Genomic DNA, 72089 nt, shown 5'->3' on the forward strand with positions numbered 1-72089 from the left:
TGCTTCTTCTTTGGAATTGATACTATCCCTAATTTCTCTTGTCAGCCACGGGTGCACTACCTTCCTTGATTTATTCTTTTGCCAAACTGGGATGAACAATTGTTGTAGTTCATCCATGCGATCTTTAAATGCTTGCCATTGCATATCCACCGTCAATCCTTTAAGTGTCATTTGCCAGTCTATCTTAGCTAATTCACGTCTCATACCTTCAAAGTTACCCTTCTTTAAGTTCAGAACCTTTGTTTCTGAATTAACTATGTCACTCTCCATCTTAATGAAGAATTCCACCATATTATGGTCATTCTTACCCAAGGGGTCTCTCACGACCAGATTGCTAATTAACCCTTCCTCATTGCTCAAAACCCAGTCCAGAATAGCCTGCTCTCTAGTTGGTTCCTTGAAATGTTCCATCTAGATAGCTTCCAACATTCACTGGTATGAATATCGATTTCTCCTTCCAGTAACCTTTCTGTTTCTTTTGCCCTCCACCTTCCCTCTTCTATTTCCACTCTGGCCTCTTCTGACCTCTTCTCCTCACCTACCTATGACTTTCCCCTAGCGTCCCACCTTTTTCCCCCGTAGACCACTCTCCACTCCTATCAGATGACTTCTTCGCCAGCCACCTGCCCTCACCTAGCTTCCCCCTCACTTTATTTACTCCGGCATCTTCCTCCTTCCTTTCCAGTCCAAATGAAGGATCTTGGCAACAGTTGATTCATTTTCATAGATGCTGTCCCATCTGCTGAGTTCCTCCATGTGTTGCTCTGGATTTCCAGCATCTGCAGAATCTCCAGTGAAGATGTCTTTGTCTCTCTCCTGATTGCCTTTCCATCTGGCTCACTCACTTTCCGTGAGATATTCTGCCTTTCTCTGACTGGACACACAAGAGATTGCAGGTGCTGGGATCTGAAGCAACAAACTGGTGCTGGTGGAAATCAGCAGGACAGGAACTGTTGACAATTTGGATCCAGAACTTGCGTCAGGATGAGCACAGAGAGGGGAGATGTAAAGGGAAGGGATGGTGAGGCAGTGATTGGTGGATTGAGGGGGGTGAAAGTTGATGGGAAGGGGTGAGACAGTGATTGGTGGACTGTGGAGGGGTGAAAGTTGATTGGAAGGGGTGAGACAGTGATTGGTGGATTGAGGAGGGTGAAAGTTGATTGGAAGGGGTGAGACAGTGATTGGTGGACTGGGGAGGGGTGAAAGTTGATGGGAAGGAGTGAGACAGTGATTGGTGGATTGAGGAGGGTGAAAGTTGATGGGAAGGAGTGAGACAGTGATTGGTGGACTGTGGAGGGGTGAAAGATGAAGTGATGGAAAGGAGTGAGACAGTGATTGGTGGACTGTGGAGGGGTGAAAGATGAAGTGATGGAAAGGAGTGAGACAGTGATTGGTGGACTGAGGAAAGTGAAAGATGATTGGAAGAGGTGAGACAGTGATTGGTGGACTGAGGAGGGTGAAAGTTGATGGGGAGGAGTGTGACAGTGATTGGTGGATTGAGGAGGGTGAAAGTTGATTGGAAGGGGTGAGACAGTGATTGGTGGACTGTGGAGGGTGAAAGTTAATGGGAAGGAGTGGGACAGTGACTGGTGGATTGAGGAGGGTGAAAGTTGATTGGAAGGGGTGAGACAGTGATTGGTGGACTGTGGAGGGATGAAAGTTGATGGGAAGGAGTGAGACAGTGATTGGTGGATTGAGGAGGGTGAAAGTTGATGGAAAGGAGTGAGACAGTGATTGGTGGACTGTGGAGGGGTGAAAGATGAAATGATGGAAAGGAGTGAGACAGTGATTGGTGGACTGGGGAGGGGTGAAAGTTGATTGGAAGGAGTGAGACAGTGATTGGTGGACTGTGGAGAGATGAAAGTTGATTGGAAGGAGTGAGACAGTGATTGGTGGACTGAGGAAAGTGAAAGATGATTGGAAGAGGTGAGACAGTGATTGGTGGGCTGGGGAGGGGTGAAAGTTGATGGGAAGGAGTGAGACAGTGATTGGTGGACTGTGGAGGGGTGAAAGTTGATGGAAAGGAGTGAGACAGTGATTGGTGGACTGTGGAGGGGTGAAAGTTGATTGGAAGGCTGTAACAGGTAGGGGAAGGGAATAGGGTAGAGATGAGAAACAGTGGTGGGTGGATAATAAACTGAAGCAGTCAAAGAGGAAAGAAAATGGGAGACTGGACTGATTCCACAACCTGGAGGTTCAACTTATGTTTTCCAAATTATTTATTTATTTATTTATTATTTACACAACTTATTTTCTTTTGCACATTGGTGCAAACTACTGCTTCAACTACTGCACAGAGTCTTGTCATCTTCAGAAGTTTTCGGATGACTCTGCCATAGTTGGATGCATCAGCAAGGGAGATGAGGCTGAGTACAGGGCTACGGTAGGAAACTTTGTCACATGGTGTGAGCAGAATTATCTGCAGCTTAATGTGAAAAAGACTAAGGAGCTGGTGGTAGACCTGAGGAGAGCTAAGGTACCGGTGACCCCTGTTTCCATCCAGGGGGTCAGTGTGGTCATGGTGGAGGATTACAAATACCTGGGGATATGAATTGACAATAAACTGGACTGGTCTAAGAACACTGAGGCTGTCTACAAGAAGGGTCAGAGCCGTCTCTATTTCCTGAGGAGACTGAGGTCCTTTAACACCTGCCGGACGATGCTGAGGATGTTCTATGAGTCTGTGGTGGCCAGTGCTATCATGTTTGCTGTTGTGTGCTGGGGCAGCAGGCTGAGGGTAGCAGACACCAACAGAATCAATAAACTCATTCGTAAGGCCAGTGATGTTGTGGGGATGGAACTGGACTCTCTGACGGTGGTGTCTGAAAAGAGGATGCTGTCTAAGTTGCATGCCATCTTGGACAATGTCTCCCATCCACTACATAATGTACTGGTTGGGCACAGGAGTACATTCAGCTGGAGACTCATTCCTCCAAGATACAGCACAGAGCGTCATAGGATGTCAATCCTGCCTGTGGCCATCAAACTTTACAACTCCTCCCTTGGAGGGTCAGACACCCTGAACCGATAGGCTGGTCCTGGACATTTCATAATTTACTGGTAAAATTTACATATTACTATTTAACTATTTATTACTATTTTCTATTACTATTTATTATTTCTATGACTATTACTATTTACTAATAGTAATATTACTATTACTATTTCTATTACTATTTATTATTTATGGTGCAACTGTAACGAAAACCAATTTCCCCCGGGATCAATAAATTATGACTATGACTATGACTGTCCTCCCCACCATTGAGCAGATGTACACAAAGCACTGTGACAAAAAGCAGTATCTATCATCAGGGACCCCAATCATCCAGGCCAAGCTCTCTTCCTGCTGCTGCCATCAGGAAGGAGGTACAGGAGCCTCAGGACCCACACCACCAGGATCAGCAACAACCATCAGGCTCCTGAAACAAAATGGATAACTTCACTCACCTTCACTGCTCCATCATGGAACTGTTCCCACAACCTATGAACTCACTGTCAAGGACTTGTCACCTCACGTTCACAGTTTTTATTGCTTATTTATTTATTTATGATTATTGTATTTGCACAATTTGTTGTCTTTTGCAGGTTGGTTGTTTGTCCGCTTGTGTGAAGTTTTTCATTGATTCCATGGTGTTTCTTTGTAGTTACTGTGAATGCCTGCAAGAAAGCGAATCTCAGGGTTGTATATGATGATGTATACGTACTTTGATAATAAATTTACTTTGAACTTTGATATGGGTGGAGGGGAGGGTGAAGTTGGAGACAGATGCTCGAGGGAGAAAGAGAGAAAACAAAGGCGACTAGTGTTTGGATCTGACAGGTAAAGGAGGTGATAATGGGAGCGGTGAATAGCAGATGGAGTCACAATCAGATAGGAGAGGCAACTAGCTGTGGATTTATAGTCATTATCAGTGGATAGTTTGGCTGCTGTGATGGAGGCAGAGAAATCTAGAAGTATCAGAAATGGTCCACATGAATTTGAGAGTGGGGTGGAACTCATAGCGAAGGTGATAGATTTGATGAGGTCTATGCAGGCACAGGAAGCAGCACCAATGCAGCTGTCAATGTAATGGAGACATTTCGTTTCTCAGTCCACTTCCCCTGTCACATTCATCCCATCTTCCCATTCCTCTTGGTTACATTCTCACCAGCTGCCTCTCCCCTTCTCCTTCTCTGTCTTCCTGTCTGCTTCTTTCACCTGCGTCTTTGTTTGTGTATTTTTTAAATCAATTCTATTGTATTTTTAATTTTCCTGTAAATACAGGAAAATGGGTCTCATGGTAGTACAGGATATATGGTACTGAACACGGTACGTACTTCGATAATAAATTTTACTTTGACTATCTGCTTGTCTCTTTTCCCTGGTCATTCTATCTGAGTATTTCACCATCTCAGTGTGTCTCCCAGTCTCCCTCTCCCTCCCCCTCTCTCCCAGTCTCCCTCTCCCTCTCCCTCTCCCTCTCCCTTTCGACGTATCTCAGTCCCTCATTCCCTGTATAATACTTGTGGATGAAAATCACCTCATGACAATGAGTGAAATTTTGCAAAGTAAAAACAAGTGAATGAGGTGGCGGTACTGAAAATATGTTTTTAATATTACATAGTTGTCACCTTAAATTTAACATGGATCAGAAATGTCACATGATCTGGCAGAGACAAGGCCCTCCACTCCTGTTCTTCATCCTCACTTTCTTCAAATGGGAAGGACACAAAACCCACTGGGCGGATGATGCTTGGTTGTAGAGCACAGCAGGGCACGAGGCTTGGAATGGCTGTGGCTCTCTGTGGGGGCAATTCATCACCAAATAACAAAGGGCATTGGGATACGGTGTTGGTATTACACCAGTACCAGCCTGAGGGCCAGGGCTGTAACCAGCTTGTTTGTGGTGCCTGGGAAACTGGAGCCAGTTACAGCATCTGCATCTCCATTACCAGATCTGGTCTGAGGCCTGGTCACAGTACAAACTTCCCTTAGGGACTAGGCCTGATATAGTACCTGTGTTGTTATGTCCCTGTGGTTCTCAAACTAGTTACAGTACCATGTGGTTCCAGGACTGCTACAGTCCCTATCCCTGTTGCTCTAGGACTGGTTACAGTACCTTTGGTGTTAGGACTCGTTACAGTCCCTGTGGCTCCAAGACTGTTACAGTCTCTGTTGCTCTAGGACTGGTTACAGTACCTTTGGTGTTAGGACTCGTTACAGTCCCTGTGGCTCCAAGACTGTTACAGTCTCTGTTGCTCTAGGACTGGTTACAGTACCTTTGGTGTTAGGACTCGTTACAGTCCCTGTGGCTCCAAGACTGTTACAGTCTCTGTTGCTCTAGGACTGGTTACAGTACCTTTGGTGTTAGGACTCGTTACAGTCCCTGTGGCTCCAAGACTGTTACAGTCTCTGTTGCTCTAGGACTGGTTACAGTACCTTTGGTGTTAGGACTGGTTACAGTCCCTGTTGCTTGGGGACTGGTTGGGCTGATTACTGCCCCTGTGGCTGTAGGGCTGGATACAGTCCCTGGGGCACTAGGCTCAGTTAAAATGGCCACACTGTCCGGCCTGATCACACTTGCGTGTGCATCATTGTCCCCACTGAAGTGTGAGCGGTGTCGGGAGGCTGTTCTTAGAAGGCTTGGATTTCCATTGTGGCTTCCCTCCCCCTTTCTCAATGAGTATTTAAATAAAGAGTTTAACCAACTACTCTACGATGCATTAAAGATACAAGGAAAGAAAAACATTGCTAACACATTTTAAATATAGCAACTAATCTCAAGGACCCAGATCCATTATGTGAAGATTTACAATAAGCTTAATAAAATTAAATTCAATCTGTTTTATACATTTCAGCCAAAGGACAATATCTACATTCACTTCACAAACCAATTACTAAAAGATACAAAATCTTGTCTATTCTACATTCAAACTGCAGAGATGATGATGGTCCTGCAACTTCTAGTTCTCTTACAGTTTAAATTAATTGGAAACTTTACGTGATTGGCTTGCCCCCCATCCACCCATTATTCCTTTTCCTATCTCCTCCCAGAGTCCTTTTCTGCCAATCCTGACATTCACTCCTGACCTTGCTTACAGTTCCAGAGATGCCGACTGTTGCCAGGACACAGTTCTTGAGATGTTGCCTGGAAACAGTTTTAGAGATACTGACAGTTGCTGGGATACAGTTCCTGAGGTCATGACTGTTGCTAGATTGCAGTTCCAGAAATGCCAGTTCCTGAGATGCTGCCTGTTACCAGGATACAGTTACTGAGATGTTGACTGTTGCCCAGATACAGTTACTAAGATGCCGACTATTGCTGGGATACAGTTACTGAGATGCTGACTGTTGCCGGGATACAGTTACTGAGATGCCAACTGTTGCTAGGATACAGTTTCTGAGGTGTTGCCTGCTACCAGGATATATTTCCTGGGGTCCTGTATGTTACCAGGATATAGTTCCCGGGGTCCTGACTGTTGCCAGGATATATAGTTCCAATGCTACTTCCTACTATTAGGATACAGTTTCATCGTTGTTGACTGCTCCTTGAGTACAATTCCAGAGGTACCTTCCAGTGGCTGAGAAGTCATTTGACGATTTCTGGGATACAATTCCAGAGAGACAGCCGGTTACTGAGGTACAGTCGCAAAATGTTACTGAGACACTTTTCCAGGAAGGTTGATTATTGCCATGATATGGTCCCAGAGGTGCTGACTGAGGCTTGGGATACAATTCCAGGGATATTAAGTGTTACTAGGACACACTCCCAAGAATGCTGCTGGGATACATTTCTGGGGGTTACTGGTTCCGGCGCGCTGCTTGGAGCTGGGCTGCAGTTCCAGGGACTCAGGAATTTTATCTGTTACTTGCTGGTGAGTTATTGTGTTATGTTTAATAATGAGGACTTGTAATCAGAGCCCGAAGGGAGACACGTACAGATTATTACTAACTCAGGTGTGTCTCAGGGTGACTTTCACCTCCTAATCCAAGTTCAGCAGGGGAAATGGACCAGTAAAATGTACCTGAGATTCAGATATCAATAAATCCTGTGATTCATTGGGAAGAAATCCCCCATGAGTCTTCCAGGTGACCCCTCTCCCAAACTACCGCTGGGAAACGATTGCAGAGAGATACTTCCTATAAACCTTTGGATGGATTGGAGAATTGGAGAATGATCCCAGAGTGAAAGGGTTAACATATGAGAAGTGTTTGATGGCTCTGGGCCTGTACATGCCAGAGTTTAGAAGAATGAGGAGGGATCTCATTGAAATCAATTGAATATTGAAAGGTCTGGACAGAATGGATGTGGAGAGGGTGTTTCCTGTAGTGAGGCAGTCTAAGACCAGAGGGCGCAGCTTCAGAATAGAGGGATGTCCATTTAGAAAAGGGATGAGGAGGAATTTCTTTAACTAGAGCATAGTGAATCTGTGGAATTCATTGCCACGGGTCGCAATGGAGGCCAAGTCATTGCCTATATTTAAAGCAGAAGTTGATAGGTTCTTGATTAGTCAGGGCGTCAGTGGTTACAGGGAAAAGGCAGGAGGACAGGCTTGAGAGGGATAATAAATCAGCTATGATGGAATGGAGGAACAGACCCAATTGGCTGAATGGCTTATGTTTTACGGCCTTAGGAGCTTATGCTTCAGCTGTGAGGACAGCACATTTCTGTCCTCTCACCACCCCTAGTACCAATTCACTTCCTTGTAATTGACCCACTCCAAGCAAAGCCACCCCCCCAATGCACAGAGATTGCTCGATGAACCCAATCTGCTCAATATTCCCAATCCATTGCCAATGGGGCATCACTTCAGAATAAAGAGTTTTGCATTTTGGTTTGACATCAGAACGGTTGAGAACTTCTAGAGTTTTCCATCCCAGAGAACCATGGATTTTGAGGGGTCACAGGTCATGCAGCAGAAAAAACAACCCTTCGGCCCATTGAGTTCATGTTTAACCCTCATGAGTTTATTTATTTAGGGATACAGCATGGAGTGGCCCATCAGGCCCTTTGAGCTGCACCTCCTGGCAAACCCCAATACCGGTGATTTAACCCCCAGTACCGGTGATTTAACCCCCAATACTGGTGATTTAACCCCCAGTACCAGTGATTTAACCCCAGCCTAATTTACATTGACCAATCAACCTACTAACCGGTATGTCTTTGGAAACCGGTGCACCCAGAGAAAACCCACACATTCCACAGACCCCTTACAGATGATGTTGGCATTGCACTCTGAACTCGAGCTGTGATAGTGTCATGCTAACTGCTACACCACCGTGGTGCCCGCTTAAGGCTGAGATACCTGAGGGGGCTCTGGGGGAACTGATGTGGAAGTGGGTCTCAAATGAGCTCCAATCTTAGTGAGCAGGCTCGAGTCAACTCCCGCCCTTATTTCTCTCATCTTTTCCAAGTCCATCTTTGAGCAGCGGGAGGGGCAAATCTCGTCCAATGGCACCTCCCAATCTATTCCCAACTTATTTCTCTTGTCAGAAAGACAAGACCAACATTATCCTCACTGAGGCTGTTCCTTTGCTTGAAATCCCACCTGTGTCAGCCAGTCAAAAGGTGATCTGTTCTCCCAGTTTCCAGTCCATTCTGGAGATTGTACTGTTCGAGATCTGTCCCAAGTCAGGGATTCTGCCTCGAGGTTACTGCCGTGTAAAATCCAGGAATGGGAATTCTGTTGTAAGGACTTTGCGGCTGCAAGCCAGCCAACATTATAGGCGTGTACATTAGGCGCCACACCACAGCAGTGTAGCAGTTAGCGCAACGCTATTATAGCTTGGGGTCTAGGAGCTTGGAGTTCAATTCTGACGTCATTCATAAGGAGTCTGCAGAATGTGGAATGCACGGTTTTCTCTGAATGCTACGGATTCTTCCCTCAGTCCAAAGATATGCTGGTTGCTAGGTTAATTGGTCATTATAAATTGTCCTGTGATTAGGCTCAGTTTAAATCAGCGGATTGCTGGGCAGTGTGGCCTACTCCCTGCGGTATCTCAATAAAGAAAGAAGAATGAGGATAACCTTATTCAATCAGATAAGGTTTTAAAGGGGCTGGACGGGGTAGATGTTGGGATGTTTCGACATCTGGGAGAATCATAGAAAAGGGAATGTGGACACAAGGGCTGGATACTTAAGACTGAAGTGTGTGGAACCATTTTCTCTCTGTCGCTGGTGAATCTCTGGCATGTTCTGTCTGTGATGCAGGCAAGTCATGAGATAGATAAGTATTAGAAAGCTCCAATAATTGAGGGTGATGGGGAACGAGAACACAGGAGAGGAGATGTCATTTTGTACTTGCCTAGAAATACATGGTGGAACAGGCCCTTCTGGGTATACGAGCTATGCCACCAGCACCCATAAGTTTAACCCATAATCACAGGACAGTTTTCAATGACCAATTAACCTACTAACTGGTCTGTCTTTGGACTGTGGGAGGAAACCGGAGCACCCGGAGGAAACCCACACAGTTCATGGGGAGAACACACAAACTTCTTAGAGACGGAGCCAGATTTGAACTCTGAACTCAGGAACACCCCTAGCTGTAATAGCATCACTCTAACTGTGATACTACCATGGCACCCTTGAATGACGGGGTGGGCTTGAGGGGCCGAGTGCCTACTCCTCCTCCACTCCTCTTGTGTAGGATGGGAATGGTGGGCTGGTAGGGGATGGTGGCGCTAGTGAGTCCCTGGAGAACACAAAGAGGGAGAAGAAGTTCTGGAGGGTTAGTACAGGGAAAGGACGGCACCTCTAGCCACTGGCTCTGCGGCATGGGGAAGCCGCTGTTACGACGTGTTGAGTACAGACCTGTTGTACATCACCTGATAGTAGGGACAGGAATCATTAATTGGGCTGGGAGTTTCGAAGCTGGCCTTGCTCAGCAGTGAGTTGTACGTGTTGCCGTAGTGAAGAGGCTGCTCATAGAGCTTCAGGTCAATCTTGTGCGACTGCTCAGAGGACATCAGGTTGGTGATTGAGAAGGGGTGGTTGAAGCTGTAGTGAGGGTCCATCTTTAGCTCGCTCTGGAGGTCAGGCAGGTGCTGCATGGGGGGCGTCAGCAGGGGATGGGTCATGGCCTGTGGCAACGGGGCAGGCGAAGCGGCAGCCGCCGGGTTCGAACCCTCCACTCTCTGGCACCGCAGCTCCGTCAGAGTCCTCTGCTCTTCCGATCCTGGCGAGGTGTCTGACTGGCTGGACTCGGCATCCTCCGAGCTGGGGCTGGGTGTCTTGCCGTCCTGTCCGGCCTCCAGTCCCTTGGAAGCCTGCTCGAGGCCCGAGCGTGAGGCCAGCTTCTCCTTCTGACACTTGAAGCGCTTCTGGCGGCGCAGGTAGCAGCCGTTCTCGAACATGTTGCCCGAGTCTGGGTGAAGAGCCCAGTAGGAGCCTTTGCCCGGTTTATCTGGAGAGCGGGGCACTTTGACAAAGCAGTCATTGAAGGAGAGTGAGTGGCGGATGGAGTTTTGCCACCGCTGCTGGTTATCCCTGTAGTATGGGAAGAGGTCCATGATCCACTGGTAGATCTCATTGAGGGTCAGCATCTTGCTGGGGGCTTGCTGGATGGCCATGGTGATCAGGGAGATGTAGGAGTATGGCGGCTTGGCGTGACTGAAGGTCCTGCGGTACGATTTGGCTTCCTTCCCTCTGCCCAGCCCCGGTGAGTAAGCCAGCGAGCCCAGAGGCTGGTTCACCGTCTGGTAAGGGGACATGGAATTGATGGGGGCAGTCTGACCTCCAGGAGGTCCAATGCCCGGGCTGATGGAGCTCTGCACGGATGAGAGGCCGTTGGTGATGGGACTGACAGTGGACGGCAGCACAGAGAGCGGGGGACTCAGGTTGGTGTAGGACACGTTGAGCGAAGCGGGCGACAGGTTTCCAACGGAGCCCATGGAGTTCACACTCATATAGCTGTTCATCGACCCCAGGCTGGGGTTCATGTTGCTCACCGCAGGGTAGATCTTTGGGAAGAAACAGAGATTCCAGTTAAACAGGTGAAACAGGCAGTAAAGTCTCCACTCCGCAGTGACACTTTCACTATCCCTGGAGCCGCAAACTTGATGGGAGTCACTTGAAAATGCGCTCCCAAACAACATGCAGCAGCTAGTTTGCACTCATGAAGCTCGCACTTGGCCCACTATACCACGCAAAGTTAGTAAAGTGGTTAAGAAGGCGTATGGTGTGCTGGCCTTCATTATTTGGTGGGATTGTGTTCAAAAGCCACGAGGTAATATCGCAGTTCCAGAGAACTCTGGTTAAACCACACTTGGAGTATTGTATTCATTTCTCATTACAGGAAGGATATGGAAGCTTTAGAGAAGGTGCAGAGATTTACCAGGATGCTGCCCGCATTTGCGAGCGTGTCTCAAGCTAGATCTCTTCTCTTTGGAGCAAAGAGGCTGAGAGGTGACCTGGTAGAGGTGTGTAAGATGATCTTTGTGCTTGGAAGTAGGTACAAGGAGGATGTCTGAGGTAAGTTTTTCACACAGAGAGTGGTGGGTGGGTAGAATGCACTGCCAGCGAAGGTGGTGGAGGCAGATACAATAGGGCCTTTTAAGACACTCTTAGATAGGTACATGGAGCTTAGAAAAATAGAGATTTATGTGGTAGGGAAATTCTAGGCAGTTTCTAGAATAGGTTACATGGTCAGCACAACATTGTGGGCCGAAGGGCCTGTAATGTGCTGTCGATTGCATCATTTTAAAGTGAATGGAGGAAAGTATACGGCGGGGGGCGGGTGTCAGAGGTTGTTTTATTTGCAGTGTGTGTGTGTGTGTGTCTGCGTGCGCGCACACACTTCTTTTGCTGTTGGCACACAAAGGAATTTAAACTGCACAAAAGGTTGTCTCCCTCTACCTCATTGGCAGTTTAAGTATATTTTACGATCGTATACAATCAAATTACACAGCACAAGATTTTTGCACACACTGATCATTACATATTAGAGGGAACATTGGCTGGGAGATAAGGTAGAAATCCCTTGCTTTTCTTCTAAATAGTGCCTTGAGACCCTTTCCACATCTACCCAAATGGCTGAATGTCTCACCCCGTAGCATCTCTTCAGTCCTGCACTGGTGTCAGCCCAGACAACATGCTCAAGCTTGCAGAGTGGTTCAGAAAGCCACTACCTTCTTGCTAGGAGTCTCATTGGAGCCGGGCAGATATGTACTGCTGTCTTACAACGAAATAAGTGGATGGGATGGGTCTTCAGAGAAAAGGTTGGATAGGCTGTATTAATGTACAGATGTCCCCCCCCCCCCACCCCGCTTCTTCTATTCCCGACATTGGCCTCTTACCTCTTCTCCTCACCTGCCTATCACCTCCTCCTGGTGCCCCTGCTCCTTCCCTTTCTCCCATGGTCCACTCTCCTCTCCTATCAGATTCCTTCTTCTCCAGCCCCTTACCTTTCCCACCCACCTGGCTTCACCTATCGCATTCTAACTTCCCCTCCCTCTCCCCACCTTTTTATTCTGGTGTCTTCCCCTTCCTTTCCAGTCCTGATAAAGAGTCTCAGCCTGAAATATCAACTGTTACTTCATTTCCAGCTGCTGCTGAGTTCCTCCAGCATTTTATGTGTGTTACTCTGGATTTTCAGCATGTGATTACGATCGGCTGTGTCCCTGCTGTTTCGAAGACTGAGAAGAGACTTGACTGAAAAATGACAGGGTGGATATGGAGAGCATCTTCTCTATTGTGACAGATCTTGGTATTTGTTGTGCTAGAGCTGAGACACTTTTTTTAATAAGAATTATAGAAAGACATAGCACAGTTCAATTTAAACCTGAGCCTTGTCCCACCAACACGGAATCAAATTCATGACCCCTTGTGGGTGGATGTCACTTGTTCTTTTCGTGTGTGTTAAAGATTGGGGTCAAGTTAGTATCGATGTCACTCTAACCATCTTATCCATGATGTCTGGTTATGCCAATCCCTCTGCCCATACCAGGTCCATATCCCTCTACTCCTTTCCTGTTTGAGCACAAAATGCCGGAGGGACTCAGCAGGTCAGGCAGCATTTATGAAAATGAATAAACAGTCGATGTTTTAGGCCGAGACTCTTCAACAGGACTGGAAAGGAAGGGGGAAGAGGCCAGAATAAAAAGGTGGGGAAGGGGGAGGAGGACAAGCCAGAAGGTGATAGGTGAAGCCAGGTGGGTGGGAAAGGTAAAGGGCTGGAGAAGGAGGAATCTGACAGGAGAGGAGAGTGGACCATAGGAGAAAGGGAAGGGGGAGGTGATAGGCAGATGAGGAGAAAAGGTAAAGGGCCAGGGTGGGGAATAGAAAAGAGAAGGGAGAGGGCGGAGAAATGGATGTGAATGTCATCAGGCTGTCCAAATGTTTCTTTGATGTTGTAATTATATCTGCGTCAGCTACCTCTTCTGTGTGTTCACTGCAGATATTCACCACTCTGTGTGGAAAACCTACCCCTTAGATCTCCCCTCACCTTAAAGCTGTGCCCTCTGGTATAAGAATCCTCTGCCCCAGGAAAAAGATCTATCTGGCATATCTATGCCCCTCATGATTTTGTGACCTCTGTAAGGTCACCCCTCAGCTCCTAGCTTCCAGTGAGAATAAAGCCAGACTCTCCTTATCTTGTGCTAGTGTTATCTTGAGTTTACAGTCATTCCTAACACCTGTTGGTGCTATAGATGCACAGGGCATGTCACAATGATTCATCAATACATGCAATAAAAATTGCAATATTGCTTCAGTAATTATAGCTGAATCATGTACATATGCTTCAGAGATTACTGCAGAAAAGTTCTGCACATTTTGAAGAACGAAGACAAAATGACTGTCTAACTCACCAGCGCCAAATAAATAACAGCATGTTAAACCAAACCAAACTCTGCTTAAGGTGTCAAAGCTTCTTGCTTGTTGCTTCAAGCCAGGCAATGAGCTGTTTGCTTCAACTGATATCATTCAATTAATACATCAAAGGCACAGACAGTTGAGATTTCTTAATCCCTATTGATATTAACATCTCGGTTCCCATGGAGATAATAAAATCAGTTTAACCCATCTGGATATTCTTTTGTTCTCATCCACCAATGGTACAGATCTGCAGCCTGCCTCTTGGTCTGGGAGGTGTGGAGGTGCTGACAGAAGTGAACAGGTACATAATGATAGTTATAAATGCAAAGGTCACTCCAAGAGACTTCCCAATGTCATATAAACCGATAGTGACTCATGAGATCCAACTCCATGGGTTGGGTTGGGTTGGTGCACACTCTGATGGAATGCTCGGGTTCGGATAATTTTGGGCTGTGGTGGCATGACCCTGTACCTCATCCAGGCTGGGATGATTTACACAGTATTCCCGCATGTGTCCTCTGCTCTTGATGAATGTCCGTGCAGCAGAGTACATGCATCCTGTGAATGCCCCCACTTTCAGTGAGGTGCAGAAAAGATCATCTCCTGAGGTGCAATATCTCTAATTATACACACACCAGCTGGTACATACGTAAAGAAACAGTGACTGACAAACGCCTGCACTGGTAAACATTGTCTCAGTGTGCTGTGGAGTTTTATTTTTATTTTTTTAGAGATATAACTTGGTAACTGACCCTCTGGCCTGTTGAGGAGGCCACACCCCCAATTATCCACGTGACCAACTAACCTGCTAACTTTAGAATTTCCTCTGGAGCACCCGGAGGAAGCTCACAGGGTCAAGGGGAGAAAGTACAAAATTCCTTACAGACAGTGACAGAACTCAACCCCAGTCCCTGGCTCTGTAATAGTGCGACACTAACCGCCGCGTTATCATGCCGCCTGGCAGGTCGTCTCACAGAATCATACAGCACAGACACAGGCCCTTCAGCCCACACTCTTCACACAACCTATCAGAACGAATCCCATTTACCGACACTTCACCTGTAACTTTCCTAGTCTAGGCACTTGACTGTTGTGAGTGTCTGCCTCCGACACTCATTTGACATCCACGCCTGCTTGGCCAAAGATGGAAGCCCAATAGGAGATGAAGGCCAGACGCACTAAGCTCTCCCTCTGACGTTAAGTATCAGTGGTGCAGAGGTTCTGCAGGAAAGAGGCAGGATCCCATTCATCACAAAAGGGTTGCTGGGTCATTTTGTTTGGTTTCAATAGTTTTAATTATATGTTGCCGTAATAACATTCATTAAATTTTTAGTTATCTGTTACAAATTTTTTAAATTAAATCCATTTCAACAATATTTTAAAAAATCTCAATGAGAAACATTATTTTAAGATGTTAAACATTATTCTAAAACATACGACACCAGCGTAGCAGTTACTGTGACACTATTACAGCTCGGGGCATTGGAGTTCAGAATTCCATTCCAGCGTCATCTCTAAGGAGTCTGTATGTCCTCCCCGTGCAATGGGTGAATTTCCTCCAGGTGCTCCGGTTTCCTCCCACAGTCCAAAGATGTTATGGTTAGTAGAATAATTGGTCATTGTAAATGACCCTTTGATAGGAGAGTAGAGAGCACCATGGGAGAGAAGGAAGGACGAGAGGCACCAGGAGGAGGTGATGGGAAGAAGAGTGGAGGTAAGAGGGGAGCCAGAATGGGGAATGGGAGAAGACGGAAAGGAAAGGGGGAGTTGGAAACATTACCGAAATTGAGAGAAATTGATGTTCATTCCAACAGGTTGGAGGCTAGCCAGACAGAATATGAGGTGTTGTTCCTCCAACCTAAGAGTGGCAGTAGAGGAGGCTGTGGACCACCATGCTGGAATGGGAGTGGGAAGTGGAACGAGAATGGTTGGCCACTGGGAAATCCTGTTTTTGCGGATAGAGCAAAGGTGCTTGACCAAGCAGTCCCAAAGTGGGTGTACTTCAATTGGGTTGATAAAAATGCCATTACTGAAGTGAACCAGGGACATTTGCAGAATACACAGAATGCAAGCTTACAGCAACGTTCATGACAAAAGCTCTGAAGTTGTGCTCTGACACCTCATAACAGACATCCCACCTCTCCCAGAAGTTCTGGGAGTCTCCCACATATTGATAGTGGCTCCCTGATGCCCACAAGTTATATACAATATCTCGGAAATTGATTTTTTTGAGAGAGGAGAGGGAGAGGGATGTAGTGAGAGAGTGACAGAGAGAGCATCCTGATTGGTCTCTCTTTGTGCTAAGTAGACTTATCAGTTTTCTCTGTGGGTGGGCTTTACAGTCGACCTCTCTCTCTCTCTTTCATTGTCCATCAGTTCAGTTTAGTGTCCTACAGCGCCATGGCAGAGTGTTCCAAAAAAAGAAAATATAAACCGTACTTCACCCCAGACTACACTAAAGTGTACCCCTGCCTAATAGGGGTCAAAAATAATGACAGTGTTGCTCACTGCACTGTTTGCAACAGTGACTTTTCTATTGCCCATGGTGGGTTAAGACTGTAAAAGACATGTTGAGGTGAGTTTAACAGGTGTCATTTGTTCATTAGCATAGCTAACGTTATTTAAACTAGCTGGCTGGCTGCCAAGGAACTACGCTATTGATGTCCTACGTGATGAGGCCAAACTCCCTGTAGACTTGCATAAAGTTGTAATCGAATAAAAAAAGACTCCATGATGATATAATATAGCATAACATAATATGATATAAGTACAAATTTTAATGTCACATTTTCCGCATAAGGCAATATAATAAGGATACACCTTATGCTATTACTTCTTTAAGGGACCACAACATATTAGGGAGGCTAAGCCCTCAGCCCCCCCCCCCCGTTTCACCATTCCCAATTTCCGTTTCCCTCTCTCCTTACCCACCCATCATTTCCCTCTGGTTCTTCTCCCCCTTCCCAGCATTGTGTGTGTGTGTTGCTGAGTTCCTCCAGCATTCTGTGTGTGTACTGTAATACAATGCTGCTCCATACTTACTCTGTGCTATTGACAGGAATCGTGCTGCAATGGCCCAGAGTTTGTGGGAAACCACTGCCAATTAAAACCTGTTGAATATTGAAAGGCCAAGATAGAGTGGACGTGGAGAGGATGTTTCCTATAGTGGGGGAGTCTCGGACCAGATGCCACAACCTCAGAATGGAAGGATGCCCTTTCAGAATAGAAGAGATGAGGAGGAACTTCTTTAGCCAAAGGGTGGTGAGTCTGTGGAATTTGTTGCCGGAGATGTCTGTGGAAGACAAGTCATTGAATATCTTTAAAGTAGAGGCTCTTAATCAATAAGGATGTCAAAGTCTATGGGAGAAAGCAGGAGAATGGGTTTCAGAGGGATAATAAATCAGCCATGATGGAATGATGAAGCAGACTCGATGGGCCAAATGGCCTAATTCTGTTCCTTTGTCTTATGGTCCTATGGCAGTTGTGTGTGTAACCAGCTGACTGGAATACCTTGCAGTAGCTGTTAGCTGGTGCACTTCATGAATGAACAGTGGATTCAGGCGGGACAGAGTCAGAATCAGAATCAGGCTTAATATCACCGGCATATGTCATGAAATTTGTTGTTTTGTAGCAGTACAGTGTAATATATAATAATAAAAAACTATAAATTTCAAAATTACTATACGTGTGTGTGTGTGTGTGTGTGTGTGTCTGTGTGTGTGTGTGTGTGTGTGTGTGTGTGTGTGTGTGTGTGTGTGCGTGCGCGCGCAGTGCATAAAGAGAGGAAGCAAGTATTGAGATAGTGTTCATGGGTTCATTGGCCTTTCAGAAATCTGATGGTGGAAAGCATGGAGCTGTTTCCAAAAATTTGAGTGTGTATCTTCAGGCTCCTGTATCTCCTTCTCGATGGTAGCAATGAGAAGGGACATGACCTGGCTAACAGGAGTCCTTAATGATGGACGCTGCCTTTCTGAGGCATTGCCATTTCCCAGTATCTGGGCAAGGAGACTTGCCAAACAAATTGGGCCAGGTGCAGATCGAGCATGGCCGGGGATAACAAGAAGTTTCACATCTCTTACATTTACTTCATTTGTTTTAGTTTGTATATTTTGATTCTGATTGTATTTTAAAATTCCTGGTATGGTCTGGTGTTTCAAATTATTTTTGAAGGAAGTCATATTTTAACTTTGTTAATAGAATATTTTAATAATCTTTGAGTGGCACTGGATATCAGAGAAATTCTGCAATACATTTTGACAGATTTAAGTATTGGTGAGGAGTTTGTTTGACAGATTGACAGCACTTTACTGAATCTTTTTCTGCATTCCACCCAACCCTAAAATGGGACAGTTTTTAAATGGTGGCAAAAGGAAGGGATGGGGTCTAGACACCGACTCCAACGCCGAGACCGGTAAGGAAAGCAAATGCAGGGATACTCTGACATGCCTGAATACAACAACACAATGAAGAGCAGAGTAATCATCACTCAGACACACACACAAACAGTGGCACTATGATTTAAATACAAACTTCACCTGATTTGAAGCACAAAAAAACTATCTGCACATACACTCAATAGCCACTTTATTAGTTACCTCCTGTACTTAATAAAGTGGCCACTGAGTGTGTGTTCATGGTCTTCTGCTGCTGTAGCCCATCCACTTCAAGGTTCAACATGTTGTGTATTCAGAGACACCCTTCTGCACACCACTGTTGTAACATGTGGTTTTTTGGGTTACTGTTGCATTCCACTGGCTATTCTTCTCTGACCTCTCTCATTAACAAGGTGTTTTCTCTCACAGAGCTGCCGCTCACTGGCTTGTTTTTTCGTTTCTTGCACCATTCCCTGTAAACTCTAGAGACCGTTGTGCATGAAAATCCCAGAAGATGATTAGTTTTTGAAATGCTCAAACCACCCCGACTGGCACCAACGATCATTTCACAGTCAAAGTCGCGTATTTCTTCCCCATTCTGATGTTTGGTCTGAACAACAAATGAACCTCTTGACCATGTCTACATGCTTTTATGTATTGAGTTGTTGCCACATGATTGGCTAACTAGATATTTGCATTAAGTTGTACCTAATAAAGAGGTCACTAGGTGAATAATCATAATCCTATCAACATACACACACAGCGTCATGGCAGAAAGCATCTGCACATGCATAGCAACATGCTAATTGGCTAATGGTAGTTAATAGTCATGATATACAGTAAGCTACATATTTTCACACTAATACCAATGTATTGGAAGACACAGTGATTCATTAATGTAACCTGGGGAAAAGTACACACGCAGGACAACAAATACTTTTTCGGGTCTTAAATTCCTTTATCTGTTTTAGATGTTCTATTGCAATTTTACTCGTGAAAATCTTTCCTCATCAAACCTGAGGAAAGCATTCGAACGTTGTCCTTTCTAGAACATGGCAACTCTTTGTTCTACTTCACCCATGAAAAATGACATCACCGTTTTCTTTTAAAGGCACAGGCAGCTATTTTAGCATTACCAAGGTGAATACATAAGTGCACTTTAACAATAAAAACTGATATTCAATGGTCACCTGTTACATTAATATTAACAATTAATATTAGCACACACAGATGAACACTCTAATGGTAGAATCAGATTCAGATTTATTTCTCACAGTACATTGAGACACACAGTGAAATGTGTCATTTGTGTTAAAAACCAACACACCCAAGGGTGCGCTGGGGGCAGCCTGAAGAGTCACCACACACTTCAGCACAAACACAGCCTGCTCACAATGTGCAGCATAGCAACAAACACACGGCACAGAGCAACACAGGCAACAACAGCAACGACAGTGTAAGATGGGACAAATTCAAATACTGTGATGAATATAGGACTGAAGGTAGTATATTTGAATGCACCCGGAATATAGATCTTGTAGCGCAGATAGAGATTGGCGCGTATGACGTTGTGGGTATCACTGAGTCGTGGCTGAAGGAAGATTATGTTTGGGAGCTTAACATCCAAGAATACACATTTTATTGAAACGACTGGTGGGTAGGCAGAGAGGCGAGGTGGTTCTGTTGGTAAAAAATTAAATGAAATCCTGAGAAAGAAGTGACATAGGATTGAAAGACATAGAATCTTGTGAGCAGAGTTAAGGAACTGCAAGGGTAAAAACGACCCTGATGGGAGTTATATGCAGGCCTCCGAACAGTAGCCAGAATGTGGATTACAATTTACAATGAGACATAGAAAATGCATGTCAAAAAGGCAATGTTACGATAGACACAGGGGATCCAATATGCAGGTAGATTGGGAAAATCAATTTGGTGCTGATGTTGGATCCCGAGAGAGAGAGTTTGTTGAATGCCTATGAGATGGCTGTTTAGAACAGCTTGTGGTTGAGCCCACTAGGGGATCAGCTCTTCTGGATTGGGTATTGTGTGATGAACTGGACTTGATTAGGGAGAGGAAGGTAAGGGAACCTTTAGGAGGTAGTGATCATAATGCAATTTGAGGGGGAGAAGCTAAAATCAGATGTATCAGTATTACAGTGGACTAAAAAAAATTACAGTGGCATGAGAGAGGAGCTGATTGAAAGGAAACACTAGCAGGGATAATGGCAGATAATGGCTGCAATTTATGGGAGCATTTAAGAAATCGCAGGAAGATGCATCCCAAAGAAAAAGACGTATTCTAAAGGCAGGATGACACAATCTAGCTGACAAGGGATGTCAAAGCAAAAATAAATGCAAAAGAGAGGGCATATAATAGTGCAAAAATTAGTGGGAAGTTAGAGGATAGGGAAGCTTTTAAAAACCAACAGAAGGCAACTAAAAACAGTCATAAGGGGGGAAAAGATGAAATACGAAGGTAAGCTAACCAATAATATCAAAGAGGATACCAAACATTTTTTTCAGATCTATAAAGAGTAAAAGAGAGGTGAGAGTAGATATTGGGCCACTGGAAAATGGAGAGGTAGTAATGGGGGATTAGGAAATAGCAGACAAACTGAATAAGTATTTTGCATCACTCTTCACTGTGAAAGACACTAGCAGCAAGCTGGAAGTTCAAGAGTGTCTGGACCGTAATTGAGTGCAGATGATTTTAGTAGCAGAATACTAATGATATTAAAACACACATCACCAAACTAAGAGTACTGGGATGAGGACATAAATTGTCAGATTAATGACTGTATAAACGCACATACACACACACATACACACACACACACACACACTTTTAGAACAGAGTTGAGTGGGGAGTTCTTTAACCAGAGGGTGGTGATCTGTGGAATTCTTTGCCATGGGTGGGTGTGGAGGCCAGGCCATTGAGTATATTTAAAGCAGAGCTTGGTAGGTTCTTGGTTAGTAAGGGTGTCAAAGGTTTCAGGAGAAGTCAGGAGAATGGGGTTGAGAGGGTAATTTAATCAGCCATGATAACAGCACATACTCGATAGGCTGAATAGCCTAACTCTGCTCCTATGTCATATGGTCTTATGGACTTACACACACACACACACACACACACACACACTCAACACAAATACTAGTGATATTAATACACGCAGAGACACAATAATGGTAGCGACATCAGACATGGTGACATTCGAACTGTAATTATCAGTACATGCAATGACACCTGAATAGTAATGGTATTACCACTAACATTGTGAAAGGTTACGGTAATGATATTTGCAAACACAATGACATAGTAATAATTTCACTGGCGATGCCAGTACACACCGGCATTAATAGTAATGATATAATCACATGCACTAATGACAAAGATGCAATCACACACAAAGTGACACAGTATTATTAGTAGAATTTAAATCCTGATACTAGTGGTGTTCGAGTACTATGGCATGCAACACATACAGTGATATTACCATCACACAAAGTGACATGTTACAACTAATGATATTAGCTCCCATATTACAGCACAAGGGCATATTGATATCAGTGATAAAGATATTCAGTCAAAGGGAGCATCTGATATAAATGCACAATGTGCAGCAGGTCAAGAAGATGAGAAATGTACGGAACTGAACACTTGCTCTGACATGCTAATAGAAATGAGCCACATTCTTATGAACATTGACATCACCCCGGATGGGGGACGATACAACCATACGACCAGAAGACATAGAAGCAGAATTAGGCCACTCAGCCCATCGAGTCTACTCCATTTCATATGGCTGATCCACGTCCCTCTCAACCCCATTCTCCTGCCTTTTCCCCATAACCTAACTCACCCTAACTAATCAAGAACCTTTTAATCTCCACCTTAGATGCACCCACTGACATGGCAATGAATTCCACAGATTCACCACCCTCTGGCTAAAGAAATTTCTCCTTATCTCTGTCTATTCTAAGGCTGTGCCCTCTGGACCTAGACTCCCCTACTAAAGGAAACATCCTCTCTGCATCCACACTATCTAGGCCTTTCAACATACGATAGGTTTCAATGAGAGCTCCCCTCATTCTTCTAAATTCCAGTCAGTACAGGCCCAGAACCTTCAACTGCTGTTCATATGGTAAACCTTTCCTTCCTGGAATCACTCTTCTGAACCTAATACAAGGGAGCATAACTTTATCATGATTGGAAGAAAGTATAGGTGGGATGTCACAGGTAGGCTTTTTCACACAGAGTGGTAGATGCGTTAATTGTGCTGCCAAAGGTGTTGGTAGAGGCAGATACATTGGGAATATGTAAGAGACTCTTAGATAGGCATTTGGATGAAAAGAATAGGAAGGGCTATGTGTGAGAGAAGTGTTAGCTTGATCTTGGAGCACGATAAAGGGTTAGCACAACATTGTGGGTTGAAGTGCCTGTACTGCGCTCTAGAGTTCTATAGTCTATGCTCCCCAGTTATGGACCAACATGTGAGATTCAGTGGTAGCCATGGAGGGCACGTCAATGCTGACAGGCTTGCCTGGGGAGTGGTGCCTGGCAGAGAAAGGAGATTGGTAGTCATGGGCCACACTGAAGCCTGGGGTTGGGTCAGAGATCGGGTAAGCGGCAGGAATTTAGGAAAATGGACTGATGATCAGGGTGAGTGGGAGAGTACAGGGTTAGCTTCTGGCATGAGGGTTGTGGGGAGGCTGTCTGGGAGATGTTCAAGGCTTTGAGGGCTTTAGAGGATTGTAGTAAGTGTGTGAGGGTGTGGTTCAGACCTGAGTTCATACATGGGTTGGGTCTTTAGTATGTCAGCTGATTGAGGAGGTGGGGGTTGGCGTCAGGAGTTTGGAACCTGGGCTGGACCTTTGTTGAAGGGGGTTGGTTCATTTGCAGACAAGAGGTGGGACATGGGATTAGAAGGTTAAAATATAATTTCCTTAGTGGTCTTCAGTTGTGCATAGTGTATATGAATGCCTAACTGTTCAACGATGATCACTCCCAGGATAACCTGATCTATCTAAATCCAGTCTCAAGGTAGTATATAAAATCAGAATCAGGCTTATTATCACTGGCATGTGTCGTGAAATTTGTTTATTTAGCAGCAGCAGTTCAATGCAATACATAATATAGAAGAAGAAAAAAAATCGAATAAAGTATACGTATAATGAATAGATTAAAAATAGTGCAAAAACTGAGATGATATATGCTAAAAAGTGAGGTAGTGTTCACAGGATCAATGTCTGTTTAGGAATTGGATGGCAGAGGGGAAGAAGCTGTTCCTGAATTGCTGAGTGTGTGCCTTCAGGCTTCTGTATCTCCTACCCGCTGGTAACTGGTTTCCTTGGATTCTGCCTTATGCATCATTAGATAATTAATTTACATCGACTTTTCTCCAAGAGGCGCATTCCCAGGGAAGTGATGTAACTTGATGCATACCTGGCACAGATAGCACACCAGTTGCACACATGTATCCCATATCAGGAACTGGGCGATATAATTTCTGCAGTGAGGTTGAACAATGGTTGAGAGCGCATTTCACTCTAAAATCCTAAAATAAGCAGAACTACATAATTCCTCAGCTGTAACATGAACCCACCAATGTACACTGATTAGCGCAAAAAGTTACAGTATATAATAAAAGCACACAGAGAGTTTCGTCAAATAATTCACATGCAGAGATGGGTCAACTAACTGAAACACAGAGAGTCTCATCAACTGACTCAAACACAGAGACAGGTCAAGTAACTCAAATATGGAAATGGGTCAAGTGACTCAAATACGGAGAGTTTCATCAAATAATTCACATGCAGAGACGGGTCAACTAACACAAATACAGAGAATCTCATCAGCTAACTCAAACACAGAGATGGGTCAACTAACTCAGATACAGAAAGTTTCATAAAATAATTCACATGCAGAGACAGGTCAACTAACTGAAACAGAGAGAGTCTCATCCACTAACTCAAACACAGACAGTGCCATCACAGGTCACTCTGAGGGTCACAGCACACATTGCATATCTGGGATGTCCACAGGTCTCGCTGAAGATCACAGCACTTTCTGTACATCTGGGGTGTCCAAGGTCACCCTGAGGGTCACAGCACACACTGCACATAGAAACATAGAAATATAGAAAACCTACAACACAATACAGACCCTTTGGCCCACAAATCTGGGGTATCCACAGGTCTCTCTGAGGGTCATAGCACACACTGCACATCTGGGGTATCCACAGGTCACCTTGTGCTTCAGATGTTCACAACTGTCTGCTAGTTACTGTAAGTGAGGCAGTCAGTGCCTCCTGGTTGGTCCTGTCAAATATATATCCTCTGCCCGTTCAAGAAACACAGGTAGCTCCTGGTGTCCTGGAGCCCATGCACACAAAGTGCCATTCACCGTCTTTTGGAACTTGACCATCACCATAGATGGTGGGTGATGGTTACCGGGAGGGGATCGCCCCACAGCTGAGCGAGCATTCTGTCAACAACTGGACATTGCTGGTTGGGGCAGCAGATCCCCTACTGAGATAGGTGATCCTTGATTTACAGCAGGTTTAATACCACCGGCGTGTGTTGTGAAATTTGTTACACGGCAGCAGTACGGTACAAAACAGAATAATGCAAACTATATTTCAATAAGTTTGTCAACGAGGGGTGCAATGCAAGTTTGTTAATCTGGCAAGAGCACAGGAGAGGTGTGGGGCAGGTAGCAGAGGAGTTCCGGGGCAGGGGGTGGTGAGGGTACAGACAATTAAGTAAGTTGTGCAAAGAAAGGGGAAAAACATTAGTGAGGAAGTGTTTATGGGTTCAATGCCCATTCATAAATCTGATGGCAGAGGGGAAGAAGCTGTTCCTGAAACATTGAGTGTACATCTTCAGGCTCCTGTGCCTCCTCCTTGATGACAGCAATGAGAAGAAAGCATTTCTGGATGATGGCAGACCTTACTGATGGACGCCCCCTTTCTGAGCCATCAGCTTTTGATGGTGTACTCTATGCCTTTGAGGCTACCACCCATAGTGGAGCTGGCTGAGTTTACAACTTTCTGCAGCTTCTTTCGATCCTGTGTCATGGCCCCTCCACACCAGACAGTGATGCAACCAGTCAGAATGCTCTCCATGGTACATCTGTAGAAATTTACCACTTTCTTTGGTGACAAACCAAATCTCCTCGAAATCTTAATGAAATATAGCCGCTGTCGTGCCTTCTTTGTAATTGCATCAATATGTTGGGCCCAGGATAGATCTTCGGAGCTGTTGACATCCAGGAACTTGAGACTGCACTTGACGTCCAGCAGTTTGCTGCAACACCGTTAATTCTTTGGGGTACGTTTTCGGTTCGCAAATCTACTTCTGCTCATAACAAATGCTTTGCCACTCTCCATGCATGGCAATTCACAGCTTAGAAATGTATATAACATAGAACATACTGCACCAGGCAGGCTCTTCAGCCCACAATGGTGTGCTGACACTTTGACCTACTCCAAGATCAATCTAACCCTTCCCTCCCATATAGCCTTCCATTTTTCCTTCATCTGTGCGCCTATCTAAAAGTGTCTTAAATGTGCCTAATCTGCCTATACCACCACCCCTGCAGCACATTCCATGTCTCTACCAAACTGTGTAAAAAACCTCCCTTTGACATCCCCCCTATACTTTCTTCCAATCATCTTAAAATTATGTCCCCTCATAATTTTATAGCCATTTCCATCCTGGGGAAAAAGTGCTGGCTGTCCACTTCATCTCTGCCTCTTATCATCTTGTATACCTCCATCATTCTCCTTCTCTCCAAAGAGAAAAATCCCTAGCTCGCTCAACCTATCCTTATATGGCATGCTCCCTAATCCAGGCAGCATCCTGATAAACCTCCTCTGCATTCTCTCTAAACCTTTCACATCCTTCCTATAATGAGGCAACCAAAACTAAAGACAATATTCTAAGTGTGGTCTAGCCAGTTTTATAGAGCTGCAATATTACCTCTCTCAGACTCAGTGCCATGACTACTGAAGACCAACACTTTATTCACCTTCAAATTCATGTAAAATACATTTCATCCAATATTGCAGATTTACAAAATCTTGCTTTGTTAAAGTTCTTTCTAGGAAGAAACTCTGAGAGGCGCTTCTTAATAGTGGGTAGGATGGAGTTTCCTCAAGGGAATTTGACTGCACTGAAGTCCAAGGCACTATGTAAGGCTCAGCAATATGGAGCAAGGTTCAATGGGTGCATACATAGGTTTGATTCCAGGCCTGTATGATGCCACCCTGATCTGAAGGATGTCACTGCGTAGACAGAGCATTCTGTGACCAGTCTTCACTGAATTTACAAGGATGAAGGGAGGGTCTAAATGAAACCCACTGAATATTGGAAGGCCTAGACAGAGTGGCCATAATGAGGATGATTCCAATAGTGGGAGAGTCTAGGACCAAAGAGCACCCAAGATAGCTGTGGAGATCATCATGGGGTAAGATTAAGGTGGAGGTTGATTGGTTCTTGATTAGTAAAGGCATGAAAGAGTATAGGAAGAACGCAGGAGAACGGGGTTGAGATGGAAAATAAATTAGCTGATTAAATGGCAGAGCAGACTCAATGGACTGAATGGCCTAATTATGCCCCTCTCTTTTATGGCCTTAAGGTAGTTAGTGAGGAGCATGAGAGAGGGCAACAAGTTGGAGATCATAGATCATGTTGCTGCCAATGTTATAGCAGAAAGTAGGATGGCAGCCTGAAGAAACATTAGAGGACATCAAACAACACAATCTTAAATAAGTTCCATCATGTCCTCAGCTCTCCCCACCATCAAGGTCATCTGCAAGAGGTGATTTCTCAGGACGGCAACATTCATCAGCAGGGAACTCCACCATCTGTGGAAAGCCACTTCTTAATGCTGTCTCCCCTCAGAGTTCAACACAGCTTCCTCCCCACTGCCGTCAGATTTTTGAACTGACCCAAAGAGCCCTAACTCTACTTTGGTCTATATCTCTCTTTCTCTCTAAGAGGGAACTTCTTCATTCAGAGGGCAGAGTGCGTGTGCAACCAGCTGCCAGTGGAAGTGATGGATGTGGGTTCATTTGCAAAATTTATGAGAAATTTGGATGTAGATGGATGAGAGGAATGTGGTGCTGGTGCAGGTTGTTGGGACTATCTGTGCTGTAGCACCCTATATCTCTCTCAATTTTCACTAATGACAATTAATTATGTTTATTCTGTCATATAATTTATATTAATTTAAATTTATATCAACTTATAAACACAAGAGACTTTGCAGATGCTTGAAATCCAGAGCTACACACACAACAAGCTGGAGGAACTCAGCAGGCTAGGAAGCATCTATGGAAAAGAACAAACAGTCAGCATTTTGGGCCAAGACCCTTATTCAGAACTGGAAAGGAAGGGGGAAGACACCAGAATAAAAAGGTGGATGGGGGAAAGAGGACAATCTAGAAGGTGATTAGTGAAGGCAGGTAGGTGGGAAAGGTAAAGACCTGGAGAAGAAGGAATCTGATAGGAGAGTGGCCCATGTGAGAAAGGGGAGAAGGTGGGGGCACTTAGGAGGAGCTGATAGGCAGGTGTGGGGAAGAGTAGGGAATAGAAGAACAGGGAAGCAGGAGGGGAAAAGAAAAGATAAGAAAAAAGAATTAACATTAGGAGAAATCTACGATTTATGTTTGTAATCTACTGCACTACTGCTGCAAAAAGCTAATTTGTTTGGCATTTACACCTTGTGTATGATAATGAAGCAGAATGATCAATTATGAGATTATGTGCCAGTGATTACTGAAACAGAGGAAAAACGCAGATGAATTTGTGAATCAAGGATGAAAGGGGTTTAAATTCCTAGAGTTCTGGATCCAGTTCTGGAAAGGGTAAGACTCAACAGAGCCACGCGAGGGAAACGGTTAAAAACAGAGGGGCAGTGAGATTGAAATTTATTGTCACTGCTAATGGTTTGAGAAACAAGAAAGGGAAAGGAGGGGTTTAGTCAGTGCTGCTGGAATGCCGTGAAATGAGTTTAAAAAGAAAATGGAACTAAAGTTCTTGGCTATGCTTGAATGCAAGGAATCTGGGAATACAGGTGATGAATTGAGGACGCGGGAAGTGAGAACGCAGTATTGTGGTTGCTGCAGTCACAGAGCTCGAGGATGGGCAGGGCTGGCAGCTTAACATTCTTGGTTGCAAAGGTTTCAGATAAGCTGGTCTGGGGAGTACAGGCTAAAGAAGCAAGTAAATCTGAGAAGAGGTAGTACACAGAAAGCTCAACCAATGAGAAGCATAACCAGGCAACTCAAATTGATGGAAATATATTACAGTACGCAAAGTGTAAATGAGAGATGGAATAAAATTTAGACAAGTCATTGAGAAATATATAGGTAATTAATAGAGTTGTAGTGAAGAATTACATAGAACATAGAACAGTACAGCACAGTACAGGCCCTTCGGCCCACAATGTTGTGCCAACCCTTAAACCCTGCCTCCCATATAACTCCCCACCTTAAATTCCTCCATGTACCTGTCTAGTTGTCTCTTAAACTTCACTAGTGTATCTGCCTCCACCACTGACTCAGGCAGTGCATTCCACGCACCAACCACTCTCTGAGTGAAAAAGCTTCCTCTAATATCCCCCTTGAACTTCCCACCCCTTACCTTAAAGCCATATCCTCTTGTATTGAGCAATGGTGCCCTGGGGAAGAGGCACTGGCTATCTACTCTATCTATTCCTCTTTTTATCTTGTACACCTCTGTCATGTCTCCTCTCATCCTCCTTCTCTCCAGAGAGTAAAGCCCTAGTTACCTCACATTGACTGAGAATATGGCAAAGGACTCAGGGGACTCAGAGTTCTTAATATTCATTGTGAGATCTGATTCCTGAACTGTCAAGGAGTCAGAATCAGAATCAGGTTTATCATCATCGGCATGTGTCGTGAAATCCGTTAACTTAGCAGCAGCAGCAGCTCAACGCAATACATAATATAGAAGAAGCAAAAAAAAAATGATAATAATAAAAAGTAAATCAATTACAGTATATGTATATTGAATAGATTAAAAATTGTGCATAAAAAAGAATATGTATTTAAAAAGTGAGGTAGTGTTCACAGGTTCATTTTCCATTTAGGAATCGGGTGGCAGAGGGGAAGAAGTTGTTCCTGAATCGCTGAGTGTGTGCCTTCAGGCTTCTGTACCTCCTTCATGATGGTAACAGTGAGAAAAGGGCATGTCCTGGGTGCTGGAGGTCCTTAATAATGGACGCTGCCTTTCTGAGACACCGCTCCTTGAAGATGTCCTGGGTAATTTGTAGGCCAGTATCCAAGATGGAGCCAACTAAATTTACAATCCTCTGCAGCTTCTTTCGGTCCTGTGCAGTAGTCCCTCCATACCAGACAGTGATGCAGCCTGTCAGAATGCTCTCCACGGTACATCTATAGTAGTTTTTGAATGTATTTGTTGAAATGCCAAATCTCTTCAAACTCCTAATGAAGTATAGTTGTTGTCTTGCCTTCTTTATAACTGCATAGATACGTTGGGACAAGGTCTTGATACCCAGGAACTTGAAACTGATCACTCTCTTCACTTCTGATCCCTCTATGAGGATTGGTATGTTTTCCTTCGTCTTACCCTTCCTGAAGTCTACAATCAGCTCTTTCATCTTACTGACGTTGAGTGCCAGGTTGTTGCTGCGGCACCACTCCACTAGTTGGCATATCTCACTCCTGTACGCCCTCTTGTCACCATCTAAGATTCTACCAACGATGGTTGTATCATCAGCAAATTTATATATAGTACTTGAGCTATGCCTAGCCACACAGTGATGTATATAGGGAAGAGTAGAGCAGTGGGCTAAGCACACACCCCTGAGGTGCATCAGCGTTGATCGTCAGCAAGGAGGAGATATTATCACCAATCTGCACAGGCTATGGTCTTCCAGTTAGGAAGTTAAGGATCCAATTGCAGAGGGAGGTACAGAGGCCCAGATTCTGTAACTTTTCAATCATGATTGTGGGAATGATGGTATTAAATGCTGAGCTATAGTCAACGAACAGCATCCTGACGTAGGTGTTTGTGTTCTCCAGGTGGTCTTAAGCTGCGTGGAGAGCCATTGACATTGTGTCTGCCATTGACCTATTGTGGCGATAGGCAAATTGCAATGGGTTCAGGTCCTTGCTGAGACAGGAGTTCAGTCCAGTCATGACCAGCCTCTCAAAGCATTTCATCACTGTCGATGTGAGTGCTACCGGGCGATAATCATTAAGGCAGCCCATATTATTCTTCTTAGACACTGGTACAATTGTTGCCTTTTTGAAGCAAGTGGGAATTTTCATCTGTAGTAGTGAGAGGTTGAAATTGTGCTTGAATACTCCCGCCAGTTGGTTGGCACAGGTTTTCAGAGCCTTACCAGGTACTCCATCAGGATCTTCCCCCTTGCGAGGGTTCACTCTCTTTAAAGACAGTCTAACATCGGCCTCTGAGACAGAGATCACAGGGTCATCAGGTGCAGCAGGGATCTTCACAACTGTAGTTGTGCTCTCCCTTTCAAAGCGTGCATAGAAGGTGTTGAATTCATCTGATAGTGAAGCATCGCTGCCATTCATTCTATTGGGTTTCACTTTGTAGGAAGTAATGTCTTGCAAACCCTGCCAGAATTGTTGTACCTCCGATGTCGCCTCCAACCTCATTTGAAATTGTCTCTTTGCCCCCTGAAATAGCCGTCTGCAAATCACACCTCATTTTCTGGTACAGGCCTGGGCCGCCAGCCTTGAATGCCACGACGTATATTCAGCAGACGCCGTACCTACTGGTTCATCTGCAAACACTACTTCAGTGTGTTTTTTGCTCTCTTTTTGCACTATAAAGTTTAATTTTTTATTTTGATTATTTTTTATTGCAATTTATAGTTTTTAATGTTTGCACTGTGTTACTAATTCCACCATGGACGGCCCAAGTCTGGTTGCTAAAGAAGGAGAGCCAGGCATGGACTAGCAACCCCATCCTGTAAAAACTCAGCGCTACAAAAACACCCGAAGCTCCGAAGACCTCATCCCTGGGAGAGGAAGGAGAAGATGGGCTCCACCTGGGATAACTTGGAAGACTGGCCCGGGACAGGGGACTCTGGTGAGCAGCTTCTGCAAGGGAGGGATGATGGGCATAAGGTGCTGCTGCAGAACCACATATCTCATGGCATATTGGACCCGATTCTGGTTCTGCTCTTCTCAGGATGTAGCAATCACTAAGGGAGCATACAGCACTACACTGGGTTTCAACAATGAACCGGGGCATTTTGGCAATCATAATTCAGTTGGATTTATCCCAGAAAGGAACAAGGGTAGAGCAGGAGGGAAAAAAATCCTTTCCAATTTAGGATACAGCCAGGTTTACAAGGCTGACATAGGCTGGGAAAGAACGCTTGATTGTAAATCAGTGACAGAGCGGTGGGAGGCAGTGGGGTGGAGATCGTCAGCGTTCAAATCAAATATGCTCCAAAAAAAGGGCAAATTTATATTTATGGTAAGACATTGCAAAAAAAGAACGCTTTATGAGAAATACCACGAGATCAAAATAGCACAAAGGCTAGAGAACATGCAGAGATGAACTTTAAAAAGAAATCTGAAGTCAAAGAGAGGGCAGGGAGTTTTTTTTGCAGGAAAAAACACGGAAAACCCACAGACATTCTATAGATAAGGAAACGAGTGGGTGCGGCAGGTACATTAACAACATTTAAAGGCAAGTAAACAGCTACATGGATAGGAAAGGTTTAGAGAGACTTGGCCAAACACAGGCAAAGGAGACTAGCTTGTATGAGGATCTTGGCTGGTATGGACCAGTTGGGCCAAAGACCTGTTTCCCTGCTTTAAGACTCTGTAAAAGAAGAAGGCGGGTTAAATTAGAAATCAAAAGAAGGAAGGCATGTAAAATTTAAAATGAACATTTTCTGTCTGACATCACAGAGGAGGGAGGAGATATCAACATTGACATTAAAGAAGAATGATGTATGTATTAGAAAGAGAGTATAATTAAGGACCGGGCGCCTTTAAAAGTTGACAGGTTGAAATGCATTCCAGACTGTTAATAAGTGCAGTGGGAGGAACTAGCAGAAGTTCTTACTGTAGGTTTCCCCTTCATTTGCGCTGTTAGGGGGTTTGGAAGACTGTGGCTGTAAGTGCAATTGCGTAAAGATCAGTGCAGACCTGATCAGTTGACTGATCTGTCAACACCACAGTTGAGATTGTTACAGAAACACCAGCGTACATTGTAAAACTGAAATCAGAGAAGTTGCAGTGCGATCACTTGAATTGAGTATGATGTTTTCTGAAGGGGTTGTCTATTGGTGGGTCCTCAGGTGGCTGTAAAGACCAATCCGGGATCCACGTATTTACTGTTACTTAGAGAGTAAAGAGTGGAATAAGGGTTGTTAAGATCACAGGACATAGGAGCAGAATTACTCCATTGTGGTCTGCACCACCATTCACCATGGCTGTTTTACTCTCCCTCTCAACCCCATTCTCCAAGTTTAGCCCTGATTCATTGTCAGCAATAAGCTCAGGTAATTGTTGCTCTTTTCATATTCCTGTTGGTATCTTTCAGGATATATTTAAAACAGAGGTGGATAGGTTCTTGATTAGAACCTACCATATCTAATAAATATAATCTTCAAAGATATCAACAGGAGTATGAAAAGAGCAATAATTACCTGGAACTCATTACCTATGATGTTGCCAGAAGGGTTTAGAAGAGGGAACTGGATATATATTTGAGAGAAAAAAATTTGCGAAGCTTCAAGAAAGCAGCAGGGGGATGGGGCAGAAGGGGGTCCTCTCACAGGAGCCAAAGAAAGCTCGAAGGCCTCCTAATCTGAGATTCAATAAAGGCTGAAAATAAATAAGGAATACCTTGCATTGGATGCAGTTCAATTTAATCAGCTTCCATTGTTGGTGTCTGACCCACCTTTAAGGAATGACCATCTTTACAATACAATCTATTTTTGAGGACATCAGAAAGAGAGTCAATGAGGGTAAACACACTCAGTAGCCACTTTATTTGGCACACCTATACAACTCTAATCAGCCAATCATGTGGCAGCAACTCAATGAATAAAAGCATGCAGACATGGTCAAGAGGTTCAGTTCTTGTTCAGACCAAACATCAGAATGGAGAAGGAGTGCAATTTAAGTGGCTTTGACTGGTGAATGATTGTTGGTGCCAGACGGGGTGGTTTGAGTATCTCAGAAACTGCTGATCCCCTGGGTTTTTCACAGACAACAGTCTTCAGTGTTTACAGAGAATGGTTAAAAAAAAATCCAGTTAGCAGCAGTTCTCTGGATGAAAACACCTTGTCAATGAAAGAGTTCAGAGGAAAATGGCCAGACTGATTCAAGCCGACAGGAAGGTGACAGTAACTCAAATAGCCACACATTGCAACAGTGACACGAGGAAATCTGCAGATGCTGGAAATTCAAGCAACACACACAAAAAATGCTGGTGAACGCAGCAGGCCAGACAGCGTCTATATGAAGAAGTACAGTCAACGTTTCGGGCCGAGACCCTTCGTTAGGACTAAGTGAAAGAAGAGATAGTAAGAGATTTGAAAGTGGAGGGGGAGGGGCTCTTAGCTCCATCCTTCCCCCTCCTGTCTTCTCCTATCATTTCGGATCTCCCCCTCCCCCTCCCACTTTCAAATCTCTTACTATCTCTTCTTTCACTTAGTCCTAATGAAGGGTCTCGGCCCGAAATGTTGACTGTACTTATCTATAGATGCTGCCTGGCCTGCTGCGTTCACCAGCAGTTTTTGTGTGTATTACAACAGTGATGTGCAGAGGAGTGTCTCTGAATGCACAACACATTGAACCTTGGTGCAGATGGGCTACAGCAGCAGAAGCCCATGAACATACACTGAGATACCTAATAAAGTGGCCACTGAGTGTATTTCTCGTGCTGTAATTGGATTTTAGCAAAGTGTTTGACAAGTAGTGCACTGAGATCAGGAAACTGAAAGAATAGCATGGTAGTGTAATGCTTTACAGCTCCAACGACCGGAGTTCAATTCACCAACTACCTCTGAGGAGTTTGTATGCTCTCTCTGTGACCATGTGCGTTCCCTCAGGGAGCTCTGTTTTCCTCCCACATTTCAAAGATGTACCAGTTAGTATGGATTAATAATTTGTGGGCACATCATGTTGGGCTGCCCCCAGCACATTATTGAAATGTGTTAGTTGTTGATGCAAAACTATTTGTTTCGTGTGACAAATAACTCTAATCTTTTAAAGCCCCTTGAGAGAAAGTGGCAATTTGAATGAAAAGATGCAAGAAAGCAAAGGACATACAAAAGGCGTAAGATCATGACAGGAATTGAACCACAATCACTGGTGCTATATAGTGCTATGCCAGCCACTACGCTACCAATCCATTTACGTTACATGGGAAATTGACAGGGCAAGCCAAGCTCCTCTATAAAGATGTAGGCAAGGAACAAATGAAGGAATTAGGAAGTGACCCAGACCAATGGGTACCCTAACAAGTGATTTGAATAAAGGATGCCAGTACCTTCAGCAAGTCCATGACAGGAACTAGTTCTAACCTCTTGGAAGAGAGACGAGCCCATAGAGTTTCCAAACTTCCCAGCTATAACACCTCACTACAACCACCGTCATAGATCATGCACATCCTACACACAACACACTGCCAGCTACCTAAGCTAAAATTAGCTGTATTTTGTCACATGTACATTAAAGCATTGAAACAGAATGAAATACGCTCTTTTGTGTCAAACACCAACACAGACCAAGGGTGTTCTGGAACAGCCTGCAGTGTTGCCACAGTTCCGACACCAACATAGCACGCTCACAACTTACTGACCCTGACCCCAACAGTATGTGAGATGAAAGCAGAGGACCTGCAGGAAACCCATGGAGAACGTCCCAACTCCTGACAGACAGCTGTGTAGATGGAACACAATGGTTCCCTACTGGCAATAATTAGTCAAAATATTAACGTAACTTGAATGCTAATTAGAGTAATGGTAATACTTGCGTCAATTGTTGTCACTGGTCAGTTAATAGTTGTGTTCTAGGGTCATAGCATGGTTCAGGAGGGTTGAAACTAATTTGCAAGGGGGATGGGATCTGGAGCGATAGAGCAGTGAAAGAAGTGCATGGAGTAAAGCCAGATCTAACATATAGAGAGGCTTTGAGGAAAGAGAAGCAGAATAAACGGTGTAAAGGTGTAAAGTGTGTGTACCTCAATGCAAGAAGCATCAGGAACAAAGGTGATAAACTGAGAGTTTGGTTACATACATAGAATTATGATGTAGTGGCCATTACAGAGATTTGGCTGACACCAGGGCAGGAATGGATTCTCAATATTCCTGGATTTCAGTGCTTTAGAAGGGATAGAGAGGGGGGAAAAGGGGAGGAAGGGTGGCATTACAGGTCAGGGATACTATTACAGCTACAGAAAGGGTGGGAATGTAGCAGGATCCTCTTTTGAGTCAATACGGGTGAAAGTCAGGAACAGGAAGGGAGCAGTTACTCTACTGGGGGTATTCTATAGGCCCCCTGGTAGCAGCAGAGATACCGAGGAGCAGATTGGGAGGCAGATTTTGGAAAGGTGCAAAAATAACAGGGTTGTTATCATGGGTGACTTTAACTTCCCTAATATTGATTGGCACCTGATTAGTTCCAAGAGTTTAGATGGAGCAGAGTTTGTTAAGTGTGTCCGGGACGGATTCCTGTCACAGTATGTTGACAGGCCAACTAGGAGGAAGGCCATACTAGATCCAGTATTAGGTAACAAACCGGGTCAGGTCACAGATCTCTCAGTGGGTGAGCATCTGGGGGACAGTGACCACCGCTCCCTGGCCTTTAGCATTATCATGGAAAAGGATAAAACCAGAGAGGACAGGAAAATTTTTAAACGGGGAAGGGCAAATTATGAGGCAAATTATAAGGCTAGAACTTGTGGGTGTGAATTGGGATGATGTTTTTGCAGGAAAATGTACTGTGGACATGTGGTTGATGTTTAGGGATCTCTTGCAGGATGTTAGGGATAAATTTGTCCCGGTGAGGAAGATAAAGAATGGTAGGGTGAAGGAACCATGGGTGACAAATGAGGTGGAGAATCTAGTCAGGTGGAAGAAGGCAGCACACATGAGGTTTCGGAAGCAAGGATCAGATGGGTCTATTGAGGAATATAGGGAAGCAAGAAAGGAGCTTAAGAAGGGGCTGAGAAGAGCAAGAAGGGGGCATAAGAAGACCTTGGTGAGTAGGGTAAAGGAAAACCCTAAGGCATTCTTCAATTATGTGAAGAACAAAAGGATGACAGGAGTGAAGGTAGGACCGATTAGAGATAAAGGTGGGAAGATGTGCCTGGAGGCTGTGGAAGTCAGCGAGGTCCTCAATGAATACTTCTCTTCGGTATTCACCAATGAGAGGGAACTTGATGATGGTGAGGACAATATGAGTGAGGTTGATGTTCTGGAGCATGTTGATATTAAGGGAGAGGAGGTGTTGGAGTTGTTAAAATACATTAGGACGGATAAGTCCCCGGGGCCTGACGGAATATTCCCCAGGCTGCTCCACGAGGCGAGGAAAGAGATTGCTGAGCTTCTGGCTAGGATCTTTATGTCCTTGTTGTCCACGTGAATGGTACCGGAGGATTGGAGGGAGGCGAATGTTGTCCCCTTTTTCAAAAAAGGTAGTAGGGATAACCAGGTAATTATAGAACCAGTAAGCCTTATCTCTGTGGTGGGAAAGCTGTTGGAAAAGATTCTTAGAGATAGGATCTATGGGCATTTAGAGAATCATGGTCTGATCAGGGACAGTCAGCATAGCTTTGTGAAGGGCAGATCGTGTCTAACAAGCCTGATAGAGTTCTTTGAGGAGGTGACCAGACATATAGATGAGGGTAGTGTAGTGGATGTAATCTATATGGATTTTAGTAAGGCATATGACAAGGTTCCACACGGTAGGCTTATTCAGAAAGTCAGAAGGCATGGGATCCAGGGAAGTTTGGCCAGGTGGATTCAGAATTGGCTTGTCTGCAGAAGGCAGAGGGTCGTGGTGGAGGGAGTACATTCAGATTGGGGAATTGTGACTACTGGTGTCCCACAAGGATCTGTTCTGGGACCTCTACTTTTCGTGATTTTTATTAACGACCTGGATGTGGGGGTAGACGGGTGGGTTGGCAAGTTTGCAGACGACACAAAGGTTGGTGGTGTTGTAGATAGTGCAGAGGATTGTCGAAGATTGCAGAGAGACATTGATAGGATGCAGAAGTGGGCTGAGAAGTGGCAGATGGAGTTCAACCCGGAAAAGTGTGAGGTGGTACACTTTGGAAAGACAAACTCCAAGTCAGAATACAAAGTAAATGTCAGGATACTTGGTAGTGTGGAGGAGCAGAGGGATCTCGGGGTACATGTCCACAGGTTCCTGAAAGTTGCCTCACAGGTAGATAGGGCAGTAAAGAAAGCTTATGGGGTGTTAGCTTTCATAAGTCGAGAGATAGAGTTTAAGAGTCACGAGGTAATGATGCAGCTCTGTAAAACTCTGGTTAGGCCACACTTGGAGTACTGTGTCCAGTTCTGGTCGCCTCACTATAGGAAGGATGTGGAAGCATTGGAAAGGGTACAGAGGAGATTTACCAGGATGCTGCCTGGTTTAGAAAGTATGCATTATGATCAGAGATTAAGGGAACTAGGGCTTTACTCTTTGGAGAGGAGGAGGATGAGAGGAGACATGATAGAGGTGTACAAGTTAATAAGAGGAATAGATAGAGTGGATAGCCAGCGCCTCTTCCCCAGGACACCACTGCTCAATACAAGAGGACATGGCTTTAAGGTAAGGGGTGGGAAGTTCAAGGGGGATATTAGAGGAAGGTTTTTTACTCAGAGAGTGGTTGGTGCGTGGAATGCACTGCCTGAGTCAGTGGTGGAGGCAGATACACTAGTGAAGTTTAAGAGACTACTAGACAGGTATATAGAGGAACTTAAGTTGGGGGGTTATATGGGAGGCAGGGTTTGAGGGTCGGCACAACATTGTGGGCCGAAGGGCCTGTACTAAGCTGTACTATTCTATGTTCTATGTTCTATGTCATTGTTTTCTCAAAACACAAGTGCTTCAGTGCTCTTCTGCGCATTCATAGAGCTCACTCTACACCCAGAAATGCCCCTCAAGTAAGATCTCATGCCACGGTAGTTTAGCGATAAGCGCCACGCTATTACAGCTCGAGATATCGGAGTTCGGACTTCAGTTCCAGTGCTGTCTGCAAGGGGTCTGTATGTCCTCCCCATGGAATGCAAGGGTTTTCTCTGGGTGCTCTGGTTTCCTCTCAAAGTCCAAATATGTACCAAGTAGATCAATTAGTCATTACAAACTGTCCCGCGATTAGATTAGGGTTAAATTGTGTTGGTCGGGTTTGCTGGGCATGGCTCGAAGGGCCGTGCTGCATCTCTAAGTATTAAAATATTAATCTCACCTCTAGGATCAATTGGGTAGTGGATTCAGGGGACCAGCAGATTGCTGATCAATCTTCGGTTGATGGCAACCGTTAAGGCTTCTCTCTCAAGAACTGAGGGCTCCTGGCTTCCATAGGGGAATGGTGATACGAACACACACTGACACATGGCTCTAGGCAAACACTACTGTATACACACACACACACACACACACACACACACACAGTGACACACATACACTCACACCCACAGTGACATACACACACATCCAGTGATACACAGTGAGACACACACACACCCACAGTGACACACAGGCACATTTACACCCAGTGACATACACACACACACACACACACACACACACACACACACACATATAAATGAGTGACACAGTAGCACAAACACAATGCTATGAAGATCAGCAGAGATGGGAGCATACTGACATACAATACGTATAGGGTGAGGGCAGTCAGCAGTCGTTAGTCGCAAACATCTCCCGGAAACCGAGTGAGGATGTGATGCTGAGGCTGTGTCTGTCAGGCCTCGGTCAGACCGCTTGGAATATTGTCAGCAGCTTTGGGCCCTTGTCCAAGAAAAGATGTGCTGGCATTGGAGAGGGTGCAGAGAAGTGAACGGGTTAACACACAAGGAGTGTTTGATGGCTCTGGGCCTGTACTTGCTGGAGATTAGAAGAATGGGGGAAATCTCACTGAGAACTATTGAATATTGAAAGGCCTAGATGGATGAACCAGAGAGGATGTTTCCTACAGTGCGGAAGTCTAGATCCAGAGGGCACATCCTCAGAATAGAAGGATGTCCCTTTGGAACAGAGATGAGGGGGAATTTCTTTAACCAAAGTCTGTGGAATTTATTGCCACAGATGGTTGTGGAGCCCAAGTCATTGGGTTTATTTATAGAGGAGCTCGATAGATTCTTGATTAGTAAGGGTGTCAAATGTCATGGGGAGAAGGCAGGTAATGGGGTTGAGAGGGATAATAAATCAGCCACGGTAGAATGGCGGAACAGACTCGATGGGCTGAATGGCCTAATTCTGTTCCTATACCAATATTCTTATATGAAACTATATTTACAAGGCACACTATTGTAAATGCACTGGGATGGTAATTGTGTATATAATTATTTTAAAAGAGTTTCAGTAATAAAGAAATGTGGATAAATACTCCTGTCCTTGCACCACGATAAATACTTGGACACCCTGAGAGTTGATACTGATATAAACCTGCCACATAACCCACTGACATGAACATTCTCATCAACAGATTAGAACTTATACGATCAGACAACTTATGCACACTCAGATATGGACTCACAGTGTAAGTCACATAAATGTAAATTATATAAGACATAAACCAATAATTTCAATTCTCTGCCCTATTTTTCTGCCTTACCCGATGATCAATGATTTTACTGCAAAGGGTGTCTGAGACACTTTGTGTCACAGTGGTGACTGGCCACTTTAGTATGTGAGTTATCTCCACTGGAGTGGTGCAAGATCTGATGTCACTCCTTACTTGGGAATTACTGGCAAACTTGGATCACATTTTCCAGTGGATGTGTGTCATGAGACACACCCAGCACACTGTGGATTTTGTGAGTTGTCCTGCAGGACCACACTGAAATTCCCAGCGACCGCTGCCCTACCCCGAGTCCTGTGCTAGCCTCTAATTCAGGCATCCTGATATGGTGGTGCCCCAGTTCTTCCAATCAACCTGCCCAGGCCTAATCCATCTAATCCCCCCCTTTTCTCAAACTACCAATCCCAACCCATTCTCTGTTCTACCCCCCAACATCCACACTGGGGGCTCCAATAGATCCCTCTGCTCCCAGCTCTGAAGCCACCCTCTGAAAAGGTGACTGTTCATTCCCGTGCATAGATGCTGCCTGGCCCATTGAGTTCCTCCAGCATTTTGTGTGTGTTACTCTGAAAAGAGTATCAGGCAGCAGCATTCAGTATGATGAATACCAAGGCTGGGACTTATGAGTCAGTCCACTATGTCTTAGTCATAGAGTGGTACAGCATAGAAACAGGTCCTTTGGCCCATCTAGTCCATACTATTATTCTGCCTATTCCCATCAACCTGCACCTAAACCATAGCCCTCCATAAGCCTTACTATCCATGTACCTATTCAAACTTTTCAAACCTGTATCCACCTCTTCCACTGGCAGCTCGTTACTCACTCTCACCACCCTCAGGTTCTCCTTACATATTTCACCTTTCACCCTTAACCCATGACCTCTAGTTCACCTCTCACCCGACCTCATTTACTGTATCTCTACCTCTCACAATTTTGTATACTGCTATCAAATCTCCCCTCAATCTTCTTCGTTCTGGGGAACGAGTCCTAACCTATTCAACCTTTCCCTATAACTCAGGTTCTCCAGACCCGGCAACACCCTTGTGAACAACTCCACACTCTTTCAGTTTTATTTACATCTTTCCGCTATGTAGGTGACCAGAACTGCGCACAACACTCCAAATTCAGCCTGTCTGGTGGAGTCACAACCTGGTACGGGAGCCATACTACCCACAATGGCAGGGCACGGCAGGATCGGTGCAGACAGCCCAGCACTTCTCTGGATGTGAACGTCCCTCTGTTTGGGAGAAGTTACAGCAGCACCTCTGTAAACAGGGCCTGAAGGATCATCAGGAACTCCGGCCACTCCAAAAACAACGTGCTTCAGCTGCTTCCATCTGACAAATGGTACCGCATCATTAAGTCCAGGACCAACAGGCTTCAGGACTGCTTCTTTCACCAGGCCATCAGATTTATCAATACACATTGATCTGATTATGAATCTGAGTGCACATTGATCTGACTGTGTACCTGACTGTACATCGATTTGATTGTGTATCTGACTGTACATTGATCTGACTGTGTATCTGACCGTACATCGACTTGATTGTGTATCTGACTGTACATTGATCAGACCGTGTATCTGGCTGTACATCGATCTGACTGTACATTGATATGTGTATCTGGCTGTACATTGTTCTGACTGTGTATCTGACTGTACATCGATCTGATTGTGTTTCTGACTGTACAATGATCTGACTGTACATTGATCTGATTGTGTTTCTGACTGTACATTGATCTGACTGTGATTCTGACTGTACATTGATCTGACTGTGTGTCTGACTGTACATCGATCTGACTGTACATTTGTCTGTGTATCTGACTGTACATTGATGTACACAATGTTTAGTGTCTGGACAATATCCCACCTCCCCCCACCCCCACTGCTCCCTTCCTTACCGCTTGTACATAGCGACAGAAATGCAACATAAGTTTTTTATTCCCTCATGTTGTGAGGAGGATGTAAGAAATTAAATTCCAATTCTAACTAATTCAAGCCTCACCAACGTCTTATACAATTTTAACATAAAATCCCAACTCCTTTACTCAATGCTCTTGTTTATGAACACCAGTGTGCCAAAAACTCTCTTTACAACCCCAACTCCCTCTGATAGGGTTGCATATCTGAGAATATACTGACCTACATATACAGCATATAGGCAGGGTGCCTAAGACTTCTGCACAATACTGTATTTGTTAATGTGGAGCAGACAGCAAGTTTGCAAATCTGGCAGGAGCAAAGAATGTTGGGAATGGCATGGATGGAGTGTCGTGGAGGGTGTGGGACAGGTGGCAGAGAAGGAGTGCCAAGGGTGGAGGGCCAGATAGGTGCCCAGGTAAACAAATGGTTTATTGATCTTTACAGAATGTCTCTCTGGTGCTTCCTGCTCCCTCCCCTCTCCCTTCCTCTTTTCCCAACCATGATTCCCCTCTGTGTATCTGTGTGTCTGTCTGTGAGTGTGTGTATGTCTGTATGTGAGTGGATGTGTGTGTGTCTGTGTGTGTGACTGTGTGTGAGTGTGTGTCTGTGTGAGTGTGTGTCAGTCTGTATGTCTGTGTCTGTTTGCATGTGAGTGTGTGTCTGTATGTGAGTGGATTTGTGTGAGTGTGGGTCTGTCTGTATGTCTGTGTCTGGGTGTGAGTGTATGTGTGTGAATGTGTGTTTGTGTGTGTGAGAGAGAGAGAAAGTAAGTTGTAGGTTTACAGGGAAACAAGGAGGGGGGAATTACGCTAATGGGACACAGACTGGATGGACCAAATGGCCTTTACGTGTGCTATTAAAGATTGACACAATGACAGTCAAACAACCTAATGACTACTGAAGCAAAGACCCAAACTGACACTAATATAAACTGAGAAGTGACTTTAATATGTAAGCATAAGTCCCTAATTTAAATACAAACTCAACTGCACTTGTGCAAACACACAACTGCAAAAGGATAAGGTGGCACTGAGATTGATCGGAGGAACTGACACTAATATAATGTTGTAACATTGCACAATGATTTAAATGCAATGTCTAAAACATGCATGATGCATGCACACATGTGTTCACACAAACACACATGGTCACACGTGTTGTAAACAGACACACTACCACACTGCTGCAAAGAAGAACAGATGATGCAATTATGCACAAAAGGTGACCCAGGATACAGATGTGCAGTGACACATACCACTCACCTGATCACAATGAAATGTCTTCACAGAGGAACCTCCTATTATATATTCCTGAACATCAAACATACACAATGATATTCCACTGATAATCTCCTTTACACAACAACATACTACTTTGAACAGACAAGCAATAACTTACATTTTTATAGCATCTCTTCTGTGACAAAGTATCGTCAGGTTCTTGGCAAGAGTGACATTAAACAAGACTGACAATGAGCAGCAGGAGAGAGAATGAAATAATCAAAGGTTTGCCCAAGGGCCTTAAGGTTCTCATGGGGGCGGGGGGTGATAACAGGGACGAGCTCCCACTAGGTATTAAATGCTCCCAATGGCCTGCACCTCAAATAGCCTCAGACAACCAAGTCCAGCTCCTGCCTTCACCTGTGGCTCTGCTACTAAGCCCAGCAGAACCGTTTCCATTGACACGACAAAGGCGGCTCGCTGGTGCCTTCAAACCAATTGTTTTGAGCAACTGGGGCTCATCAAAGCATGGTTGGCAACTCAGTTACTCGTTTCACTATGTCTCATCTCTCACTGTGAAAGGGGATGCTTCTTTCTCCCTCTATTAGGGAGCAAGAGAGCGTACAGTATGTCAAATTGTGTGGCTGTGTGGAGAGGGGACCTGGGCATTACTCTCCATGTCGTACTGCCCTGGCTGTGTCGAGAGGGGACCTGGACATTACTCTCCATGTCGTACTGCCCTGGCTGTGTGGAGAGGGGACCTGGGCATTACTCTCCATGTCGTACTGCCCTGGCTGTGTGGAGAGGGGACCTGCTGCATTACTCTCCATGTCGTACTGCCCTGGCTGTGTGGAGAGGGGACCTGGACATTACTCTCCATGTCGTACTGCCCTGGCTGTGTGGAGAGGGGACCTGGGCATTACTCTCCATGTCGTACTGCCCTGGCTGTGTGGAGAGGGGACCTGGGCATTATTCTCCATGTCGTACTGCCCTGACTGTGTGGAGAGGGGACCTGGGCATTACTCTCCATGTCGTACTGCCCTGGCTGTGTGGAGAGGGGACCTGGGCATTATTCTCCATGTCGTACTGCCCTGGCTGTGTGGAGAGGGGACCTGGGCATTATTCTCCATGTCGTACTGCCCTGGCTGTGTGGAGAGGGGACCTGGGCATTACTCTCCATGTCGTACTGCCCTGGCTGGAGTATACAAAGTAGACAGCTGGCATGCAAATATCCATGGTCGACTCCAACCGCTCTTGCCCAGGGGGTAAAGTTAAGTGGAACAGAAGATATAGAGGGGTAGAGGGCATGATGGCCAGCGGCATAGATATGGGGTAGCACAGTAGCGTAGTGCTTAGTACAGACGGACCGGGTTCAATCCCCACCGGTGCCTGTCAGGAGTCTGTACGTTGTCCCTGTGACGGCCTGCGTTTCCTCTGGACTCAGGTTTCCTGCCACAGTGCACACATGTACTGATTAGTCGGTTAATTGGTCATTAGGCTAGGGCTAAATCGGAAGATTGCCAGGCAGTGTGGTGCAACAGGTTACAAGGGACTATTCCACACTGTATCTCAATAAATAAAGAAACTATTCATTTCTGGATTTAGCAGTTCAGTAGGCACGGGTACCTCTCAGGGTAGAGGGCAGAGGTTTAAGGTGGGAGGGAAAGGATGAGGGGCATTCTCTCTCACCTAGAGTGTGGTGTGTATATGGACTGTGTCTCCAGATGAAGTGGTGAAGGCAAGTGCAAGCACAATGTCGAAAAGACATCCGGATAGCTGCACAGATAGGAAAGGCTTAGAGGTATATTGCCGACAGAAAGTGATGGATACAGCCCAGTCCATCACAGACAAATCCTCCCCAGCATTGAGCACCACCACAAGAAAGCAGCGTCCATCATCGACAGACCCCGCCACCCAGGCCACGCTCTCTTCTCACAGGAGGCACAGGAGCCTTCGTTTTCACATGCCTGCTTCGGGAACAGGCTCCTGATCCAGTGTGGATAAGCTTGTTCTTCTTGACGCTGAACTGATTTCACAACCTGTGGACTCACTTTCAAGCACTCTACAATTCACGTTCACCGTGTCATTTATTTCTTTCTGTGTTTGATTTGTGCACATTGTCTTCTTTGGCATATTGACTGCTTGTCAGTCTCTGTTTACGTATAGTTATTTTTCATAAATTCTATTGTATTTATTTTCCTGTAAATGTTTGCAAGAAAATGAACCTCAATGTAGTATATGGTGACATATATGTACTTTGATCATAAATTTTACTTTGACTTAAGACCTTTAAATGCAGAGAGATGGGTTACCTTAGAAAGCCACATTGGTTGGCATGGGGAAGCTGGGAAGAGGGCTTGTTTCTGTCTATCTCTGTAAGCCAAGGAGAGGTTTCAGAAAAAAGTATGAAAATTTTAGAATCAAGACTCTGCTAAACTGGGAGTCAATGTGGGTAGAAAGACTCAGGCTGGGAGCTGAACAGGGGTCACAATGGACTAGTGATGAAGGTGGCTGTTGGGAAGGATGGGTGAGTGTGTCAGTGGGTAGGCAGATGCAGGTACAGAAGGTCTAAGATGGGCTCGGGGTCAATGCAATGGTACTTGAAAAGTCTGGTTCAGGCTCTGACCATTGCTGGACTGAATGTTGGCGCGGAGAAACACAAATGGAAAGCAGGGAGAGGGTTGGCATGGCGATACACAAATAGTACAGTGATATGAAGATACAAACACACAGTAAAATGGACCCTGTACAGAAACATATCGTAATAAACACACTGATGCCCTGATGATGAGATACAGGAACACACTGTTGATACGCACAGCGGGAAAAAAACACATCATCAAACAGGATAACATTGATATAAACACAAAAACTCTCACACACATCTGGCACACTCACATATATACACATTGGGATAAACACAAATACTCGCACACAGACACATAACACTTCAGTCGAAATACACTCACAATGAGATAGTGATGGAAACATAAAAGTGGGTTCTGGTTAATTGGGGCAACCGCTTATTTGGGACAGCTCTTAAGGAACAAAAAGTAATTGAGAAACTAGCCAGGATTCCCTTTATTTAATTGGGGCACTATGCCATTTAATTGCCAAACTGTCTCTAACTATCATTAGCCGTGTCACTTGCAAGGCCGTTATACACTACATCGTACTTAGAGTGAACAGGCCTTCTTCCACTGGTCCCTTAAATTTAAACAACTTCCACAAAAAGATAAATAGCAGATCAGATTTTTTGAACGACACTCCTAAACTGTGAAATTCAATACCTAAATCTATAAGAGATGCAGACTCAGTTGACACTTTTAAATGCCAGCTCAAAACTGATTTATTTAACCCTGTTTTTAACTAACATATTTTTGCCTTTTATTTTCAGATTTATTTTTATTTTTTAATTTATTTTAGTGTTTGTACTTTTATCACATTGTAATACACTTTGAATGAGATTGTCTGTATGAAAAGTGCTCTGTAAATAAAGTTATTATTCTTGTTACTATTAAGGCAGGTGTAGAACTGGCCAGTGCTACAGGGCTGGAGGTTGACAATCTTGTGATTTGATGCATAGTCCCGCGTCAAATATAATGATACGTTTGTAAAAAATCCAGTTTATCTCAGATACTAGGCAGGGGGATGGCATAAAGCACACACTGCACGCAAATATGGAGTGAGGCATTAATATGAAAATGGAACATGCACACTAATGTATTGAAGGCAATGCATTGTCCAGTAATGAGCAGCAAGCATACCCACACACAGAGTAACTGGCAGTGGTGACCAGACTGGCCTCAATACACACAGAAACTGGCATGAACACACACGACAGCACCTGACATTAGCAGTGACACTTTAATATAAATGCATGAATTCCCACATGGTGACAATCTGATAGATGCAGACTGACTGATTGCAATACTGTACACACTACACTCCATAATACACACACATGGTACGGTTAACACCACACTATCAGACCCAGGGCATCGGAGTTCAGAGTTCATTTCCAATTCACAATGGTATAGGCATGCTCCCATAGATATGATTATCAATGCTATTGTACAATAGACAAAGACTGACACTACTATAGTCACAGACACACTGGTTTGTGCACCTCCCACAGATACAGAACAGGTAAATTTAGTCTAACAAACTGTTGTAGACCCCCAACACAGTGCAATATGAACAGATAGTTTGCTGATGCACAGATGACTGTATGCTGACTGACACACTGATTCAATGCATCGTCACATACTCACACACACACGATTACAGGCACACACACTGACACATTAGCTTATGTGTAGGTTGTATTAACACTTAATTACAGATCACACTTACACACGGTACACTCAGTGGGCACTTTATTAGGTACACCTGCTAATCAATGCAAACATCTAATCAGTCAACCGTGTGGCAACAACCTCATGCATAACAGCATGCAGACTCAAACATAAGAATGGGGGGAGAAATGTGATCCAAGTAACTTTGATGGTGGAATGATTGTTGGTGCCAGACAGGGAGGTTTGAGTATCTGAGAAACTGCTGATCTCCTAGGATTTTCACACACACTAGTCTCTGGTGTTTACAGAGAATGGTGTGAAAACATATAAAATGGAGTGAGAGGTGGTCAAAACACCTTGTTATAATGAGAGAGGTCAAAGAAGAATTGCCCGACTGGTTCAAGCTGACAGGAAGGTGACAGTAACTCAAATAATCACGCGTTGTAACAGTGGTGAGCAGAACAGCATCTCTGAATGCAAAGCACATTGAACCTTGACGTGGACGGGCTACAGCAGCAGAGGTTCACAAACTTACACTCAGGAACCATTATGGTGAAAGGCTTATCACGTTGATACTATAACGCAGACACACACACCTTGTGGCGGACACAACGATGTAAACTATGGGGCTTTAAAATAAGCACGGTCGCTGACATGGTCAAACAACAGCATTCAGTTATAGTTACACACACACACACACACACACACACACACACACAATGCTGGAAGAACTCTAAGTCAGGAAGCATCTGTAGAGGGGAATAACAGTCGACGATTCGGGCCGAGACCCTTCATGAGGACTCATCTGTAGTAGTCAACTAGCAGCACCCGCGTACACACACTCCACACCGAGCAGATCCAACCACCAATGAACCAATCAGTACCCAAATGAATTGTCATTGCGACCAGCGCCAATCCCTGAAAGTGAAACAATCGAGTTCAGTGGGTGAGGCGACTGCAGTACGCGGCTGAAATCACTGTGAACCTGGCACACGAGGACTTTACTTGCGCGCTCGTTGCTTTGGTCCCATTTTCAATCCCAAATTCCATCTTCACTGGACCGGCTACAGCCCAGAGAGCGCACAGACTAGAGCCGATGAGGCCTTAACCTGAGAGCCCACACTGACAACAATCTCTTTCTGGAACAGAGATCTAACAACCCGGTTCGTCTCAGATTCCGTGTCCTAGACAGACTTTACATGGGAATAGATCATTTAGCAAAAGTAGTCAGTTGTCTGTAAGAGGTGTTGTGCGTTATACTGACCTCACCGGGGTCTGAATATAAACTGGTCCACTCGGGAATTTCGTGTGATTCCATTTTCACAGATCCCAACATATCGCTTCCTTAACAAAAATACGACCAAAGCAGGAAGAGGGAACGTTGCAAATGATCTTCAGGCTCCAAATTGTATTCCAGTGCCTAAGTCTCGGGAATGTGGGAGACACCTTGAGATCCAGGTCCCTTCGGCAGCGATGAAGCGGGGTCTCAGGGACTGGGTGGGGTATATACTGCGGGGTAGTCCGCTTCCAAAGGCTCCGGTTCCAGATTCCAAAACCTCACCCGGTGGATGCACCCGTCCAAAAGTTTCAGAGTTGTCCAGAAATGCGGGTGCAGACCAGAGAACTTTCTCACCTTCGCACGGCAGCTGTACCTGTCTGCAGATCCCTCTCTCTCAGGGACTGGAAGCTCTGAGCTACAAGTGTGCGACTGTAGGGTGTGTGTGTGTATGTGGGGGGGCGGGGGGGGAGTTACTGATTAACTGATGCCTTTGAGGTGTGTGGCCAGTGTGGATGAACTGGGTTGGGGAGTAGACAACTGGGCGCTCGCTGCGCCCTCAGGCGCCGGACGACAGAATTGCAGCCTCTGCTCATCCAGAGACAACAAACACGGACGGAATGTTTTCCAGTCCTGCATGGTCAATGTGCTACCTGGAAGCTTTATAGAAAACCGTGCAGTGCATTTAACCGTTTAAAACATGCACTGAATTTCCTCCTGTTGTCCTTTGCCCTCCTTTCAAACTTTCCCATCGTTTCTCTCCATAAATGCTTACATGTGCTTCGCAGAATACCTTCTTGCCCCTACCCAGCCGCGGGGGCTTTCAATATCCTCTCTACTGGTTGCATTACGGCCAGTATTTTCCCCACCCACCCCGCTTCCGAGCCTACAGCCCCCGTGAGTGTGCAAAGGACTAGTGAGTAGATAGTGAATGTATACTGTACATTGCAAGCGTGTACATTGTGAACGTGCGAAGTGCGGGCGTACAGTTAGGGAATGGGTTATATGTAAACTGCGAGTGTGCAACAAAGGCATACAAACTGTGTGAATGATTATAGTGATTGTGACTATAGGACTGAGGCAGACCGGGAGAAAGCACAAGGGGGCTGCTGGAAAATAGCGTTGGCACTTGGTAGAAGGTATCAAAAAACGGGGAGAAAATTCAAAAACTCAGAGATGCAAAAGGACTTGGGAGTCCTCGTGCAAGATTTCCTAAAGGTTAACTTGCAGCTTGGGTCTGTGGTGAGGAAGGCAAATGCAACGTTAGCATTCATTTCTGGAGGACTGGAATGTAAAAGCAAGGATGTCTAGCTGAGGCTTTATAAGTCATCGGGCAAAATTAGAGCGCATGGTATTGGGGGTAGGGTACTGACATGGATAGAAAATTGGTTGGCAGACAGGAAACAAAGAGTGGGGATTAACGGGTCCTTTTCAGAATGGCAGGCGGTGACTAGTGGGGTACCGCAATGCTCGGTGCTGGGACCACAGCTATTTACAATATACATTAATGATTTAGATGAAGGGATTAAAAGTAACATTAGCAAATTTGCAGATGACACAAAGCCGGGTGACAGTGTGAAATGTAAGGAGGATGTTATGAGAATGCAGGGTGACTTGGACAGGTTGGGTGAGTGGGCAGATGCATGGCAGATGCAGGTTAATGTGGATAAATGTGAGGTTATCCACTTTGGTGGCAAGAACAGGAAGGCAGATTACTATCTGAATGGTGTCAAGTTAGGAAAAGGGGAAGTACAACAAGATCTGGGTGTCCTTGTTCATCAGTCACTGAAAGTAAACATGCAGGTACAGCAGGCAGTGAAGAAAGCTAATGGCATGTTGGCCTTCATAACAAGGGGAGTTGAGTATATGAGCAAAGAGGTCCTTCTGCAGTTGTACAAGGCGCTGGTGAGACCCCACCTGGAGTATTGTGTGCAGTTTTGGTCTCCAAATTTGAGGAAAAACATTCTTGCTATGGAGGGAGTGCAGCGTAGGTTCACGAGGTTAATTCCCGGGATGGCGGGACTGTCATATGTTGAAAGATTGGAGCGACTTGGGTTGTATACACTGGAATTTAGAAGGATGAGAGGGGATCTGATTGAAACATATAAGATTATTAAGGGATTGGACACGCTAGAGGCAGGAAACATGTACTCGATGTTGGGGGAGTCCAGAACCAGAGGCCACAGTTTAAGAATAGGGGGTAGACCATTTAGAACGGAGTTGAGGAAAAACTTTTTCACACAGAGGGTTGTGGCTCTGTGGAATGCTCTGCCTCAGAAGGCAGTGGAGGCCAATTCTCTGGATTCTTTCAAGAAAGAGTTAAATAGAGCTTTTAAAGATAGCAGAGTCAAGGGATATGGGGAGGAGGCAGGAACAGGATACTGATTGTGGATGATCAGCCATGATCACAATGAATGGCAGTGCTGGCTCGATGGGCCAAATGGCTTACTCCTGCACCTATTGTCTATTGACTGCACTTGGAGTATTGTGAGCAGTTTGGGTCCTCTTATCTAAGAAAAATGGCTGTGCTGGCATCGGAGAGGGTCCAGAGGAAGTTTACCAGAATGATTCTGGGAATGAAAGGGTTAACATTTGAAGAGCTTTTGATTGTTCTGGGCCTGGACTCACTGGAGTTTAGGAGAATGAGGAGGATCTTATTGAAACCTACCGAATATTGAAAGGCCAACATAGAGTGGATGTGGGGAGGATGTTTATTTTAGTGGGCAGGTCTAGCCCCAGAGGGCCCAGCCTCAGAATAGAAGGATGTCCCCTTTAAAGCAGCGATGAGGTGGAATTTCCTTAGCCAGGGAATGGTGAACCTGTGGACTTTATGGCCACAGACAGCTGTGGAGGCCAAGTAATTTGAGATATTGAAAGTGGAGGTTGAAGGTCCTTGATTCATCAGGACATCAAAGATTACAGGGAGAAGGTAGGAGAATGGGGTTGAGAAGGATAATAAATCAGCCATGACAGAATGATGGAACAGACTCAATGGGCTGAATGGCCTAATTCTGCTCCTATGTCTATGGTGTTATGATGTGCAAAGCATGAGAACTCTAGTGGTAGAATGTATGAACATAGCACAGAACAAGCTCCTCAACCCACCGTGTCTGTGCCATTGAAACTATTCCCATCTGCCTGCGTGTGTCTCTTTAAAACACCACTATATTTGCTTCTACCAATCAGCATGTGCCAGGCACCTAACACCATCTGTGTTAAAACCGCCGCACCCAAATCCTTTAAACCCAACCCCCGCCACCTCAAAGATTTGCCCTTTGGTATTTGACTAAAGTAGTTTAGTTTTTGTAGTTTAGTACCCTGGGGAAAAGGCTAACTATCCGTGCCTCTCATAATTTTATAAACTTCCATCAGGTCTCCCCTCAGCCTCTGACACCCCAGAGAAAACAATTCTGTCAGTCCAACCTCTCCTCTCCCTAGTCTCTAATCCAGGCAGCTTCAGGATAAACCTCTTCTGCACCTTTTCCAAAGCCTCCACTTCCTTCCCAAATGCACCATCCAGAACTGCACACAATATTCCAAGTGCAACCTAGTCAAAGCTCTATAAAGGGGCAGTTTAAGTTCCTAATTCTTATACTCAATGCCCCAACCATATGCCTCTCTACCGCCTACTTGTCATGCCACTTCCAGGGAGCTTTGGACTTAGACCTCAAGATCCCCCTGTGTAGACTCAGAATCAGGTTTAATATCACTGACATGTATTGTGAAATTTGTTGTTTTGCAGCAGTACAGTGCAATATATAATGATTTTTTAAAATCTAAAAAGTACAATAAGATATATATATTCGGTAGATATGTATAAAATTAAGCAAGCACTGCAAAATCAGAGAGTGAAAATTGGTAAGGTAGTGTTCATGGGTTCATTGTCTGTTCAGAAATCTGATGGCAGAGGGGAAAGAACTGTTCCTGAAACATTGAGTGTGTGTCTTCCAGCTTCTGTACCTCCTCCCTGATGGTAGAGAGAAGAGAACGTGTCCTTAATAATGAACATCGCCTTCCTCAGGCATCACCTTTTGAAGGTGTCCTGGATGCTAGGGAGATCAGTGCCCATGATGGAGCTGGCTGAGTTTACAACTTTCTGCAGATTTTTCTGATCCTGTGCAGTGGCCCCTCCATACCAAGCAGTGATACCAGTACATTCATCAAATGCACCAGACCACTAGACTCAGAAACAATTACTGCCCTCAAGCCTGATCAACACCTGAGAGCGAGTGAAGTTATCCCCTCTGGTTCAAGAGCCAGATGGTTGAGGTTGTAATAACTGTTCCTGAACCTGGTGTTGTGGGTCCTGAAGGTCCTGTAGCTTCGTCCTGAAAGATGTTGGAGGTCCTTGATGATGGATGCTGCTTTCCTGCAACAGCGCACTGTGTAGATGTGCTCAATGGTTGGGAGGGTTTTACCCCTGACTCACTATTTTTTGTAGGCTTTCCTGTACAAGGGCATTGGTGTTTCCATATCAGGCTGTGATGCAACCAGTCAATATACTCTCCATTACACATCTATAGAAGTTTCTCAAAATCTTAGATGACATGCCGAATCTTTGCGAACTTTTAGGGAACTTTTACTGCACGGCCACGCTTTCTTCATAATGGCATTTACGTGCAGGTCTCAGGACAGGTCCTCTGAAATGATAGCACTGAGGAATTTGAAGTTGCTGATCCTCTCCACCTCTGATCCGCTGTTGAGGATTGGCTCATGGACCTCCAGTTTCTCCCTCTTAAAGTCAATAACCAGCTCCTTGGTCTTGCTAACATTGAGTAAGAGGTTGGTTTTGTGGCACCGCTCAGCCAGATTTTCAATCTCCCTCCTATATGCTGGTTCATCACCACCTTTGATTCAGACAAGTACACTAGTGTCATCAGCAAACTTAGATATGGGCATTGCAGCTGTGCGTAGCCACAGAGTGATAAGTGTAAAGTGAGTAGAGCAGGGGACTAAGCACATATCTTTATGGTGAATCTCTGCTGATGGAGATTGTGGAGGAGATGTTGTTACCAATCTGAACTGACTGTGGTCTGCAAGTGAGGAAATCGAGGATCCAGTTGCACAAGGAGGTGTTGAGGCCAAAGTCTTGAAGCTTATTGATTAAAGATTAATATTATTATTGAAGCTTGGGTCTTACACCAGGATCAGGAGGAATTCGCTCAAGTTACATTTACCAATTTGGTACTAAGATTAGGCATTTGATCACCGCAGCTGTTGAGACAGAGTTTGTACTTCCATGTACCTCCACCCTTAATGGCTTCTCTGTCCCTTTCCCATGTGAAAGGATCCTTGAGGCAGAATAATATTCCAGTATCTCTGGAGTCATTGGAATGCCTGGTCACACAGTATTGTCAGCTGTGGAAGTGTTCTTATCCATACAGGAGGCCAATTTACCTTTCTTTTCAGAAATTAATGAGATAGAAATTAGGCCTAGGGTGATCACCCTCAGCATTTTAGAATACATATTCATCCTTAGCTCCCAGTGGTTGCACCTGTTAAGATTTTACAAAAAGAACTTTTTGCATAGCTCCTTAGCAACACACATAAAAGTTGCCGGTGAATGCAGCAGGCCAGGCAGCATCTCTAGGAAGAGGTACAGTCGACGTTTTGGGCTGAGACCCTTTGTCAGGACTAATTGAAAGAAGAGATAGTAAGAGATTTGAAAGTGGGAGGGGGAGGGGGAGATCCAAAATGATAGGAGAAGACAGGAGGGGGAGGGATGGAGCCAAGAGCTGGACAGTTGATTGGCAAAAGGGATATGAGAGGATAATGGGATGGGAGGCCTAGGGAGAAAGAAAGGGGGAGGGGTGAAGCCCAGAGGATGGGCAAGGAGTATAGTGAGAGGGACAGAGGGAGAAAAAAGAGAGAAAAAAAGAATATATATAGCTCCTTAGTTGTCTTCTAACCATCACTCACATAGAGATACACAAAACCCCTCAACTCACTAAATCTATGCAAACTGACAACCATTTATTCTATGCTCATCCCAGTTTTTTAATTTTGACTTTTCTGTCTCTACTTTCAATATCCCACAGAACTTTTCCTATCTTGTCCATTTAATTTTTGTCCAAGATTTAAATTAGCCTAACATCTCTAGAGGTTGCTCTGGTTCAAGAGCCTACTCTGGATCTCCAGCATCTGCAGTGTCTCTTGTGTTTATGAGTCTGAAAAGTTGCCAACTTCAGTGAGTCTGAGAACTAAAAGTGGAAAAAGTCCCTGATAAGTGACTGGAAATATGATTGAAAGATTAGCTTTATTTATCTATAAACAGTATTGATTTGCAATGTGCCGGTGGCAACATAACATACCCATAACTCATTAACCCCATGTCTTTGGAAAGTAGGAGGAAGCTGGAGTGCCAGAGGAGATCTGCATAGTCATGAATATTGAGTAATGAGTAATGAGCATCGAGTATAGGAGTTGGGATGTAATGTTGAAATCGTGCAAGGCATTGGTAAGGCCAAATTTGGAGTAGTGTGTACAGTTCTGGTCACCAAATCATAGGAAAGATGTTAACAAAATTGAGAGAGTACGGAGAAGATTTACTAGAATGTTACCTGGGTTTCATCTCCTAAGTTACAGAGAAAGGTTGAACAAGTTGGGTCTTTATTCTTTGGAGCGTAGATGGTTGAGGGGGGACTTGATAGAGGTGTTTAAAATTATGAGAGTTGACGTGGATAGGCTTTTTCCATTGAGAGTGGGGGAGATTCAAACAAGAGGACATGAGTTGAGAGTTAAAGGGCAAAAGTTTAGGGGTAACATGAGGGGGAACTTCTTTACTCAGAGAGTGGTAGCTGTGTGGAATGAGCCTCCAGCAGAAGTGGTTGAGGCACGTTCAATGTTGTCGTTTAAAGTTAAATTGGATAGATATATGGACAGGAAAGGAATGGAGAGTTATGGGCTGAGTGAAGGTCGGTGGGACTAGGTGAGAGTAAGAGTTCGGCATGGACTAGAAGGGCCGAGATGGCCTGTTTCCATGCTGTAATTGTTATATGGTTATATGAGGAGAACATACAGGTGACAGCAGGAATCAAAACACGCTCAGTGATTGCTGATGCTGTAAAGCTATTGTGTTAACTGGTTTGCACTGTGAGGACCCTAATCTCTCCCCAGCACTGCTCAGCCACTCTCATCTCCCAGTACCCCTAACAGAATTCCCCAGTAGCCACCCACATCTCCCAGAACCCCTAACAGAATTCCCCAGTGGCCACTCTCATCTCCCAGTACCCCTAACAGAATTCCCCAGTAGCCACCCACATCTCCCAGTACCCCAACAGAATTCCCCAGTAGCCACCCACATCTCCCAGTACCCCTAACAGAATTCCCCAGTAGCCACCCTCATCTCCCAGTACCCCTAACAGAATTCTCCAGTAGCCACCCTCATCTCCCAGTACCCCTAACAGAATTCCCCAGTAGCCACTCTCATCTCCCAGTACCCCTAACAGAATTCCCCAGTAGCCTCATGTACGTTTGTAGTTCCAGCAGCCATTTTGTGTATTAACTTAAAAGACATTTGGATGGGGTACATGGATGAAAAATGTTGAGGGGAATTTCGGCCAAATGCAGGCAAAATGGGACTAGCTTAGATGCGGCTCATGATTCGTAGGGATTTGTTGGGCTGAAGAGACTCTATGGAGCAGGTAGGCTTTATTTCATAAGAGGCTGCTGACAGAAGTTTGGCTCACACCTGCTAACAAGATCGGAAGTGGAATTGGCAGTGGTGGTAAGCCAGGCACCTCAGCTTTTATTTGAGCCTCTATTTAATTATTTGTGGAGTGATTCATTGCTGGTGTTGTGGACTTTGCCCTTGCCCAGGGTACAGGCAGCTACTCAGAGCTCCTAATGGGCACTGTTCTCCATTCAGAGCTGGCGACAATGGTACAGAACATGCCAGTGGGATTCGCTGCCTTCAGATGATAATTCTCCCTGTAATAGAACACAGCCATGGGACATAGAACAGGCCCTTCGGCTCACAATGTTGTGCTGAACCAACTAATTTAGTAATCAAATAGCCAGCTAAACTAATCTCTTCTGCCTACACAATGTCCATATCCTTCCATTCTCCTCGCATGGGCCTATTTAAATATCTCTTAACCACCACCCGAGGCAGCGCATTCCAGGCATCCACAACTTTCTGTGTAAAGATTGGTGGTGTTGTGGATGCCATAAATGACTGGTGAAGAATACAGCAGGATATTGACCAGTGTAAAAAACTTCCTGTGTAAAAAACTTTCCCCTCTGGTTTCCTTTGAAATTGCCCCCTTTCACCTTAAATGCATGCCCTCTGGTATTAGACATTTTAACCTTTGGGAAAAGATATTGTCTGTCTACTCTCTCTACGCTTCTCATAACCTTATAAACCTCTATCAGATCTCCCCTCAGCCTCTGCTGCTCCAGAGAAAACAACCCAAGTCTGTCCACTCTCTCTTTATAGCACCTGTCCTCTACTCTGGGCAGCATCCTCCGGCAGTCTCTCTAAGGCCTCGTCACTCTTCCTGTAATAGGGTGACTATCAGTCCAGATGCGGCCTAACTTGAGTTTTATAAAACCACAACATAGTTTCCTGAACTCAGTGCCACAACTACTAACAGCCTTCCTAACAACCCTATCAACCTTAGTAGCCACTTTCAGGGAGCTAAGAACTTGGACCCCAAGATCCCTTGCCCATCAACACTGTTAAGGATCTTGCCCTATCAAACTGCAACACTTCGCATTTGGCCGAGTTAAACTCCATCTGCATTTCTCTGCCATATCTGTAACTTATCTATATCCTGTTGTACTCTTCGTCAGTCATCTACAACACCACCAATCTTCATATCATCTGCAAATTTACTAATCCATCCATCTACATTTTCATCCAGGTCATTTGTATACATCAGAAACAGCAGAGCCCCAGTACAGATCCCTGCAGAACACCACTAACCATAGACCTCAATCTAGAATAAGTCCCTTCCACCAGTACCCTCTGTCTTCGATGGGCAAGCCAGTTCTGACTCCAAACGGCCAATCATCACTGATTCCATGCATCTTCATCTTCTGGATGAGTCTCCCATGGGGGACCTTGTCAGATGCCTTACTAAAATCCATGTAGGCAACATCCACAACTCTACTTTCATCAATCACCCTTGGCACCTCTTCAAAAAACTCACTGAAGTTGGTAAAGCATGACCTTCCATGCACAAGGCCATGCTGGCTCTCCCTAATTGGGCCGTGGGTTTCCAAATGCTCATGAATCCTGTCCCTAAGAATTCTCTCCAGTAACTACTGATTCAAGAGGTTCAAGATTGTTTAATGTCAAGTCCTGTAAACAAGTGTAAGGAGAACAAGTTAATTATTATTCTGGATCCAATGCAACACAAAAAAGCACAAAAGATAAAGAACACAATAGTAACAAAACACACAATAAATATAAATATGTAAGATATATACACAGATTGGTTGTATGGACATAATGTGGTTGATGAGAAACAATTGAGTAGTTAGTGGGTAAAGGCAATGGTCAGCCTTACTGCTGGAGAAAGTAACTGTTTTTGAGTCTGGTGGTCCTGGCATGGATGCTACTGTATGTAGCCTCCTCCCCGATGGGAGTGGAACAAACAGTCCACGAGAAGGGTGGGTGGGATCCTTCATGATGTTACTGGCCCTTTTCCCGTACCTTTCTATACAAATATCCTTGATGGTGGGTAGGCGGGTGCCGGTGATATGTTACCCACTGTAGAGCCTTCCTGTCCACTGCAGTGCAGTACCTGTACCAAACAGTGACGCAGCTTATTAGGATGCTCTCTATTGTGTATCTGTAGAATGGTGTGAGCATGGGTGTGCAAAGTCCAGCTCTCTTCAGCCTCCTCAGGAAGTGGAGGTAATGGTGAGCTTTCCTGACTGTGTAGCATGTGTTCTGGGGCCATGAGAGGTTGTGTGTGATGTGCACTCCCAGGAGTTTGAAACTCCTTGGTGCAGGAGTTCTTGCATGCCTGAGCAGACTTGGAGCTGAGCCAGTTGTTGTTACAGAGAAGGAAAGTTCAGCTGGAGGACTCTCTCCTCTCCACACTACGCATCTTCTCCAAATCCCAACAGCATTTCCTCTTTGTCCAGCAACAGCTTATAATCCCCTCTCACAGGAGGAAAGATGCCCATGTCAACACCTTCCCTGGGGCAAAGTTATTTCACCTACACCAGTAGGACAAAGGTCACTGATCTTTCTATGGAGAGGGATGAACAATCAATGTTTGGGCCAAATCCTTCTTCAGGACCTAATAAAGGATCTGCGCCCGGAATGTCAACTGTTTATTCCCCTCCATAGATGCTGCCTGACTTGCTCCAGCATTTTGTGTGCATTGCTCAGGATTTCCAGTAGCTGCAGAATTTCTTCTGTTACAAATATTCTAACCCTGCTAATAGTGAGAAGAATGTTTAGTACAGATGGGTTAGTGTGGATTTGATGGACTGTAGGGCCAGTTTCTGTGTTGTATACCTTGATTCTATCAGAATCAAAATCAAGTTTATTATCACTGACATATGCTGTGAAATTTTTATTGTCCTGTGGACACAGTACAGAGCAAGATGTTTAAAAATTACTGAAAGTTACAATAAAAAAAATAAATAATGCAAAAGGGGAAGTGCAGTAGTGCCCATGAGTCGATGGACCATTCATAAATCTTATAGTGGAGAGGAAGAAGCTGCTTGCAAAACTTAGTATGAATGTTCAGTCTCCTTTACCTCCTCCCTGATGGTAGTAGTGAGAAAGGGCATGGTCTGGCTGGTGAGTGTCTTTAAAAATGGATGCTGATACTGGAAGTTGAAAAGATTGCAAGGTTGTCAGGTAAAGTTGAGGTTTTACTGAATCTGAGAGAAGGGTTGCCTATCTCCTAACCACTCCTAAGGCAAAATACATTGATCTTCTTACTTTCTTTGGGGCAAAATTTACCAAACTGCTAACTCCTAGGGCAAATGTTATTGATCATGGGGCAGCAGTAAATGGTCCTCCAACTCTTTCAAAGGCTACTGATTCTGGGACAAAGATTACTAATCTCCTAGCTTCTGGGGCAAAGGTCATTAGACCTTGGGTTATCGACCTTTCTAACTCCTGACAATGGTTACCCTTCAACTGTTCATATCTCTCCATGAATGCTGCCTGACCTGTTGAATTCCTCCAGAACTTTGTGTGTGTGTTGCTCAAGATTTCCAGCAGAATCCTTGTGTCTTTGGGAGAGAATTGAGGTGGCCAAGAAGGGATTGGAATGGGCACATCTGGGTGAAGGTTTCATCATCAGATGGATGGAGGTGGAAAGTGTGTCATGGGTAGAAGCTGGTCTTAGAGTCATACAACATGTAAACAGGTGCTTCAAACAACTGACCAAGTTTTCCAAAGATTTTCCAATTTGTGTGGTGGGGTGCAAAGTGGTCCTTTTGAAGGGGCTGGTTGCTCAGCTTGGGGTATGGAGGTTGCTAACAGTCCAGCACAGTCTTGGTTGTGTTAGTCACATCTCCAGCACTAGTCACTGACCACAGCCCCTCAGAAATCCATTTCCACGCTGACCACCATTGTCATTGGCCCATTGCATCACTGAACCCACTGTCCATCAGAGCTGTAGACTCTCAGAGGCCATTACTCCCCATGTTCTGTTGCCAGCAAGGGCCAATGCTCCCTCATTGGTCATTTAGATTCCGATGTCGATAATTGCACAGTGACTTAGAGCCAACTACTCCTTAGAGACTCAAGAGACAACAGATAGAGTGAAAGATAAACTTAGCAGGTCAGGCAGCATTTGTGGAGGGAAATGGACAGTCAATGTTTCGGGTTGAGACCGTTCACCTGAACTGATACCTGATTGCACCAACATTGATTTCTCTAAACTCTGGTAATGTCTTCTCCTCATTCTTCTCTCATTTTCCATTTCCCATTCTGGTTCCCTCTCACCCCTTCTCTTCTCCTCACCTCCCTCTGGTGCTTCTCTTCTCCTCACCTGCCCATCACCTCCCTCTAGTGCTTCTCCTCTTTCCCGTTCTTCCATGGCCTACTGTCGTATTCCTTCTTCAGCCCTTTACCTCTTCCACCTATCACCACCCAGTTTCTTACTTCATCTTCCTCTCCCACACTTCCACCCAGTCTCACCTATTACCTGCCAGCTTGTACTCCTTCCCCTCCTCCCACCTTCTTATTCTGGCTTGTTCCCTCTTCCCTTCCCTTGCAGTCCTGATGAAGAGTGGCAGCCTGAACACAGACTGTTTATTCCTCTCCATAGATGCTGCATTACTTGCTGAAGTCCTCCAGATTTTTGGGTGTGTTGCTCCAGATTAAAGGGGAGATGGTCAGTGTAAAGGGGATGGGCAGGTGGTGTCAGGCGAGAGGATTGGGGAGAGTTGAAATGGTGACAGAAGCTGGGAGGTGATAGGTGGAGGTGACAGAGGGCTGCAGATGGTGGGATCTGATAGGAGAGAAAGGAGGAGCATGGGGGGGATAGATGGTGACAGTGGGAGGGATGGAAAGAGAACAGTGGGAAGAGTGTGTGGGTGATGGGCAGATGGAGAGGGTGGAGGAGGAGAATGATACCATGGAAGAAAGGAAAGGAGGAGGGGCACCAGAGGGAGGTGACGGGCAGGTGAAAAGAAGAGAATGGGTGAAAGGGGAAGCATAAAAAGAGAAAAGGCGAGGGGTAAGAAATTAATGGACATTATAGAAATTAATGTTAGTGCCAACTGATATCAATCCAGATGAATGGTCTCAACCCAAAGCATCAACTGTCCATTTCCCTCCACATATGCTGCCTGACCCACTTAATTTGTTTCTCACTCTAGTGTCTGCTGTCTCTGGACACCCCAGGGGGCTGTGGTTGGAGTAGGAGGAAATGGGTGATCAGAGGGGGTAAAGGGACAAAGGGCAGCGGGTTATCTGAAACCAGAGAATAAAGTGTCTGTGGTGTCAGGTTGTAGACTACCTTGGGGCACTGACCTCCCAGTGTCGCAGAGGCACCATCCCTCACCCCTTTCTCTCCCCATCTCGCTCTTTATTGGATATGTGTACTAGTCGGTGAGAGAGCAAGTCTGCCAGCCTTCAAACTGAGGGCCAATTAACCCGCAAGGTGGAGTAAACCCAATGAAGCCAGAGTTTAGCAAATTGAGGCGGATTTCATTGAAACCTATCGACTATTGAAAGGCCTAAATGGAATGGATGTGGAAATGATATTTCCTAACACAAACAAAAGAAAATTTGCAGAAGCTGAAATCCAAGCAACACACACAAAATGCTGATGAAGGGTCTCAGACCGAAACTTTGACTGTACTCTTTTCCATAGATGCTGCCTAAGTTCCTCCAGCGTTTTGAGGGTGTTTCCTATAGTGGGTGAGTTAGGACCTGAGGGCACAGCCTCAGAATAGAAGGACATCCCTTTAGGACAGAGATGAGGAGGAATTTCTTTAGCCAGAGGGTGGGGAAGGAAGGTTGAATTTCATATGGTGGTGAACGAGTATACAGGAGTGAGATACACCAGTTAGTTGAGTGGTGTCACAGAAACAGCCCTGCACTCAACGTCAGTAAGATGGCAGAGCTGATTGCGGGCTTCAGGAACAATAAGCGGAGGGAACACAAACTAATCCTCATAGAGGGATCAGAAGTGGAGAGAGAGAGGAATTCCGAGTTCCAGAGTGTCAACATCTCTGAGAATCTAACCTTGTCCCAACATTTTCCTGCGAAGGAAAGACAATGGTTATACTTCATTAGGAGATTTGGTTTGTCAACTAAATCACTCCAACACACGCTACAAACGTACCGTGGAGAGCATTCTGACTGGCTGCATCACTGTCTAGTATAGGGGAGTTACTGCACAAGATCGAAATAAGTTGCAGAAACTTGTAAAGTTAATCAGATCCATCTTGGGGACCAGCCTCCGGAGTATCCAAGACATCTTCAAGGAGCGGTGCCTTAGGAAGGCAGCGTCTATCGTTAAGGATCCCCACCACCCAGGGCATGCTCTTTTCTCATTGTTACCGTCAGGAAGGAGGTACAGAAGCCTGAAGGCACACACTCAGCGATTCAGGAACAGCTTCTTCCCCTCTGCCATTCGATTTCTAAATGGATAGTAAAGGTGTCAAAGGTTACGGGGATGAGGCAGGAGAATGGAGTTGAGAGGATAGGCGAAACACACTCGATGGGCCGAATGACCTAAGGCTGCTCCTATGTCTTATAGTCTTAAGGTCTTAAAACAGACGCAGCGGTTAGTACCGCGGGCGGAAGTAGGAAGCGCTTGCTGTGCCAGTTGTGTCTGAGTTTAAGGAGCTGGGCTGTGGGGTTTGTTGGTATTTTCAGTAGGAAAACGAGCACAGGGCTAATTTGTCTAAAGCGGGATTTCCGGAGGCGCTGAGTGCGACTGCCCCTTGAAAGGGGTTCCTTCTCTCGGTGCCAGACCAGACGACAAACACTAGAGTTCGCTCCACCAGGATCCCCGCCGCAAAAATGCAGGTCACCTCTGCAGTGTCCGCTGCTTCCGCTGACAGACTGGTCCGCCGAAGGAACTCAAAGATGCAGTGGGCTAGTATGGACTTGTTGTGACCGAATGGCCCAGACTCTGAATGTAAAGTTCATAGCTTTAGGTAAAAGACCTGAGGCGTCTTGAAATTGTTTTGAAGATCAAATCAATTTCGTTACTTGAACTTTTCAGAGTGAGAAGTGTGACGCCCGGTGTGACCCAGGGCAACGTCGGCTGAGTTTGAGCGAGTCGATACGTGGAAGGTAACTGGGGTGACCGCGGTCGGGATACAAAGACAGTCCTTCACACAGACTGTCTGGGAGTCGGCGTGCGGTACCTGCACCGGGTCAACAAAGTGGAAAACTTGGGGAAGTGGCCGGGACAACCGGCCACGATTCAACAGCTCCCAGAGCGAAGTCTGGAACTCTGGCAGACCACCCTGCATCAGGCTTAAGTTTATTATGAATTAGGGGGTGTGGGCGTGTCGGCCAAGCCAGTGTCTACACAATGTTGCTTGGTGAATTCGCTCATAGAGGCAGCGTACGCTTGACAGTACCAAGGTCAGAATCAGGTCTAACATCACGGCATATGTCGTGAAATTTGTTGTTTTGCTGCAGCAGCACATTGCCGTACAAAGTAATAAAACTATAAATTACAATAAGTATAAACACAAGGGATCCCGCAGATGCTGGAAATCCAGAACAACACACACAAAATGCGGCTGGAACTTTGCAGGTCAGGCATCATCTGTGGAAATGAATCAGCTGTCGGCGTTTTGGGCCGAGAACCTTCATCAGGACTTAAGCCTGTCTCGGTGTCTGTCTGTCTCATTGTCTCGGTGTCTGTCTGACTTATTGTCTCGGTGTCTGTCTGCACCTGCTCCGATGTTAACGTTTGCTCCTTTATTTATTTTTTCTAGATTAACTGAAACCCTCCTGTCACTGACTGGTATCAACGGGCACCAGTTAAACCAGTTTGATCCTGAACTCGGGTACTGTCCGTGTGGAGTTTGCACGTTACCCCTGTGTTGGTATGCGTTAAACCAGGGGTTTCCCGTCTCTTGACGCAAATGCTTGGATCGGTAGAGTAATGGTGCACTGTAAATTGTAAACGTGTGGGTGAACGACAATGAGGTTAGCGTAGGGTCAGCGTAAACGGGAGGTTGGTAGTCAGCATAGACTCAATGGGCCGAAGGGCCTATTTCCGTGTTGTTTGGTCTCTGATTTATTATTAGACCATTGGACCAAACCTTTGGATTCGGTAACACCACAGTGCTGCTGTCCCCAGCTGCGCAGCAGAGCGCAGAGGGAAAGGCGCAAACAACATTTTCAAAACTGAGGTCAGAGCAATAATCCAGCACAGAAAGTGTTAACTTCTGCCGCGCTTTCTTCTCTGGAAACAAGCTGAGGGAGATCCCTTCAGCCACTGTTTGCTTGTGATTAATTGAGGATTTGTTGGGGGGGACTTGTGTTTGCGAAAGTGTGCAGTCGTGGAGGAACATGCAAAGTTTACAGAGGAATGTGTGGGAAATCCTAATGGGACCGTCTGGTTTACTCGTGGTTTCTGTCTGACTCTGCACATGAGCACAAAATTCCTCCTTCTCAGGCGGTCCCTCGAGCTGAGGGATGTCTCGCTTCCACTCCGGTTTTGCTCCGGCTGCGACTGGCGAAACCTCTGTGACAGCCGCAGACTCTTCTGTGGAAGAGGTGGGTGGCGTCTGACCGGACGGCTGGCGGGTCACTCGGGAGCTGACGCGCTCCGGATTCCCAGCGTTACCGACGATCTCATCTGGTCCCTTACCACCGCCTGTTTGGTTCAAAAAGTACAGCAGCATCTCCACCTCGTGAGGAGAATGAGGCGACACCCCCATTCTAACTGATGTTTACAGGAGCACCATCGAGGGTGTCCGCGCCGTCCCTTACGGGAATTGCAAGCTATCTGACCGCAGCTCCCTACAAAGGATTGCGAGAACTGCTGAGAGGATCATCGGGAACACCCTCCCGCCCGATATTTATCCGGAGTGCTGCGTGCTCAGTGCCCGTAGCATTATCAATGATCCCTCCTCTCTGTGACCCCCGACCATCGGGCTGGAGGTACCGTAGCATGTGGACAAGAACTGGTAGGATGAGAAACAGTTCCTTCCCCTAGGCTGTAAGACCACTGAACTCCCAGCCACCACCCAGGTCTCATCGCGCGTAAATACACCTTATTATTTGTAACTTTACACCTAACTAACTCACACACATAATACATAAATATGTGAGTTATATGTACTGTGTTGTACCTTGGTCAGGAAGAACGTTGTCTCCTTTGGCAGTATACAGACGTATGGTTGAATGACACTTAGTCAAATGTGAACAATGACACTCTGGGTCAGAGGTTCCCAGGAACCAGTGGGGATGGGGCACTTGGTCAAAGAAACTTTGAGTGCATCCCCTGCCTGCCCGGGATCTACCCCTTCCATGGAGCTGGTAACAGCCCATACCATACAATCACTGCGGCCTGCTGAGCAAGGTCAGGACTTCAGAGGACGGGAGGTGTGAGGGGGCAAGGGGGAGGATGGGCAAGGAGAAAGAGAGACACTTATTATCAGATACACCATTCAATGATGCTGCATATCTTTACAAAAATCACTCTGCTTCCTCTAATCATGTTATTAATTTATGAAAATTTACAAATTTGTAAGTTTACTAATTCACTGGGTTTTGAATTCATAGAACATAGAACAGCACAGTACTGGCCCTTTGGCTCACAATGTTGTGCTGATCTTTTAAGCCTTTCTAAGATCAATCTTGCCCCTTTTTTCTATAGCCCTCCATTTTTTCTATAATACTGGTTCCTTCGTAAGAGTCTCTGAAATGCCATTAATGTATCTGCCTCTAACCAGCCTGGGCAGGGTGATCCGCACACCCACCGCTCTCTGTGTAAGAAACCTACCTCTGACATCCCCCCTAAACTTTCCTCTAATCACTTTAAAATTATGCCCCTTGTATTAACCATAATTTATTTCAATCTTTGCAGCCGCCCTGACGTTCATTTCGTTAATGGATGTTGTTGATGCAGTCTCCTACAATGTCTCCTCCAACATATGGTGTCTATAAAGTATTCACCCTCAACCCCCACCCCCCTGAAGTTTTCAAGTCTTATTGTTTTACAGCATTGAATCACAGTGGATTTAATTTGGCTTTTTTGACACTAATCACCAGAAAAAGACTCTTTTGTGTCAAAGTGAAAACAAATCTCTACAAAGTGATCTAATTTAATGAGAAATATCAAACCATAAGACATTGGAGCAGAATTAGGCCATTCAGCCCATTGAGTCCACTCCATCATTTCATCATGGCCGATCCCAGATCAAATTCAACCCCATACACCTGCCATATTTCACCATATCCCTTGATGCCCCAACCAATCAAGAATGTATCAACTTTTGTTTTAAATATACCCATGGACTTGGCCTCCACCGCAGTCTGTTGCAGAGCGTTCCACAGATTCACCATTCTTTGGTGAAAAAGGTTCCTCCTTATTTCTGTTCCAAAAAGTCACCCCTCAATTTTGAGCTGTGCCCTCTAGTTCTGGATACCCCCACCAGAGGAAACATCTTCTCCACATCCACCTTATCTAGTCCTTTCAACATTTGGTAGCTTTCACAATGAGATCCCCATGTATTCTTCTAAATTCCAGTGAGTACAGGCCCAAAGCTGCCAAACATTCCTCATATATTAACCCCTTCATTCCCGGGATCATCCTCGTGAACCTCCTCTGGACTCTCTCCCATGGCAATACATCTTTTCTGAGATAAGGAACCCAAAACTGTTGACAATACTCCAAGTGTAGCCTGAATAGTGTCCTATAAAGCTTCAGCATTATCTCCTTGCTTCTATATTCTATTCTCCTTGAAATGAATGCCAACATTGTATTTTCCTTCTTTACCAAAGACTCAACCTGTGAATTAACCTTCTGGGAATCTTGCACAAAGACTTTCTGGGAATCTTGCACAAAGACTCCTAAGTCCCTTTGCACACCTGATGTTTGAAGTTTCTCCCCATTTAGATAATAGTCCGCACTATTGTTCCTTTTACCAAAATATATTATCATACATTTCCCAACACTGTATTCCATCTGCCACTTATTTGCCCATTCTACCAATTTGTCTAAGTCCTGCTGCATTCGCATTGCTTCCTCAGCACCACCTACTCCTCCACTTATCTTTGTATCATCCGCAAATTTTACAACAAAGCCATAAGTTCCATTATCTAAATCATTGACAAACAATGTGAAAAGTAGAGGTCCCATTACTGACCCCAGAGGAACACCACTTGTCACTGGCAACCAATCAAAAAAGGTTCCTTTTTATTTCCACTCGTCTGTTTTATCTCCAGGTTCCTGCCTGTCAGCCATTCCTCTATCCATGTCAGTATCCTTCCTATAATACCATAGCATTTTATCTTCTTAAGCAACTTCATGTGAGGCACCTTATCGAATGCCTTCTGAAAATCTAAGTAAATGATATCCACTGCCTCTCTTTGTCCACCCTGCTTGTTACTTCTTCAAAAAATTTTAACAGATTTGTCAGGCACGATTTCCCTCTACAGAAACCATACTAACTTTGACTTATTTTATCATTAGTATGCAAGTACCCCGAAATCTCTTCTTTAAAATTGGACTCCAACACTTTTGCAACCACTGAGGTTAGGCTAACTGGCCTATAATTTCCTCTCTTTTGTCTTCCTCCCTTCTTAAATAGTGGAGTGACATTTGCAATTTTCCAGTCCTCTGGGACCATGCCAGAATCAAGTGATTCTTAAAAGATCATGACCAATGCTAATGTTGTCCCTCTCTTCAAGAACGGAGGAAGAGAGAAAACAGGGAATTATAGACCGGTTAGCCTGACGCCGGTGGTGGGAAAGATGCTGGAGTCAATTATAAAAGATGAAATTACGACACATCTGGATAGCAGTAACAGGATTAGTCCGAGTCAGCATGGATTTACGAAGGGGAGATCGTGCTTGACTAATCTTCTGGAATTTTTTGAGGATGTAACTATGAAAGTGGACAAGGGAGAGCCAGTGGATGTAGTGTACCTGGACTTTCAGAAAGCCTTTGATAAAATCCCACATAGGAGATTGGTGGGCAAAATTAGGGCACATGGTATTGGGGGCAGAGTACTGATATAGATTGAAAATTGTCTGGCTGACAGAAAACAAAGAATAGCGATTAATGGGTCCCTTTCCAAATGGCAGGCGGTGACCAGTGGGGTACCGCAGGGTTCGTGCTGGGACTGCAGTTGTTTACAATATATATTAATGATTTAGATGAGGGAATTAAAAGTAATATTAGCAAATTTGCCGATGACACAAAGCTGGGTGGCAGTGCGAAATGTGAGGAGGATGTTATGAGAATGCAGGGTGACTTGGACAGGTTGGGTGAGCGGGCAGATGCATGGCAGATGCAGTTTAATGTGGATAAATGTGAAGTTATCCGCTTTGGTGGTAAGAACGGGAAGGCAGATTATTATCTAAGTGGAGTCAAGTTAGGAAAAGGGGAAGCACAACGAGATCTAGGTGTTCTTGTACATACAGTCACTGAAAGCAAACATGCAAGTACAGCAGGCAGTGAAGAAAGCTAATGGCATGCTGGCCTTCATAATAAGGGGAATTGAGTATAAGAGCAAAGACGTCCTTCTGCAGCCGTACAGGGCCCTGGTGAAACCACACCTGGAGTACCGTGTGCAGTTTTAGTCTCCAAATTTGAGGAAGGACATTCTTACTATTGAGGGAGTGCAGCATAGGTTCACAAGGTTAATTCCCAGGATGGCAGGACTGTCATATGTCGAAAGATTGGAGCGACTGGGCTTGTATACTCTGGAATTTAGAAGGCTGAGAGGGGATCTTATTGAAACATCTAAGATTATTAAGGGATTGGACATGCTGGAGGCAGGAAGCATGTTCCTGCTGATGGGTAAGTCCAGAACCAGAGGCCACAGTTTAAGAATAAGGGGTAGGCCATTTAGAACAGAGTTGAGGAAAAACTTTTTCACCCAGAGAGTGGTGGATATATGGAATGCTCTGCCCCAGAAGGATGTGGAGGCCAAGTCTCTGGATGCTTTCAAGAAAGAGATGGATAGAGCTCTTAAAGATAGCGGAATCAAAGGATATGGGGATAAGGCAGGAACTGGATACTGATTGTGGGTGATCAGCCATGATCACAGTGAATGGTGGTGCTGGCTCGAAGGGCCTACTCCTGCACCTATTGTCTATTGTCTATTATCTCTTCAGCAACCTCCCTCAGGACTCTAGAATGTAGTCCAGGTGACTTATCCACCTTAAGACCTTTGAGTTTGCCTTGCACTTTTTCCCTCTGTAATATCAATGGCACTCACTCCTGCTCCTTGACACTCACAGACCTCTGGCACACTGCTAGTGTCTTCCACAGTGAAGACTGATGCAAAGTACCCATTAACTTCATCTGCCATTTTTTTGTCCCCCCATTACTACATCATCAGCATCATTTTCCAGTGGTCTAATATCAACTCTCACCTACCTTTTACTCTTTATATAACTGGAAAAAAAATTTAGTATCCTGTTTTACATTATCAGCTAAACTGCCTTCATATTTCATCTTTTCCCTTCTTATAGCATTTTTAGTTGCCTTTTGTTGTATTTTAAAAGCTTCCCAGTCATTCAACTTCCCACTCACTTCTGCTATTTTATATGCTCTTTCATCGGCTTTTATGCAGTCCTTAACTTCCTTTGTCAGCTACACTTGCCTACCCCTGCCACTTGAGAACAACTTCCTCTGTGGAACATATCTATCCTGCGCCTTGGGAACTATTCCCAGAAACATCAGCCATCTCTGCTCTGCCTTCATCCCCACCAGTATCCTCCTCCAATCCACGTGGGCAAGCTCCTATCTCATGCCTCTGTAATTCCCTTTATTCCATTGTGATAATGATACATGTGACTAAGGCTTCTCCCTCTCAAATTGCAGTATGAATTCAATCACATTATGACCATTGCCTCCTAAGGATTCCTTTACGCTAAACTGACTAATAAAATCTGGGTTATTATACAACACCCAACCTAAGATAACCTTTCCCCGAGTAGGCTCATGCACAAGCTGCTCTAAAAAGCCATTTTGTAGGCATCCAACAAATCCCCTCTTGCAATTCAACACCAACCTAATTTTCTCAATCCCCTTGCATATTGAATTGCCCATTACAATTGTGATATTACCCTTATTATATGCTTTTTCCAGCTTCCTTCACAATCTCAACCCACATCTTAGTTACTATTTGGAGGCCTATATATGATTCCCATAATGGTTTTTCACCCTTGCAATTTCTTAACTCCACCCACAAAGATTTGACATTCTCTGACCCTATGTCACCTTTCTAAAGATGTAATTCCATCTCTTATCAATACAGCCACACCACCGCCTGTGCCTTCCTGCCTGTCCTTCCAAAACAAAGTATATCCTTTGATTAAGCACCCAACTATGAGCTTCCTTCAGCCACGACTCAGTGATGCCCACAATGTCATACCGACCAATCTCCACGAGTCTGTGCACCTTATTCTGAATGCTATGTGCATTTAAATACAGCACCTTCAGTCCTGCATTCTTCTCCCTTTTGAATTTTGCCTTTGTGGTACAATTTAACTCTTTGCTCTGTCTGCATTTGTACCCAGTCATTGCTTGTCCTTCCTTACATTCATATTACACCTATCATCTACTTGTAAACCTGCTGGCTCACCCTCAGCTCTATCCGACATATAAGACACAAAACAATGGACTGCACAGGTACTTACACCCTTCAGGTCGGTATTTTGTAGATGCACCTTTGGGAGCAATTACAGCCTTGAATCTGTGTTGATAGGTCTCTATCAGCTTTGCACATCTGCACACTGAAATTTTTCCCCATTCTTCTTTTCAAAACTTCGCAAGCTCTGTCAGATTGCATGGAGATTGTGAGTGAACAGCCCTTCTCAAGTCCAGCCACAAATTCTCAATTGGATTGAGGTCTGGACTCTGACTTGGCCACTCCAGGACATTAACTTTGCTATTTTTAAGCCATTCCTGTGTAGCTTTGGCTTTATGCTTGGGGTTGTTGTCTTGCTGAAAAACAAATCTTCTCCCAAGTTGTAGTTCTCTTGCAGACTCCAGGATTTCCCTGTATTTTGTTGCATTCATTTTACCTTCTACCTTCAAAAGCCTCCCTGGGCCTGCTGCAGTGAAGCATCCCCACAGCATGATGCAGCCATCACCATGCTTCACAGTAGGGATGGTGTGTTTTTGATGATGTGTGGTGCCTGGCATTTAATCTAATGACCAAAAAGCTCAATTTTGGTTTCATCAGACCATAGAACCTTCTTCCAGCTACTTCAGTCTCCCACATGCCTTCTGGCAAACTCCAACTGAGATTTTATGTGAGGTTTTTTTTAAACAGTGGCTCTCTCTTTGCCACTCTCCCATAAAGCTGTGACTGGTGAAACACCCGAGCAACAGTTGTATGCTCAGTCTCTCCCATCTCAGCCACTGAAGCTTGTAACTCAGCCAGAGCTGTCATAGGTCTCTTGGTGGCCTCCCTCACTGGTCCCCTTCTTGCACGGTCACTCAGTTTTTGAGGATGGCCTACTCTAGGCTGACTTACAGCTGTACCATATTCTTTCCATTTCTTGATGACTGATTTAACTGTACTCCAAGGGATATTCAGGGACTTGGAAATGTTCTTGTATCTATCTCGTGACTTGTGCTTTTCAATAAGCTTTTTGCGGAGTTGCTTGGAGTGCTCCTTTGTCTTCATGGTGTAATTTTTGCCAGGATACTGACTCACCAGCAGTTGGACTTCTCAGTTAAACGTGCAGATTATTTTCTGAATGGGAAGAAAATCCAAAAATCTGAGATGCAGAGCCGTTGT

The 72089-nt window shown here is 44.9% G+C and overlaps 1 protein-coding gene across 1 annotated transcript; it reads right to left on the reverse strand.

The window, feature by feature from the left end:
* Window positions 1-4577: 4577 nt before the first annotated feature.
* On the reverse strand, window positions 4578-49117 carry LOC140203932 (hepatocyte nuclear factor 3-alpha-like). Its single transcript, XM_072270101.1, has 2 exons — window positions 48696-49117; window positions 4578-10945 (listed from the first exon to the last, which is right to left on the reverse strand). Exons 1-2 carry the CDS (start codon window positions 48765-48767, stop codon window positions 9776-9778), a joined length of 1242 nt encoding a protein of 413 aa, XP_072126202.1. The 5' UTR covers window positions 48768-49117; the 3' UTR covers window positions 4578-9775.
* Between the last annotated feature and the right edge of the window lie 22972 nt (window positions 49118-72089).

Source organism: Mobula birostris, chromosome 10 (assembly GCF_030028105.1).
Source record: "Mobula birostris isolate sMobBir1 chromosome 10, sMobBir1.hap1, whole genome shotgun sequence".
NCBI classification, from domain to species: Eukaryota; Metazoa; Chordata; class Chondrichthyes; order Myliobatiformes; family Myliobatidae; genus Mobula; species Mobula birostris.

Bases quoted from the DNA above. Each gene is read 5' to 3' on its own strand.
- LOC140203932 (XM_072270101.1), bottom strand. From the start codon at position 48,767: ATGTTGGGATCTGTGAAAATGGAATCACACGAAATTCCCGAGTGGACC. The intron at 10,946-48,695 runs GTCAGTATAACG...TTCTTCCCAAAG, and splicing joins TATATTCAGACCCCGGTGAG to ATCTACCCTGCGGTGAGCAA.